The following is a 72,089-nucleotide window of genomic DNA, read 5'->3' on the forward strand; positions in this document are numbered from 1 at the left end:
GCAGAAAAGGGTCGTTAGAAGTGATATCCTCCATGATTGTTTATCTGAAATAGAGTTTGAGGAGGGGATACCTCAGATGGTTTCATGAGTTTTGACCCAGCTTTTTCTGATGAAGATGGAAAAAAAAAAAAAAGCCAAAGTTTAGGAAATACAAGCTTGTACTGGGGAAGGTAAAACCTATTATAGGGGAAAAAAATGATCTTTAAGAATAGGGCTCAATGTGTAGAAGCAATCAGGCAATGATTTTTAAGTAAGGGTGTGTGTGTATGTGTGTGTGTGTGGGTGTGGGTGTGGTTGTCGCATTTTTGTTTACGATCAAAATACTTGTCAGGATTTCGAAGATCTAAACCCATGTTCGGCAAACACCGCGCTATAAATATAGAGGAATTATGTGGGTCCTATGGTTCCCTCGGATTGATCACAATTGGCAGATTATCAAAGAGCACGACTACTCCATCGTTCTGTTTCACCATCCCCCAACCGCGACGCTCTATATTACCGTCTAACTCTTACATGTAAAAATCTTTTAAAATTCAAACTGTCCAAACACTTTTGGATAATAAAAATTGAGAGCGATGGAGGAAGCTGTGGGCACAAGTCCCTGAAAATTCAGTTTTATAATCGGGTGCGCCCCTTTTTGAAAAGCGCGGTGAAACGCTTCGATTCAGAGTTGTCACTCAGGTTTTGCAATAAATCACCTAAGGAACCGAATTTGAAACGCTTGCTACATTTTGATTGGAAAAAGTTTGAAGACTGGACTTTCGTCACCTTAAGATCTGAGGTTCGGGAGCCAGGTTACGAGAGGGGAAGGGTTTTAAAGCACCCCTCTCGCCCAATCCGGAGATCGGTCTCTACTCGGGCATTTTGTAAAATATTCGATTCTCTCTTTTAATTATTTTTTAGCCTTTTTGGGCGGCCGAATAGTTAAAGGGGGTTAAAACAGTAATATGTTAGCAGGATGTGACAAAACAAAATGCTTGTTTATTGAAACAATTAATATAGGTTGAAAACAGACTCCTGTGGGAGCCTTTAAACAAACTGGAGAACATTGACCCAGAGTGACGTACGCGGGGAGAAACCAGTATGCACTGATCAAGTCACTGCATGCTAATATCACTTGCGTACGCCACTATCGGACAAGCGTGCGCCAGTAAGCCTAAGTCCACAGTTCTTATTCTGAACCCTCTGGGCTGTGGAAATGACCAGTGCACACTCGGGACAAACTAAACAGTTTTATACACAGGAAATATACAGTTATAAGCAGTTAAAATAGGCTACGAAGCCACAAAAGAATAATACACCCCATAAATAGTGTGCAGAACAAAGCAGAGGCCAATATCTAGTTTGCCATGCAAGGGCCAGCCACTGGACTGGACTTGACTGGCGCATGCTGGTAGAAGGCTACCGTACGCTAGTTGTAATCTTTTGTCTAGCGCTTGGCTTTGCACTTTCTGGGTTCTGAGACATATTCTGAAAAACCCCAAAGGCATTTCAAAGCAGCAAAAACAAAGATTGAGAAAGTAAAACTAGCAGTTCTAACTATGGAAAGCAATAAGTTGGTTCTTAGCATTCTTCACAATGATATATGGAACGAAAGACAGAAAAATAGTTAAACACTGATCCCTACGCTAGTACTGCATGTACAACCGTGATTGGCGCACGCAAACTTGGGATTGGCGTGCGCTAGTTCTTGGCACGAACAGCTTTGAAACTTTGCCAGCTTTAGGGCCAGGACTGGTATTGATTACCAGCCTTGACCCTGCCAGCCCCCCTCAGGGATCCGAACAGAGAGTTATTACCAAGGCGTTATACCTTTGGTTTTGAGTTTGGAAGGTGCTTGAGCTTTGAACTTGGAGGTTAGACGGAGAATGTATATGGATGGATGAATGTAGTGGTGTATGGTGGTTGTGTATTAGAGGGTGAAGAACAAGTGTTGAGTTCTTGAATGCCTTTGTATCTCTTTAGTTTGCAAAGATGAGTACAAAGTGTATAGCCAAAAGTTGTAACCTTGTAACCCTTTGAAAGACCAATGAATGGGGTATTTATAGGAGATGAGGGAGAGAGAGGGGTTATCACCAGTCAAAGGGGCTGGTAGCTTTGCCTCAAAGGCTTCCCTCTCATTGGATGAGAGGGAAAAGGTGACGGGATGGGTGTAAGAGATGTCCCCTAGCGAAGATTGCTTTTTCGATGGATTGGAAGGTTCTCATGTGTTGTAGACCTTTAACCATGACTTTTGGATGCTGAATAAAGCAAGTTTGACCAGAGGTTTGACTACCGTACGCGAGTTCTAAACTAGCGTACGTGGGTCAACGGGAAGGGTTGACTAGCGTACACAAGTAGTAGTCCTGCGTACTCAGGTCCAAACTACAGCTTTGATCGATGACTGACACGTGGCAAATGGACCGGCACACGTTGGTTTTGGACCGGCGTATGCATGTTGGGTTTTGGCTTAGGCTCTTTGGGTTAAGTTTAAAGGATTTTAATGGGGTTTAAACACTCAAAGCTCAAACACACTAACATTCCCGGGGTGTTCTTGATCTGTTTCGTCATCGAGAAATCAAATACCATAAGTAAACTAATTTGAAAAGTCCAAAATAGGGTGTCTACGGAAGCAGGTGTAACAGAACAATAGGATAGACTTTCTGATTACCAAATGAGTCGTATCTAGGGCTGCAAACAAACCGAGCCGCTCGTGAGCGGCTCATGACTCGGCTCGCTAACGGCTTGTTCGAGCTCGGTTCATCAAGCAAATGAACGAGCTCGAGCCAACATTTTCTGCTCGTTTCATAAACAAGCCGAGCTCGAGCCACTTGATGCTCAGCTCGCGAGCTGCCATAAATACATACATATACCAAACGAGCCATTCGAGCCGAGCTCGAGCTTACATATACATACATACATACATATACCAATACCCATACATGTACCGAACGAGCCATTCGAGCCGAGCTGAGCTGAGCTCGAGCTTTTGAATATATGTTCGAGCCGAGTTCGAGCCCATATATTTCAGCTCGATTCGAGCTCGAGCTGAGCTCGAGCTGAGGAAAACTAAGGCGAGCCGAGTTCGAGCAAGGCAAAACTCGGCTTGACTCGGCTCGTTTGCAGCCCTAGCCGTATCTCATCGAAAGCAAACTCTGATGAAAGACTACTTGCATTTGACAATGGGATAGCAGAAACTGCATGGCCACTTGGTAGTTGGTATAGTGTTGCAAAAGAGTCTCATTGCAAAAATAAAAGAGGAGTGATTTTGGCATTGATCCTCTTTTTTTATAACATCATCCTCTTTTGTCTTTTATCGATGTAAAAATATACTGTAATATTGTTCTTAAATATTCTAAAAGTGAGATTATTAAAGGAAAATGTTGTAAATCAACTGAGGCTAGCTCAGTTGGTCCGGATTCTTGCATTTTATTAGGAGGTTAGGAGTTCGAGACTCCCCACTTGCGTGTGGATGACCCTTAGAGGGCTTTTTCTTTCTGTTTTTGTTTCTATCCTATAATAGGCTTATTTCCTATATTGGTTGAGTTGTTGGGCTTGGTTGTCTCGTAGATTCTCACAATTGATGTAGTATCTCGGTTTTGTACTCTATACTTTATATCTAATGGAAAAATAATCTCTTCTATCGATTGACAAAAAAATGGACAATGTTGCAACTTTAATTCACATGAATAAAGACAAAAAAAGAGTGCGGTTATAAAAAAAAAAAGGAGTGCGAAAATCACTCCCCAACAATAAGGGACTGCAATTTATTGGACGTAAAGGAGTAATAAGCCATTTTTTCCCGTTTAATGGAAAACATTTTACGTAACAAACAAACATTTTACCTAAGTACATAATTAAATGCAACAAAACATAAGAAAATGAGGAAAACATTTCCTAACAAACGGAGCCTTATTCCACCAGACTGGATTTTATCGACTCGTCGGACTCTGTGAACCAGCTAAAAACTCGTCGGACTCCGTGAACCAGCAAACAAAGGATTGTGAAATTAATTTATATGATCAGAGGGAGTAATACTGTATTGCAGAAGAACACCACACCGGTGTTCCTGAAAGAAAAACCCCTAGTCGCGTCCCTACCTTCACAGAGAGGTGTCTCATTCCTTTAAATTTAACTTATTTCTTTGTTTTGTATATTTTGTTCGTTTTTTCTGAATTTTTGTTAGATTCGCGTGATTTGTTTTTGGATTTATCGTCCGTCTCGACGAGAGGAGTCTAAAAAGTACAAAATTATTATCAAAAGCAAAAAAGAAAGTTCACTAAAGACGAAAAAATATCAAACAACTGTTTTTTGGAGATTAAGCACCGTCTTATTTGAATTTTTTCAATATCAGTCCATATTTTTATACTTTTCGTATTCCATTTCGTCGAAAAGAATGATTAACTCCTAAAATTAAGTTGAAAAGCTAAACAAAATGTTCCGAAAAGTAAAAAAATACCGAAATAAGTTCCAAACTTATACTTAAAAGAACGCAATTAATCTATGATTTCTGGATTTGGGATTTTTCAAAAGCGTGTGTTTGGTAACTTTTTCATTTTTGGTCAATTTCCTCCGGAGTCTTCATCACCACTGCTTTGGTCTTCGATGGCTCTGCTCCCAATCGGATCAGGGGTCGGATAACCGAAATTAGGGTTCCATCCTCTTTTCAAGTCAATCTTTGGTCGGCCTTCTTTTTTATAAAAAAGCAGTCGGCCCCGTTTGTACGACGCTCAGTCAATTTGAGAGAGTTTCCAATCCTTGACGGTACGGAATTCAACCTAAGTAGGTGCGAATGTGATCGAGATGGGATCATGATTTGATTGAAGATGCTTAAGTAAAAGGAGATGGGAAGGTTGATGGGTCAAATATCGATTTTCAGTTTTTTGTTTTTAAGAAACTAGAAGTAGAAATAGGTTTATGTTTTCATAAAAACAAAAACAAGAAACATGTTTGATAAAATTTGTTTCTAAAAAAAAAAAAAAAATTGGGGGAAAGCTCTTTTTTGTATTTTTCATAGTTTACAAAAACTCAAAAAATTTATGAAAAGCAAAAAAGTAGTAACTTGTTATCAAACAGGTTTACTTCATTGATTTTTAAAAAAGTAAAAACAAAAATAAAAACCTGAAAACAAAAAGGTTACCAAACGCCCCCGTAGTAACCGTTTTGGTTATTGTCGCTTATTCGCTTTTAAATAATCATTTATATTTGCTTCTCTTTTAACCTAGACAAATTTATTAATTGGCCTATCAGTTTTATTGTTTCTAAACAATATTACAAAAACATGCGCTTTACACATACTTTTACATACACATGTGAGAATTAATGACTTGGATCTTAATCAAACAATTGATGGTTCAAATTTGTATGCGCTTATATTCAAATCGAGCTGAGATGAACAATCAGATGCCGCTCAACATCTCGCTTAACAATGGGGTGTGCTTGACAGCATCCGGGTAAAATTGCATTTATTAGGCCGATAGTGTGCTCGATTGCCTGAGTCAAGGGGATCAGACCGATAGATTCAGTCCGCGACCAATGTATACGTGGCCTTAGGGTTAGGCCTAAACGGAGCCAGTCCATTCGGCCTGGCCCGCTCCAATTATTGTTCTTGCTCTTGAAAATGCAACACTGATAATTTTATTTCTTTGGCAATTGAATTGTCTGTTTGGAAGGACCAGTCCTCCCCCGATGTCGTTCTTGATTGGTACAGGAGTGTAGCCTTAAGAAGTTGATGGGATTATACCCGAATCTCACTTGCAACGGAAGCATAACAAAAAAAAAAAAAAAAAACCACAGTCGCGAGCAGGGCCGGCCCAAGGGATTGAGAGGCCTTAGGCGAAATCTTGAGGTGGGCCCTACGTATTTTTGAATTAAACAACCATAATCCAAATCTTTATTCTATAAATATTTTGGTCCATATTGAGTACGTTAAATGCATCTGTTCTGGTGGCTTGAGCGACTTCCTTGAAACTTCCCTAGTCTATGTTTGAGTCACAGCAGCTACAAAGGCAAAGCTTGAGCTGCTTTTTGGTCAAAAAACAATTAAAAATAAGAAAATTCCGTGCAAGGATTTAATCTCAGGCCTTTAGTAAAGAATTATGTCATCTTACCACTGAACCAACGAAGGTACTTGTTCAAAACTCTGAACAAATAATATATATACTTATTTTAAGAAGTGTGCCCTATTTTGGGCCTAAAATATGGAGGCCCAAGTCCGTGGCCTCTTGGGTCTTGCCTTCGGGCCGGCCCTAATCGCGCGCATAAGTGAACAACACACAAGAAAATACGTAGTTTTCCAAACTCGAGTACATCCACGAGTGAGACAGATATTCTACTGTATGAAAAACAGACAATTACAATGCGAGATGAAAAAACTCTCTTGAGCTCCTAACACTTGGCTCACACTACGTTTTTCACTCACCCTCAACTTCTCTAATTTTCCTCACATTACTCTCCTCTCGCCTCCAGGCTGGTGTATCCGGCAGCCTCCTGAAGGGACTGCCCTCTCACTATTTTTCCTTTGACTCACTCGACCACACAGTGACTTCACCACACAAATACTTGTCATTTACTAAGCAAAAGAGGAGCTAGCACCGAAACCTCTTGAATTGGCCAGATGCCGCTTCTGGTTCTGGAGCCAAAACATCACAATTACTCCTCACAAATGCTCAGCCGGCCGGTTTGACCAATTGACCCATCTTAAGAGAATATCCAAGGGCATTTACTATAGCCAATTAATACACAAACAACTTGCAAACATTATTATTTTTCTTTATCTTTTTCAAACAAAAATGCTACTTGCACAACTATTGTGTTGGTTGTGTGCGTAATTCTGACCGTCCAAATGTATTTGGACCGTCTAGATTTTAAAAAAACTCTTCCAAGGAAAAGTTTAACTTTTATGGGGAAGAATTTGAGCGAATCCTGGCCATTTATTACAGCAATAGATGGCTAGAAATTGATTGTGTATTGTATTTTACACAACCATAATATGTGTAACACTTTTGTTTTTCAAATCTATTGGAGTATCACATGGGCAAAACCCAATAGAATTAAGACTCAAGTCAAGTCGTCCAATGACAAGCCAGCTCTTGGAGTATCACATGGGCAAAACCCAACAGAATTAGACTCAAGTCAAGTCGTCCCATGACAAGACAAGCCAGTGGAGGGTGTGGAAAGGCAAAAGGGGCCAAATTTAAGTCAAGTCGTCCCATGACAAGACAAGCCAGTGGCGGATGTGGAAAGGCAAAAGGGGCCAAATTTAAGTTCAAGAGACAAGAGGGTAATTGCCTGGCAAGACTGGGATCTCAACAAGATGAAGACGAGCATGATTGTTACAACTAGAGGTGTCAAATGGGCCGGGTCGGCACGGGCGCGACACGTTTGAAGGCGGCACAGCACGGCACAGACACTGATTTAATCCTGGCACAGTCGTAGTAGGCACGCGGCACAACATGGGCACGGAAGTGAGCGGGAACGACACGTGCACGGCACGGAAATTGGCTTGGTACGACACGGCATGACACGGTCTTAGACGGGCACGGTACGGGCACGACACGGAAGTGGAATGGGGCACGAGTCACGGCACGGCACGACACGGTTCTAGACAGGCATGACACGACACGGCACGGGCACGAGGCACGGCACGGACACGGAAATGAGGGGGCACGGAACGGCACGGAAGTAGGATGGGGCACGAGTCACGACATGGTTCTAACCAGGCACGACACGGGCACGGGTACGAGGACGGAAGTAGAACGGGATTTTAGTCGGGCACGGCACGGCACGGCACAGGCACGACACAACACGGTGTCGGTTCTCGTCGTCGGGCATGGCACGGCACTACGCATGGAAAAACCAAAAAAAAAAATGTTATTAAATAAACAAAGGATTTTAGATTATAGTTTACTTTATTTGTATGTATTTTTTGATAATCCAATAATTTATTATTCTTTTCCTTTTATTTAAGTAAAATAAGCTTTTAAAATATTTGATATGATTAAGAAATTTTGAATCAAAATTCAAACATGATAATAATAAAATATACCAATTACTACACATATTCTAATATACATTATGTTTTATCTAATAAAGATTTTTTAAAAATACATAGAAAAAAAACTACTTTAAAAAAATGGTTTTAAAAAAATAATCTCTATGGGATTCGAACCCAAGTTCTTAGGGACTTGACAGTTGACACACATCTCAAACCACCATGGCCAACAATCTTTTTGTGCTTATAATTAGAACAAGTAATATATATATATATATATATATATATATATTACATAATTGATAATTCTATTCTATAAAAACGAGTCTCTTGTACACTAGCCACACGATTGCGACACAAGTATGATGATCCATACCGTTCATTTTGTTGTTCTTGATGTTTTTATCACTCTAGCTCGTAAATTTTCGGGTCTATTGGGTTTTGGAAGGCCTTTCATCGCGACGTAGATTTATTAATAGAAATTTTTTGCTATGTGCGATCAAGTATATAACGATAACTAATTTACTTCATTTTTTGCACGAATAATATAATCACTCCCACATAAAAGGTAGACGGTTCTGATTTTCAAAAAACAGCTCGGGTGGCCCTCGAGTGATGCATTATGGGACTTTACGAGATTTTTTCTTTATTGAGTGCATATGCATTATGGTGCAACTGTCGCACATGATCAGGCACAACACTAGTATAAATAGGAAGAGATGAGACCGAGAGCAACCCTAGCAGCCATCTCTCTCTGTTCTCACTCTCATATGACTCTCTCAACGTCTCTCTCTCTTACTCTCTCTGTCTCTCAACGTCTCTCTGACTCTCAACGTCTCTGAGTCTCTCTTTCTCTCTCTCTCTCTCTCTCTCTCTCTCTCTCTCTCTCTCTCTCTCTCTCTCATACACTCAGTCTCTCATTGTCTCTCCCTCTCAACGCCTGAGGTGTTGTCTCTCTCTCTCTGTTAACTCTCAAACAGTGATAGTCGGTGACCATCGACCGGTGGTGACCGTCTTTGCCGGTTCCGTTTCCGGCGGTGACCGTCTTTGCCGGTTCCGTTTCCGGCGGTGAGTTGGTGACCGTTTCTGGTCCGTTGCTGTTGCCGTTCAGCGGATCTGCGACTCAAACGACTCAAACCCTAGATCTACAACTCGATCAGTTGATCTGAGTTTGCCCGACTCACCTCTGTCTCAGAGTGTCTCTCTTCGTTTCCGGTGACACACAACACTCAAACGGTGAGTATTTACAACCTTGGCCCGTTTTCTTTCACTATCGTCGGCTTTGGCCCGTTTTACTGCAAGTACTTGGGGTTTTCATGTGAAAACATGTTAATTCCTGCTAGGCTGCTACTGTTTTTGTTTTCCTGTTTGTTGACCACATGCTGACATGCATCCGTTTTAGGTTTTCTTCATGAATGATGTGTTAAGTTCAATATTTTTGAATAAAAATTCAGTTTGGGTTTATTTGGAAAAGCCAAATAATTAGGGTTTCTGAAATTAGAGTTTTGACCTGGTTTTTGAAATTAGAGTTACGAAATTAGGGCTTTTGTTAATTGTTGCTAATTTATTAAATTAGGTTCTCTTCATGAATGATGTGATAGCTAATTATGGTTGGAAAGGCCGTGGTATTGCTGTCTTCCTGATAAAAATTGAAACTACCTGCTTTTCACTTTCTAGACTCATGAAAATAATTTGATTTGAATATGTGTTTGACCTTTAAAGAAACAAGAGGGTAAATTCTGAATTTCTCTCTTGAATACTTTTTACATTCTATGTTCTTCCTCCACGAAGCCATTGCAGTGAGACTCATAGCATGCGAGCATGTTTGTCCAAACTGATTTTGCAGTGATTAATCAGTCTAGTGTTATAATCAGTCTAGTGTGATTAATCACTATCCATGTGATTAATCAGTCTATTGTTGCTGCTTTGCATATGATTTTGTCAGTCTGCTATTATATTGTACCTATAGCCACTAAGCCACTAAGTAGGGTCTGTGAAGTTATTTACTTGAATATTGCATTTAGGGTTACAAAATTAGGGCTTTCGTGTTTCCCCTTTAATAACCCCTGTTATGGTGTTTTTTTTGTAGATGGCTACTGACTCCCACTCAGGTTCTTCTGATGAAGTACCATGAAACCCTATTGCACCACAGGGTATGGGTTCTGTAGGTGAGGAGGCCACTTCAAACATTGTTGGTGGTGGAAGTGGAACAGGACCTTTAGGTTCTACTGCTGCTCCATCAGATTCTGCAGCTGCAAATTCAGGCCTTAGTGGTTCAAAAAGGTCACGACGCTACTCATGGGTATGGAATCATTTCTCTATAGTGAACAACTTCAAGGATGAAAAGGGTATTGACATAGGAAATAGGGCTGTATGCCATTATTGTGACACAAATTATAAATGCTTAAATAATAATGGTGTAGGGCCACATGGTAGACATCTAAGAAGTAAACATGCCGATAAAATTGGTGGTGCATCTGATAGTAATTTATGATCCAGGTATAAATTTATTGGTGAATGTGGATGATTATATTGTGCAATATGGATAAAGCATTCAACCACGATTTTTCTAATAAAATGTCATCTTTTACTTGAGAAATAACAGATTTTCTTAAAACTGTGATCTTATCATATAATTAATCTTGAAAATACTTCTACAATCTGAAACTAAGGATGATGCTCTGCTCGCATTTCAAATAGCTTTTGATTTGGTCGAGAATGAGCACCAAGCTTTTCTACTGAATGTGAAAAATCTGCTTTCTGGTCCCAAGTCTCACGGTCTCACCCATTCGAAGATTCCGAACCAAGCTTTTCTACTGAATGTGAAAAATCTGCTTTCTGGTCCCAAGTCTCACGATCTCACCCATCCGAAGATTTCGAACCAAGCTTTTCTACTGAATGTGAAAAATCTGCTTTCTAGTCCTAAGTCTCACGGTCTCACCCATCCGAACCTCCACAGCAACATTGAATTTCATGGTGATTCTTTGATAGTAATGATGCTATTGTCTCTCTCTCTTAGCAACATGTTAGTATGGATTTCAAAGACTACCCATAATGAATCCCAAACGTCCATCCCGGGCTCTAACCCTGTCCATTGCCAACAACGTTAGTTACTAATGTTACTATGTTAATTTTGAATATAACATTTGTGAGAGCATGTATTCTCTATGGGGATGCACCTTGCACTGTTGAACGTAGGACACTTGAATACTTGATAGTGGATAATCGTTACTCATTAGGATTGAAATATTGAATACCACAATATGCAAACTTAAGAACATTAGAGGCACCGGTCACCGGAATGTGTGTTTTTTGGGAAGATTTTTTTTTAGACGAAAATCGGTTACGGCACGACACACGATTAAGGGCCAGCACAGCACAACACGAACAAACAAAAAAAGGCACAACACGACACGACCCGACAAAAAAAAGCACGGCACGACATAACCCGACAAAAAAGGCTCGACACGACACGACAAAAAAAGGCACGGCACGACACGACACAACCCGACAAAAAAGGCACGGCACGACCCAACCCGACAAAAAGGCACGGCCCGACGCGACACGATTAATTAATCAGGCACGGCACGACATGACACGTTTTAAAAAAGGCACGACCCGACAAAGCAAAATGGCCCACCACAGCACGGCACGCCATGGCACGATGAAAGTAAACGGGCACGGTACGGCACGACACAAAGCACGGTTGGCACGAAAGAAAATGGCACGACACGGCACGACCGGCACGTTTGACACCTCTAGTTACAACCAATGTTTCCCTGGCTGCTAGGGAGTTTGTTTAATTGGTAGACGCCTTGGGCGTGGGTCACCTAATTACGTATTTAATCTTATCGTTTTGGCATCTGATTTCTTTGTTTCCTATAATGCTATGTTGACTCTATGTCTCGGCACTGAGAAAATTTTCAGTCCCGGGTGGACAAGGGCCACGTGGTGCTGAGCACAATCTCGGCCATCCAAACGTGTTTTGGACGGTCCAGACCTGTTTGGGTAATTTTTTAAGTGTAAAATTGCCAAAACACCCCCTCAAGCCCAAATAGATCTGGACCGTCCAAAACATGTTTGGATGACCGAAATGCATGCTCGGCACCTCGTGGCCCGTGCCCACCTAGCACTGTAAAATTTCTCCTTGCCTCTAGCTTTGTAGCCTAATCTATGGAATTTTCGATTGACAAAAAAAATACTGTATTAATAAGCATATACACCATGATTAAGTATCCTAAATTGCATGGGTGGTTAAGATACTAGTGTCATGGGAAACGTGGTTGCTACGACTATACATACGTGATTAAGATTAGACCATCCAGTTAGTTGAGGAGCCAGCTCCTCACTCTAGTGCTACAGCTCAAACCTCACAGTGAAACAATTTCTGACAGGACACGATATAACACGACTCGAACTCCACATGAAGTTAGTACGGTTATGCTTGATTATTTTTGACACAAAACATGTATATAACACGACACGAGAACACAATTGTTAAAAGGGTCGGGGTTGGGTTCAATCCGCATAATCCAAAATTGACACAGTTAACTTGTTTATCTATCCGTGTCGATACTTTAACCCGAACCTAACACATTAAACCCGAACCTATTTATCTACCAGGTTCAAATATTATAGTGTTATTCAATAGTATTTTCCTTAAATGTTGAATTATATAAGTAGTAGTAGTATTATTCAGTCCTTGAGAAGGGCTAATTGTTGCTTCGAAATTGGTTGAAAACTTGAAACACAAACAGATGCAATCAGATTATGTAAACAGGTGAGGGGAAGTCAAAGGATTTTACACATTTTGCTAAACAAGTCGGGTTAGTGTCGAGGTTTATTTGATAGGAACTCGAATTGATCACGATATGAATACGACACCTTAATTTTCTTTAGACAAGGACTTTGACCCTTCATTTTCCTGGAAAATGTTAGATTAATTGGGACAGTCAGGGCCTTTCATTTTCCATCCAATGAAGTCCATGTACGTAATACTGGTACAGTAGTACTACCATGTAACTTTCAAAAGTTGACTTGAAGAATACCTCTATTTTTTTGTGGAGATTGACTTATTCACGACTTGAGAAGTCGTGAATAAGCATTTTGCGCGCGCAGTTGCACGATCTTAGCCGTTCGTTTCGGCAATTGGACGGGCGCAATCCAGCTTCGTAAACTACTGTTCACAGAAAGCTCCGTGAAATAGTTTTTCTCTTTTTCCTATCTATTTAATTAGCTTCACGTGAAATACATCATGACCCATCTGTCCAAACCACCCGATTAATTTCCATTCACATCGGTCCCCTGCACTTGCTCTCTTTAGGTCTATAAATAGGCATCGAAATTGTACTTAAAATGCCATCCATACATCTTCATCTAATTTGAAAGAGTTGTCAGTCATCTAGTAATGGGTTCCAAAACAATAGTCTTCCTAGGCCTTTTGGCTACTGTTCTTCTGTTTACGTCGGAGGTAGCAGCAAGGGATTTGGCTGAGACTTCCAAGAAAACTAGTGAGTCCATATTTGAAATTGAATTTACTCGATCTTCACATTTGATGAAGGCATGGTTTGATGAATATTAATTATTACACCGTACGTCATCTTTAGTCTTAATTATATATATCCACTCTAATTATTTGCCTAGACTATGCATGTTCTTATGTATATATGATACAGACGATGTTATATTTAGTTTTTCATGTGTCTTACAAAAAGATCGACCCGGCCAAATGATTGCATGATTATCAGGGCATTGAGCTGATATATAGGAATTTAGTTGCCGGCCTCTGCTCATTAATTAACCCTATATGAGTCTAAATTAAATGATTGAACCTTGACACCAAATACTTCGATGTGACAAAGAGATAGTAGTAGCGGTATATATACATCACATTTACTGGCCAGCCAATGCAAGAGTCAACCGTGCTTGGCTTTCTTTCAGGGCAATATTTTCAAATTAATTTGAAGCGCTGGACTTTCCACTCGGACATGAATATTTCTACATACAAGCCTCCCCAAACTTGAACACATTCACAATTTTCACGTTCATGTGGCATGCTTTAACTTTAACGTACAATGGACTAGAAATCCACATCGCCTTTGCACAATAGAATGTGCATGAAACAGCTAATTATTTTAATGCATGCATATGATATACTACTATTTGTGCAGCTGAAGCTGCTAAACAGACAAAGGGAGTAGAGGAAGCCAAGTATCCAGGCGGAGAGTACGGTGGGTATCAAGGCGGAGAGACGTATGGAGGAGGCCCAGGTGGAGAGACGTATGGAGGAGGCCCTGGTGGAGAGACGTATGGAGGAGGCCCAGGTGGAGAGACGTATGGAGGAGGCCCTGGTGGAGAGACGTATGGAGGAGGCCCAGGTGGAGGGACGTACGGAGGATATACTGGTGGCGGGTATCCGGGCGGTGGATACGGAGGGGGAAGGGGTTGACGTTTTAGATGCTGCGAACGGGGTTATTATAGAAGGTGTCGATCTTACGAAGCCACTGTCTCACAAGTGATCTTTGTGCAATTAATGTGTGTTTGTCGTAAGTATGTGTATGAAATAAAAAGCATGAGTGGAGGTTCTGTTGGTATATATATATATATATATACACGCAAACGTTACAATTTCTCCTATGAGAGAATGGTATGTTTTTTTTTTTTTTTGGGGTGTGTGTGTTTCGACGGTGAAAGGTAGCATATGTGTATTTACTATGTGGGTGTTCGTGTATTTGATTTTTAGGTTGTCGAAGGGGTGAGGGTGGACCAGATTTGTTCGGTTATTTGGTAAACCAAGAACCAAACAAAGGGCAAAGGATTATGAATTTGGAGAAGTAAACTGATCCACAAAATTTATAGAATCAAAATCAATCTAAACCATCAAAATACGGGTAGATTTCGGTTTTGAACCACGCGCGGTTCGGTTGAACCTTAGATATCATCTTTATAAATTGTTCAAAGTACTTAGAATTGCAGAGATAAATCAAACCAAAACTTGTATTAAAACCTAAAGTATTAGTAGTTTAATTAACTAAAGTATTTCTATGACAAAAAAATTTAGTAGTGAGAATCATGCATATTTTTAGTAGTTCTTCATGTACCTAAAGTATTTCTATGTCAATGTCCGGGTAAATTCACTGATTTTATCTCGGAAACATCACTTTTAAAAATCAATTACATTCAGTAACTCAATTTCCTAAGGACTATGCCACAAAATAGGATTATTAATTATGGGGGAGAGGAGGATATATTCAAAAGTCCCACATAATTTGAGAATATGATTCTTGGTTCAATATGTCATTAATTAGCAATCTTGAGGATATGGCATCCAGCGAATTTCCATTACTCTTCAAGATTAAATTCCTATCAAGTGGCGTCTTAATTAACTTTGTAGCTTAATTCTTGAAGATATATTCCATTCGGCAGCGCCACGGTCTCTCTCTGATATCGATGATCACCCGGCCACGTCAACAAAGTGACAAACGTTACTTCTTTCCGTTCTCAGTCTTCTAAAAAATTAAGCTTAATTCTTAGGTGCTTCCTAAGGACTCCTGTCTCACTCCCTAATAGTATTAGGCTATTACCTAGGGTCATCCTCATCAAACCTTGGTTCAACCAGACTCTTGCCTTGCGGCGTGTGTAACTAACTTTTTTATCATTTGGTCGCCCAAAGCAAGGCTTAGCCGTTTATGTAGACGAATTGGGGTGTTTACATGGATCAAATGGTTTGTCAGTAGATTTATATAGACGTACTTAATAGTTTCTGTTCGGAGTTTGTTTGAAACGTGGTATGCGTGTATACATATACACATATTCTTTTTCATGCAATGGTATATTTATTGGGTAAGACAATATGAAAATAGATTCAGGTATATGTGACTTTAACGAATTTCGATCAGTTGCTTTCGATGATTTTAATGGAACTGATTCAAAACAAGTTTCAAATGACTTTTCATTAGTATAATTTGATTGTCTTAAATAGTTGGCAAAAAGGGATATCTTGAATGAATTTCCTTATTAGAGATAGCCTAAATATGAGGCGGGTTTTAGATTAATCGCTTTGGCCGTTTTAGGCTGGCATGGTTGTAATTACTTTATAACTCTTGTTGTGGACCTGCGTCCTCTAGTTTTTTGAATGAATTTCCGACGTATCGAAAAAAGAAGAAGAGATATCTTAATTTGAAATGAACTATATATGATCCAAAACAAAATCGAACGTGTAGCAGGCCGAGCAAAATGGCTCGAGCCATCTCCGAACGTGATCCAATATTCCTTTCAGCTCCAGGTCATTTTTCTCTTAACGTTCGGAATAGCAACCGTAGCCGAGGGTCCCCGTAGCCGAAGGTCCCGTTAATTACTACTTCCATAAACGCTCCAGTCCGAGCACCCGCATGGGCGGGGAATACATTCGTTTGGACGGTTGCCAAGGTCGCACGACATGCTCGATTCCGAGTGTGGCGTGGCCGACGATCCAGCCCGTCTGCGTTAGAACAGTAGCCGTGGCAATGATGATGGTCGTGACGTCATTCAAACGGTTATGAGGATAATGATGGGGGCACGTGAAGGTGCCAGCTCATCTTGAAAACGGTTGCAAAACCCTAAACCTGATGTAAGAGTGACATCAGCCGACGCGTGTTGAGCGTTGGTGTGACATTGGAGACCAAGCTAAGGGTTTTATATAAATATCCCATTATGCCTTCTTAGAAGAGGTATGCACAGAACAAACCCTAGCTCCTAATCCCTAATTCTTCCTTGCAAGAAAACTGACTCTTGCACCGGAGGGCCATCCCGGAGAACCTCCAGTGTAGTCTTTTAGTCGTGCTTCGTTTTGCAGGACAAAGCAAGGAGTCAGGAGCTAACCTCGAGCCCACATTCAGAAAACATAACCCACACGGAACGGAGCCCCCACAATTTGGTGAACCCGATGTGAAAATATTTTCTGAGATCCACGGCGGCTCCCCCACCTCGACCACCTATTCTGTCCTTAAAAACGTCACTCCACCAGATCTCCACCAGTCTCCTCCAAAAAGAAATGGGCGGAGCACCTCCACCTCCTCTTTTTCAACCCCTCAGTTCCTCTTTGCACATTACCTCTGAAACCGGTATCAACGCTGCCTCATCATCTCACCCTCCTGGATTTACTCCACCAGGCGTGAGCTCCTCCATCCAACGTCCAGTAGGCTTAAGTGAAGACGCTCTAGCATACGTACAAATGCTAGAACAACAGCAAGAACAGACCAACGCTGACGTTGCAATTCTAAAAATGGAGATCGAAAAGATTAAGGCCAAAGAATTTCCGTCGGCATCCCATTCTGGATCTCAGGGACGGCGCCGGAGAGGAAACCTTCCACCACCTCCTCCTCTGGGTGGTGATACACGGCCACATAGAATCTCAGTCCACGATCGCTTGGACCCACCATTAGCAGAGCACTGAGCTGGGGATAGCGCTCGCCTTAGGCAGCACTTCTCCCCAGTTCATCAACGCCTCGGCAATGGTGCGGGACTTAAAGGAAGAGAAGTGCGACGAGAAGGGAGCCCACATACTGTTTTCTCAAGTTCATCGGCTGGAGACGAATACTCCCAGGGCTCCCAAAGCTACGATACCGTGGAATTTCAAGATAACGATCAGGCTCTCATCCCATACAAATTCGAACGGCCAAGAAGCCGAATGCCTCGAAAAAATGGGAAAGAGCCCCAGAGCCATCGTTTTGAACATGACGAAGTCCCTCGGGAAAAAGCCTACGAAGGACGAGCAACAAATTCGGTAAGCGCTCGGAAACTTAACCGTGAGAAGAGCGTAAGTGTGGTCGTTCGGCAAGACGATCGTCCCAGTCGACGAAGGGTCTACCATACTGAAAACCTTCCAGAAAAGGACTACAGAAGGGTCCCCATAGAGAAGAGAGAAAGGGGATCTCAACGTCAGCAAGATGAGGAAGAAGGAAAACAAAGGGAACAAGAAAACCGAGCATCGAAGAAGTCTCGGAACGCTCGGGAAGGTCTCCCCCCTCGGCCAACCCACGAGTATCAATTGAAAAAGCTGACGGAATCACCCTTCTCGGTAAAAATCCAAGCCACGTTGCTGAATCCAGGTTTTCACCTCCCGAAGTTCCAGAAGTTCGACCCCAGCACAACCGAAGCATACACCCATCTCATCAGTTACAGAAGCACCATCTCATGCGTCACCGATGACGATGCTATCATGTGCAAAGCATTCCCATCGAGTCTTGGGCGCCTCGGCCTGCTTTGGTTCAACCAGCTAGAGGCAGGATCGATCCATAGTTTCAAAGAGCTTGAAAAGGCTTTTAACTATCGGTTCATCACAAGCAACAAGCAAGCCAAGGAAGAAGATGCCCTGGCTCAAATGAGGAAGAGGGCCGGCGAAACGCTTCTGAAGTATGCCGAACGTTACTGGCAATTGTTTAACGAAATACCCGGTGTTGATCAATACTGGGCAGCAAGGAACTTCAAAAATGGGTTGGAAACTAGAAGCAAGATTTTAGATGAGTTGGCAATACGGGCGCCTCATGGAATGAACGAGCTAATGAGACGGTTGAACAGTTTTGTTCCTACGAAGAGTTCCTCGCCGAGCGAGAACTTCAAGGAGGACAAAATCCAATCGCACCTCAAAGCCTTCATATCCCCACGCCCCAAATTGCACCCCCAAAGCCTGTGGTCGCGGTCCAGCCAAAGAAGCAGGTCGACACAGTCAAGACGGCAGACAAAAAGGGTCCAAAAGCTCACGACTATATAGCGGAAACCACCGTTTTTAAAGAGCCAATTTATTTCCTCCTCCGTACGTTAGAGAGGGAACCGTTCTTTGTCTGGCCGAACCCTCCCAAGTTGAACACAGAAGAAGGCAATAACAATGGTCGGAAAAGATGCTCGTACCACAATGAGCTCGGGCATTACACCACCGCTTGTGCTCCCTATAAAGCACTTTTGGAAAATCTAGCGGCACAGGGACTTCTTGATGATCATATTGACTGGACGAAAACACCGAGGAGACAGCCGAACGCTGGTGGACCGAATCCTATTCCACGTCCGGTTGGAGTGATCAACGTTATTCATGGGTCAACAACAAAGGAGGCAGCAAAACAGCTTCATCTAGAGCTTGTCAAAGCTGAGAAAGTTACCCAAATTTTTTCCATCGATCGTGCTCCTAAAAGAATCAAAATGCTTGAGCGTCCCTGGTTAATCACTCTTACCGAGCAAGATCTTCAACGCGTCCAAACACCCTATAGCGACGCTCTGGTGGTCACAATCCAAATCTCAACTCACTCCGTCAAAAGGGTGCTTATTGATCAAGGAAGCTCGGCAGAAGTAATGTACTTATCTCTCTTTAAGGAGCTCAAAATTCCAGAGTTGTGCCTTCTCCCAGCAGAAGTTCCTCTGATTGGATTCAGTGGCACTCCCGTTTGGCCTCTCAGAAGGATTACCCTCCCTGTTGTTACGGGCCCGGTCGCTTCTAATCTAGAATTCGTCGTTGTGGACGCCCCGAGCCCATACAACGCAATCCTTGGTCGAAATTGGCTCCATTCAATAAAAGCCGTCGCCTCAACCTACCACCAGGTGGTCAGGTACATCGGCGCTAACGGCAAACAAGAAGATCTGTTCGGAGACCAGTTACAGGCCAGACAATGTTACGTCTCGGCCATCGGAAAGACATCAAGCTCCAAACGAGTTCATTGGGTTGAAGTCCCTGACAAACCGGTTCTCGAGGACGTCAGATCTCTTCCTGAAGAAAAATCCATTGAAGACCTTGTCAAATTCCCACTCAATGAGGATGCATCTCGTTATTTTATGCTCGGCGCCGGTTTGCCCAAAGCCGAGAGTGATGAAACGTTTCAGTTCCTGAAGAGCAACATTGAAGTCTTTGCATGGAAGCCGTACGATATGCCAGGCATCGACCCAAAGCTTATCCATCACTCACTCAACGTTTCAAAATCAACAAAGCCAGTCATTCAAAAGCCTCGTCGTTCGGCCACAATTCATGCCGAAGCAGTTAATGAAGAAGTAGACAAGCTTCTAGAAGCTGGTGCAATCAAAGAAGTGCAATACCCCACTTGGCTCGCGAACCCTGTGGTGGTAAAGAAGAAGAATGGAAAATGGATAGTCTACGTGAACTACACCAACTTGAATGATGCTTGCCCTAAGGATTGCCTCCCCCTTCCAAAGATTGATCAATTGGTAGATGCAACGGCGGGTCACGCTCGGCCAAGTTTCTTGGATGCTTATCGAGGTTACCACCAGATAGCCATGGACCCCGACGATATGGAAAAGACGGCGTTCATCACACCCAGGGGCCTCTTCTGCTACCTGGTTATGCCGTTCGGCCTTAAGAATGCGGGGGCCACATTTTAAAGAATGATATACCTATTGTTCGGAATTCTCATCGGCGAGATCATGGAAGCTTATATTGATGATATGGTCGTTAAGAGTCTCAAAGCCGAGAACCACCTCTCTCATCTTGCCGAAGTCTTTGCAATATTGAAGAAGTACAAACTACGGCTTAACGCCGACAAATGCGCCTTCGGAGTTAGTTCCAGCAAGTTCCTCGGTTATTTGGTCACTCGGCGTGGTATCGAAGCATATCCGAACCAGATCTCAGCTTTCCAGGAATTAAAACCACCATCTACTCCTCGAGAAATTCAGAAGCTAACAGGGATGGCAGCGGCTCTTAACAGGTTTATTAGCCGCTCATCTGATAAATGCCATGTCTTCTTCCAAACCCTTAAAAAGCAAAGCCGACGAAGTTTCAAATGGACGGAAGATTGCGACGCAGCCCTAACCGAGCTGAAATCTTATCTTTGTTCGGCGCCTCTTCTCGTCAAACCAAAAGCTTTTGAAAACCTCCATCTCTACTTAGCTGTCTCTTCACATGCTGTGAGCTCGACACTTGTCCGACAGGAAGGCCTTGAAGACCAACCAATTTACTTTATTAGCCGAACCTTACTCCCAGCACAGACTAGATATCTGCCACTGGAGAAGCTTCTTCTAGCATTGGTTACAGCAGCTCGGAAATTGCTCCCCTATTTCCAAGAGCACCCCATCATTGTCCTCACGAAGTTTCCACTTAAAAATCTCTTGAGGAAGGCCGACCCATCAAGCAGAGTATCTCAGTGGGCGGTTGAATTAGCAAATTTTGACATTCACTTTGAGCCTCGAATAGCAATCAAGGCCCAAGTATAAGCAGATTTCATTGCAGAATTCACCCCTGGAAGCCCGGATGAAGAAGCATTGGTGAAGCCTAATTATGGAATGCTAGAACAACAAGAGGCTCGAAAAACGTGGAACTTATTTAGTGGAGACGTTTGGAAGTTACACGTTGATGGGGCATCAAACAGCAACGGTGCGGGTGCAGGGGTTGTCCTTGTAAACCCTTGTGGAATCCTACACGAAAGTGCTATCATGATCAACTTCCCAGCCACAAACAACGAAGCTGAGTATGAAGCACTGTTGGCTGGACTCCGAGCCGCGACAAGTTTACAAGTTGAAGACCTACAAGTTTTCTGTGACTCTCAGTTGATTGTCAACCAAGTAACAGGGGATTATGAAGCTCAGGACCCTAGGATAATAAAGTATCAGGCTACGGCTCTTGAACTAATCCGAGGGTTCAAGGGATTCCACATCGAACAGATCAACAAAGAGAACAATGCTCATGCCGATGCTCTTGCAAGTTTGGCTTCGGCAAGCAAAGCATCCGAATACAGACACATCAGCCTCGGCGAATCCACCAGCCAAGCTTTGAACTCTCGGACGAAGTTCTCAACATACCCCTCGGCCCTAGTTGGATGGATGAGATCGTCTCGTTTCTCAAAAATGATACGCTACCCTCGGACAAAAAGAGGCCCACCGTGTACGCAGCAAGGCAGCCTACTATTGGATCTCTGAGCACGGCCAACTCTACAGAAAAAGCTTCACAGGGCCATATCTTCGAGTTGTTCATCCAACTGAGGTCCCTATCATTTTGACCGAACTTCACTCTGGAAGCTGCGGTTGTCACTCCGGCGGATGTTCTCTCTGTCAAAAAGCTCTCAGTCAAGGATACTTCTAGAAAGGAATGAAGAAGGATTATGAAGAAGTAGTCGAAAAGTGCAAACCTTGCCACTTTTTTCCCCTATACCGAGGCAGCCCACTCAATCTCTCAAACCTATCACTAGCCCTTGGCCCTTTGCCCAGTGGGGCTTGGATATAGTTGGCAAACTCCCAACTGCCCCTGGGGGCTTCAAGTTTTTGATAATTGCAACGGATTATTTTTCAAAGTGGGTGGAAGCCGAGCCACTTGTCACAACAACTGAAGCAGACGTTCGGAGATTTGTTTGGAGGAACATCGTCACAAGGTTCGGCGTGCCTTATGCAATAGTTTCGGATAATGGTTCTTAATTCGTCTACAAATAGTTAACAGGACTTTGCGTTGAGTTCGAAATCAGATTTTTCAATTCAACCCTATCCTACCCCCAGGGCAACGGCCAGGCCGAAGCTACAAACAAGACTGTCTGTGCTGGCATCAAACGTCGGCTAGACTCTAAAAGAGGAAGATGGGCCGAAGAACTGCCTCGGGTCCTTTGGGCCTACCGCTCCACTCCAAGATGCTCCACTGGCCAAACTCCCTTTGCAATGGCCTTCGGCATGGAGGCTGTCATCCCACTTAAATCCAGGTTCCCAACCCTGCGTACTGAAACCTTTGATCCCCAAACCAACAATGATGCAGTGGCAACCGAGCTTATTTTAACCGAAGAAAAGCGAGACGATGCCCAGCTCAAGTTAGCCAACTATCAGCAGGAAGTCGCTCGGGGCTACAATCAGAGCGTAAGGCTTAAGAAGTTCAGAACCGACGACTGGGTCTGGCGTAAAGTTGTCCGAGCCAACCAAAAGACAAAATTCAAACCAAATTGGGAAGGACCCTACAGGGTGATTAAAGAGGTCGGCAATGGCTCATACAAGTTAGAAGACAAAGAAGGAAGGGAAATTGAAAACCCCTGGAACGCTCTAAACCTCAGGAAGGCATACCTTTGAAGTTTCTCATCGGTCTCAATCTATCACACCAGCTATCAAGTCTATTACTTTTCTCTTAACAAAATGTTGTACCTGTTTTGGTCATCTTTTATTTAATGAAAAGTCTCTCCTATTTCTGAAGCATCAATGTTCTCTATATTTTATTACAATGTTCAAACATCGATCACTATAGCTCGGCATTCTAACCATTACAACTACGTTCGGATTTATTGACCACAAACACATTATGGCTCGGACAACTTGCTTTCCAGCCACAATTCGATCAACATATTGGTTCGGCTATGTTCATACTTTGACTGGAACTATTTGCCACTTCAAATATTTACTTAACATATTACCTTGGTACAAGGCTGGCATTTTGAGCCGAGCCTCATACCAGCGTAGGGGCTGTTACAAGTAAATAATGACAAACTCGGACAACTTGACGTCCAAACACAAAACAATAGATGAACTTAAAAGTTTGTTCTCAGCACGGCTATGTTCATAACTTGACTTGAACTAAATGGCCACATCAAAAAATTACTTCACCTATTACCTTGGCATAAGACTGGCATTTTGAGCCGAGCCTTACATCAAAATAGGGGCTATCATGAGTAATTATCAAAACCTTGAAAACAAGCCAATGTTGCTTGACATTCGGCCAAAACTCAGAAAATATTTCTAAGGCATAAGAGAAATATTCAGTACAGTAACAAATTTGAGAAATTTTTCTAAGTCACTGAAAAGCTGGAAATTCAGAAAACCCCTACATAAGAAGGCTCGGCTAAATAAACAATTCAACGCCGTCCCTCTTCAAACTATTACATCTGGCACGGCAAATTCCTAATGTTTGGAGCCGTCCAGTCCAAAACAAAGTTTAAATCCCTTGCAAAATATTCAGAAACAAAACAAAACTTAAGGAGAATCCTAAACTCGGGCATCTTCAGCAACTTCGTCTTGAACCTTGGAGTGACTGTCACCTTCACCAACCTTCTCCTGTTGATCGGCCGCAGGCGCATTGACCATCTCTTCATCATCATCCTCAGGAGGTAACGGTTGGCACTCTTCTTCGGTGTACGGAAGCTCCAAGTCAGGCACGATCGGCTCGGGAAGCTGCTTCAGAAAGCCAGAATCGGCTTGAATTGCCATTACCGCAGCCATCGCCTCGGCACCGGCAGTATACCCCAGCTTAAAGAAATCGGGAAGCCGAGCCTCAAGCTCGTCATTCACCATCTTATGTGCTATCTGGGTGTACTCCAGTGCGGCTCGGTTTATTCCGGCCTCATAGCCTTTGGCGTCAGCAGCTTTGAGTTTCTCTTTTTCTTCTACCCTCGTTTTTTCAACATCGGCCTCGGCAGCAGCCTTAACGTCGGCAAGCTCCTTCTTCAGCCTCTCCACCTCTGCTTCAGCATCCTTTGCTTGTTGATCTGAGATCCTCCACTTGGTTCGGTAGGAATCCCGGTCAGATCTGTATCGTTCACGCTCGGCAGAGACTTTGGTGGCCTTGTCATAAGCCTTCAAGGCAGCTTGTCCGGCCTATCCAAAACATGGAAATAAAGATTACCACAAGGAAATTCCAAAGGAAAAAAAATCTCAAGTACAAAAACTAAGCGCGAGTAATACCTGCACAAGATGGGAACACATTTCTCCAAGCCCAAGGATTAGGTCGGTCGGCACCTGATCATAGTCTCTCGGAAGAGCTAGACCCTTTAGGAGCGTCACTGCAAGATTTGGTTATTCCTTAATGGAATCACTCAGTTGCAGGACCCTGCCGTCAGACATGGTGTAAGAAGGGCTGAATTGACGATGAATGGCTGCCTCCGTCGTAGGGTCGGTAAGGTCGATGTGAGGTTCGGGAAGATTCCTTTGTTCCTTGGGCGGAAAGGCTCGTGCAACAGTTGATGGAGCTGATTGAGAAAGGTTTGATGGTGGAACATCCTCAGATGTCTTCTGTCATTTTTCTTTTTGTTGAAGCTGCTGGTCCGAAGAGCCTCGGCTTCGAGCTGGGTTAGCCGACTTCGTTGGGATGACAGGCCTGGGGATATTCCTCCTCGACATATCTTCGGCAATGGGAGCGATTAAATCGTCGGATGAAAATGGAGTAAGCCACTCCTCGGCCGTAAATCCAATCTTCGGCAAGCGCACACCCTGTTGCCTCTTCTGCCGAACTCCCTCAACGTCTGAACCTCCCCCCTTCTTAGAAGCTACAGTTGTCTTTAAGGCGCCTGTTTTCTTCTTTCCTGGCTCGGGTTCTTTGCCCTTTTCCTTCCTCCTCAGCACACCCTTGTACGAGGGTATATAGTCGAGCAAAGTTGGAGCATGTTGGTAAACCTGGGCGAGAAGCGTATCACAGGCTTTCTCTCGGGAATTAGTATTAAGCCCCTTCGATATAGGACCGAGCTCTGCAAACGAAAGATGGCAGAGATGAAAGCGTTAGGCAACAAAAGAAAACCCGAACGAAAATTTACTAAAATAGAAAAAGAGCGGTTCTGTGGTACCTCTTGTATCCTTAACCTTAGGGACTGTGTACCGACGTAGACCGTCGCCAAACTCGTAGTTCCCGTGAACTTCAAGGTAAAAATCGGCCCATTTATCCGTGTCGGATAAACCTTCGATCAGAGGGCTCTTTTTGGGTCGGGTTGTAAGGTACCGACGACCAGATTTACCATGACGAGACATGGTGTATGTGAAGAAGAGGTCCGTCGGCCTGAAGTCCAGATCTTGGCTCTCGATCAGGGCAATTACCGACATGATGATTCGGTAACTGTTGATTGCCAATTGATGGGGTGCCAAACTTGTGTTGATTGTAATCAAATTAAAGGTTCTATGTGTGTCTGCTCTTCTGTGATGGACTTGATATTTGATTTGATTTTTATGGGTTCTTGTGATTCATTCTAGTTTGCTAATTGATTGAACAAAGGGGGATTTGTCTGAATTCGATCAAGTATCCTAAAAAGAACCCTTCGTTTTTTATTCCGGTTCCTAAACGAGTAAGTAATTTAAAAAGTTAGTATTAAAGAACACAAGACATAGGGTTGGTTCTCTATCTCAGATTTACAAGAATCGAATTGAGTACTCCATCAGGGGAATGAGTTCACTAGAATCGATTTTCGCGTGCGGGAGGTGTCCCGATTTTTGCGAAGGGTTGGTCGCCGGTGGTGATGGTGGCCGCCAGTGGAGATGGGAGTCGCGGGTGGGTGTCGCCGGTTTAGCGGCAAAATCAAAAAGTAGAAAACAGAGGGTCCTTTGCACGAAGAGGAGAGAGAGAGGACGAGGGCCTGACCTGAGATAAGAGAAAGAAACGGAAAGTGTACGGTACACGACCAAGGGATCCTGACGCTCCGTCGGGCTCACTCCGGCCACCGGACAGCAATGGAGTGTTTGGATTGTGTATCTACACACATCGAATGCCGTTGATTCTCACGTAGACCCACTCGTTTTTTTTTTTTTTTTGAATTTTTGGACTGCTTAAATCGGCCGTCCGGTGGCCGGAGTGAGCCCGGCGGAGCGTCAGGAGCTGTAGCAACACTCAGAAAGAAAAGAAAATTTGGGTGGGTGGATGGGTCCCAACTGCCACGTGGATGATATCATCTTTTAAGAGTATTCGTTCTTTGTCTATAGGATTTTTCTTTTTTAAAATCAGAACCAAATCACAAAATCCGAAAATTGAATCAAATTATTCGGTTTGGATTGGGTTGGTTTGGACTGAAATCATAATTTGATGGTTTTTTTCTCGCCCCTATTAATAAGTGGTGCGTTTGTACGTTTCGCGGTAATAGCAGCAATGGAAGTGCTTTTCTCGCAAGGGAAAAAAAGAGGGGGATTTCTTGCGCAATGATGTGGATCTTATGAAATACGTATACGGCAACCATGTATTACTTAAGAAGTTAATCCCATGCATCATGATCATTATGAGTTTATATTTTTTTAATCAGTATATCGAGATGAGGTAAACTGCAAATAAATGAAAATTTTAAGCTAAAAATTTGAGGTATATGCCCAAATAGGAATGTGCAAAATTCCTAAAATTCGCCTATTGCTTGAGGCTGTTGGAAATGTTATAACATTCCCAAAAGTTAACTAGTGAGAATTACAGTATATTTTTAGTGGTTCAATACCTAAAGTATTTCTTTGACAATGTCTGGGTTAATTCACTGATTTTATTGAGGACTTTTAAATTACATTCAATATGTCGATTACGTATTTAATGATATCCGATCAAGTTGATTTTTTACATGCATGTTCAATTTAACGAGTTCTACGAAGTGAACGTTTTCAATCATTAGAACAATATCGGAGCGAGGCCCCCTTAGCCGAGACAGCATGCTACAGCTCCCCCAACTCCCACAAAACTAGGATAATCATGGGGGAGAGGAGGATTCAAAAGTCAAATAATTTGAGAATCTGATTCTTGGTTCAATATGTCATTAATTTGTAGCAATTGATCGAGGAAATATGTGGCAGCGAATTTTCATTACTCTTCAAGATTTCTATCAAGTGGTGTCTTAACTTTGTACCTTCTTGAAGATATATTCCATTCTGTGGCGCCCCAGCCTCTCTTTGATATCGATGATATTGTAGAAAAAAAGCTTAGAACAACACCCCAGTTGCAACCTGAAAAGCAAAAGAAGAATTGTTTGCATCTGAAAAGAACACCCAGCTGGTTGCTCCTCAAATTTATAGGTGGACTTGATCTAAGATTTTGGGGGTTATGAAGAATTGTTTGCCCCAGTGTATATGCTTAATTGACCTAGAGATAGAGGTCCCACGTATATCGATCGCCCCTGCTATTGCATTCGGCCGAATCAACTGTCCATATTGGTTGGTCCATCTCCACAATCGACTGGGCCTAATTTGCTAAAATTGTTTTTACGGGTAACAATTTTACCACAAAAATACTTCTGAATGTTGAGTGTGAAGACCGATTAGTTTTTTGTGACCCTGGTCCGGACCACCGTGAACAGATTGAAGAATTTGAAGTTTCTAGAAATCTGATCCGGGCTATAGTAAAGTTGGTCCGGACGAACGGACACTCGAAATTACGCGAGAAGCGCATTTTTTAATTTAGGTTTTTTTTTTTTGATGTACTAGTTGGATTATAAAAGCAAAGCTAGAGTTGCCTCCTATTGTAATGTTGTTCATCTTTTCATTATAGTGAAACCCCGAGCACCCCGTGGAGTATGATTAGGCAAAGGGTGGCGATATTGCCACGATTCACTATGTTAGGGCCACGACAGTTTTCTTAATATGACAATTTTACCCCAAGATTCCTCTCTCTCCTCCCTTCCCTGCGAGGCCACGTCTCTCTCTCTCCTCGACCGATCGCAGACTGTGTTCCGCTTTACCTTTTACATTTCTTTTTCTTTTTTGAACCTTCTTTACCTTTCATTCTAGTTCTCACTAGTTTGGGTGCCCGATCGAGAGACCAGGCCATGGAGGATGAAGGAAATCCAAGGTCACAAATCTGAATTTGCTCTCCAACAGCTAGGATAGAGACCCGACCTCTTCTTCCCCAAACAAGACCAAATTATTGATGCAGGAGTGATTGGCGCTAAAATTTGATTTTTTTTCTCTTTGCAATCACAAAATTAGAGGAACACCTCCTTAACCCATCAGCAGTACTGATTATTCATCTATTTGATTGAGGAGGCGTTCTCTTACATATTGTCTATTGCATCATTGCATGTAATTGGGGTTCAGAGTGGTCATTTGGGACACATTGAAGGGCTACAATTGAATGGGGGGGGGGGGGGGGGGGGGGGCATATTGTCTATTGCATCATTGCATGTAATTGGGGTTCAGAGTGGTCATTTGGGACACATTGAAGGGCTGCAATTGAATTGGGTGGGGGGGGGGGGGGGGGGGGGAGATATTGTCTATTGCATCATTGCATGTAATTGGGGTTCAGAGTGGTCATTTGGGACACATTGAAGGGCTGCAATTGAGTGGGGGGGGGGGGGGGGGGGGGGGTGGGGGGTTTGTTGGATGCATGGGATAGCGGTGGCTGTTTTTTTAAGGAGAGATGATAGAGAAGGTCGAACAGAGGGCAATGGGTTTTTTAGCAGTGAAAGACGAGAGAAAGGGATGCGAATGGAACGGAGTGGTGTGCCAGAGACAGAGAGAGAGGGGGGGGGGGGGGGGGGAGGGGGGAGTTGGGCAGAGTTTGTCTTCATTTGACCGGAGGGTGTAAGCGTCAGTCCACGTAAACCTTCGTGTCCCTAACAAAAAGCCTCATGGCATTATCACCACCCTTAGGCAAATTGTTTAAATCGAAACCACGTATATCATGCACATGTCTCGTCTTTCGATTGCTTGGTACGTTTCTTTTGTATGTGTGTTTGTTCTCTAGCCATAATATTAAACGACTCGAATTCTATACCATACGCCTGAATTACAGGGTCCCGGTTTCGAAAATTAAAACCCAACTTTTGATATGGACCAGCAACGGAGGTACTATCAGGTATGCCATTCATAGACATGTCCCACCCTGAATAAACAACTGGTAAATCAACTCGAAATAATTGAACAGGGGATTAATTTGATCAGAGTGAAATGAATGCATGAGATAAGTCTCTGACTTTTGCAGGAAATAAAGAGACCCCAACTCTTAAACGCCCAACTACATCTTGACCCGGCCATGCTTCAACTTGCACTCATTAATTTGTACTCACGTGAGTCACGTCTTTACTTGATCTCCCTAGGCCTATAAATGGGACATCAAATTTGTACTTAAAATTGCATTCCATCTTCACCTGTTGCTATCTTTGAAACATCGTTGACAGCCAAGTTTGCAAAATGGGTTCGAAAGCAATTGTTTACCTTGGCCTTTTGTTGGCCACTCTTGTTCTAATTACCTCCGGGGTAACTGCCAGGGAGTTGGCTGAGACTTCCACCTCCGAGGAAACTAGTGAGTCTACATTTGTGTTTGAATTCAGTTTGCCCTATATATACTAAGGTTTTAACATCTACCGTTACATTCTGTTCTGTATCAACCGAAGCATTTCGTTTCCTTTTTTTGTGTTTTTTGTCTTTCGGTTCCGTTAACACTTTGTTATAGCAGTGAAATGGAAAATTGCATGTGTGTATGTTCTAGCGTTGAGGCTTATTTAGTCATTGTACAAATTTTTTTTGTCCAAAATAAATTTTCAAACGGTCACAAGTACTACTTTTGATTCTCGCTATGTATCATCGTTTTTCAAATATTCTTGATACCGTTACACACCACTATGGTTATGTGTCCCGATAAGACTGTTATTTGAAACATTGCTTAATTTGGAGTACCTTTTATGAAGGCATGCGTGCATGATATTGTTCCACTGGCATCTTTACTTAACATGAAATATACGAGGAGTGAAAAAAAGTCTTTCCAACTTTTGCCAGTCTCAAATTTCACGTTCATGTGGCATGCTTTAACAATGTACTACTAGAAATCCAAATCGACTTTGCATAATAGAACGTGAAACAGCTAATTAAATGCATGTACACGATTATTTGTGCAGCTCAAACTGCTAAACAGGCAAAGGGAGTAGAGGAAGCCAAGTATCCAGGCGGAGGGTACGGTGGATATCCAGGCGGAGGGTACGGTGGAGGCCCAGGCGGCGGATACGGAGGAGGCCCCGGCGGCGGATATGGAGGATATCCCGGAGGCGGGTACGGAGGAGGCCGGGGTGGCGGATACGGAGGAGGAGGGGGTTGTCGTTATAGGTGCTGCCAACGTGGTTATTATGGAGGGTGTAGGAGGTGTTGTTCTTATGAAGAGGCCATGGAAAAAGGGAACTGATCATATATGTACACAGATAGCCTTGCTATGATCTTTGTGCAATGTGTCTGTGTGAGTATAAAAGTACTACGTACGAATAAAAAACACGAGTGGAGGTGATCTGATCTGATCATGCCCTCTTGAAAAATATAAATGTGTTACAGTTCTCTTATGGGGAGAATGCAGTGGGTGTTTGTGTATTTGGTTTTCAGGCTGTCGTGAATTACATAATAATATATTGTTATTAGTATTAAGTAACGTGTTCGTAGTTTCATCCCTATTTCTGAATAGGGAGGTCAGGGTTGGAACCTCATCGGAAGCGTTTGGAATTTTTCTTATTACAAACTTGCTCGGTTTTGAAACACAAACCCTAATGAGAACTTAAAATATATAAAACTTATCCTTTCAGCCGAAATCTATATTACTGAAACTAAATAATATGATACACCAGCATAAAATTCAATTAATCTGCTTCGATCGCTAGCTTATTTGAAGAATAAAAATGAAAATTAGCCAGTGCGGTTGACTCTTTCGATTTCGCAGTGGATTCCGCTGGTCCAGTTCCTTATGCCCCGGATCCAGATCGTGATCGAGACCTAGTTCCCACCGTAGCTCATCGCTGTGTTCTGAACCCCGTAACCTAATGAAGTGGGTAGGAGTATTTTATGTTAGAGGTTAGAACTTAGTAACATAATCCTTGAGCGCTCCCCCTCACAATCCTCGATCTGCGCTCTCCCTCTCGATTCCTGCTTGCGCGAATTTAAGTACTTTGGGATATTTTTAAAAGACGCTTTTCATACTTATGTATGCGCACACATATTATTTGACTTAGGGTTCGAATAATTATAATCAATGAACCTTGAACCTTACCATTTCATTTTTATTTTGGTAAAAAATGGTGCAACGTTCTTTTTATTTTATTTTTATCAACGTTTTTATTACTCCCTCAATTCGCCTTTGTCGGTCCATTTTGGAGATTCATGCTATTTTTAAATCATTTTAATAATAAAACTAAGTGACATATATCAAATAAGATCCATATTGCATATTTTTTGGAGTCCATGTTGAAAAATATAGACAATTAAAAATGGTACAAAATCCCAAAAGGGGTAACAAACATGGACGGATGGAGTATTGGAAAACACTGGACTGCTTTTTGTCCATTGTAATGTGTTTCTTGGTCCTCTGATTAATGGGAAGATTTAGTGTCCTTTTAACTTTGAAGTGTTAAAAAGACTGTTAATGCGTTGCTACCATCGCGATGGTAAAAAGATTGTTCTGGTGAACGTGTCCTCTTATTCGTGAAGAGCTTCGATCTTCTTCTTTTACAGCCACCAAACCACACTAGATCCTCTTTATTGAAGGTATAAGTAATAAAGTTACCTCTCTCTCTAATAGCTTAGGCTTTTAGATGAGTTGATGATTAACAATATTCTAATACCCTTCATTCCCATGAGAGCATGGTCGTGACCTATTCGGTCGTGCCAATAGCGCTACCAAACCTACCTCAGAGGATGGATATGCCATAAGGCCGGAACAGACATTAAAGTCTGGGCAATAGATAGACATGCTTGGCTGTTGTCATTTTCCAATTATTGTTGAAACTGGTTTTGATATTGCTTTGGATGGATCGGGGCCCTACATAATTCAATGACAATTGGTTATATTGCCGAGAAAAAAAAAAAAGACAATTTGTTATATTCCATCCTTTTTTGTGTGTGTGTGTGTGTGTGGGGTACAAATTATATACTGTACTCCATTTCATCTGGCTGACAATAGGATGCTGTATATATATATATATATATATATATATATATATATATATATATATATATATATATATATATATATATATATATATATATATGCACATGGTGGATGAGTTTCATAATCAAAGGATCATATAAAAGTAGTGTAATCCCATACCTTGTATTCTATGCATGGGTTCCCATTGATGAGTTGTGCGTGTGAAATTCTAGCGTATGGACCTTGAATTCCTAACCTTCATATAAAAATTAATATACTACTCCCTTACCAAAAAGTTTATCCAGTCTGCAAAAATGATTAATTAAAAAAAATAATATTCTTTTTGCAAAACACATTAAGTGTGTGTGTATTATGTCACAAGAAATACACAGAAAGTTATAAAGCCTACTTGTTGTATTGATAATGAAAAATCCATGAACTTGTTCGGAAAAAAGAAAACAACTTTCTCACTAAGTCACAACCTTTTTTTTGCTCGGCAAAAGTCACAACCTTATAATATAGGTTTTCTTTCTATGTGAATTTGGGTTAATTTGATGCTTGTAGAGGGGTACCAATATACTTAAATTTTGCTATATATATAAGTATGTATTTATAGGAGATATGCATTGGCGGTAGTAATAGTCTTATATATTGAATGTTTAATTTTTCTCTTTCTTTTACTTTTCTTTTCTGGCCTTCTCTATGGTTCAAACTTTCTTCATATCTAGAGTTTTGGTTGTCTCGATATACTTTTTGTCGAGTTTTAATAAAATCTTTTCGCCAATAAAAAAAAAAAAAGAAGAAGAGAAAACTGGAGGTGCCATGGCAGTCCATATCCACCAAAAGCCGTAGGTCCGTCCCAGAATGCGAAGACAAAACCAAAAAAACAAGTGTACCAGAGAAGAACACCCCCGGTTGAAACCCCAATCAAGTTAAGATCTGTGCATTTGCTGGATATATTTTTCCAAAAAGATTTGCGCATAGATATAACTCACTCAGGCCGACATGGATAGGATTGTCTGTACTTATGGCCCAGTCAGTGGCGCCTGCACGGAAAATTATTTTGGTACTCTTGGGATACCGTTACGTGGTGTCCAAATCCTAACACCAATCCACTTGCACAACACATTTCTGTAGGACCAATCACTGGGTGTTTTGGCAAAATAAGCCACTTGGTTGATATTTTTTTATCCAAAATTATTATTTTGCATTTGTTAGTTTTGTATCAAATTTTTTTTGTGAATTATTAGTTTTTTTTCTAAAGGAGTCGGAAAAGAAAAAGATTATGATCGAAACTCACCTGAATAAAGCCGAAAAATTTCGCTTTTTGGTTGATTTTTGTCTTTATTCAAAAAGATTTAAGTTTGAACAATAATTTTTTACTTTTCTTATTTCTATCGTCGAGTTTAACCAACAATCTACAAAACTTTGACGCGAAAATAACAAATGCGAGAAAATTTTGAATAAAGAAAAAAAAAAAGCCAAGTGGCTTATTAATTGAGAAAATCTTTTCTACGGATGTTTCCGTGAAAAAGAGTTTTGCGGAGCCCTATCGCCTGCATCCAAAGTGTATTGGACGGTCCGGATTTAAATGAAACTTTTCCGGAAAATGGACGGCCGCGATCGCTCACCTCCATGATTGTCTTACTCAACGGCTCCTCCATGAATAAGACAATCACTATTAATTTAGCCAAAACACCTGTGTAGGGAGTCCACATAAACGTCTAGTGCGGAGGGGAGGGTTGTTGGCAGTGCGCCATGTACACTGAATAATTTCTCCGGCTGCATACCCATGCAGCTGAACACCCTAAAGTATTTGTTTTTGAATTTTATGTGTACAAATTTAGTTCTATGTTATGAACACTTGTCAATTCAAGTAGTAGTAATTCATAATTGAACACATGGTACATTCACCCAAAACAAGGTACAAATTCCTAATGACCAGGGAAAATGATTTAGTTGTATCGATATCGTGTTCTGACTTTTCTCTAATCGACAGTCGACTCGATATCTCAAAAAATAAGAGTGTGCATTCAAATAGATCCGTTCTAATAACCTAATTAATGGCCACAATTTTCACCAAAAAAAAGTATTAAAGAATTGTTGCACCAGCTTGATTTTGCTTGGCTCAAATTCATTGAGAACACTTGCAAAAATCTTATGTATTACGTATTTTATTTGTTCATCGCTCAACTCACACTAATATATCAAATTTTATGTCGATGTTATTTGTTAATAAAGCTAATAGAGTTAAGGTAATTATAGACCACTCTGTTAAAATTCCTAGAATTGGGCCCAGTCGATCTGAAAATACTATGTCGAGGCTATGTTATAATTTTTTTTAAATTTAAGTTAATGACCCATATGTCCAAATTCTAACAATACTCTGGAATCATTCTTACATCCACTTGATCTTTGTAGGCCTATAAATGGGATATCAGAATCGTGCTTATTAAATTCCATTCCACCTTTAATGATCTACTGCTATCTTTGAAAAAGTTGAGCCAAATGGATTCAAAAAATATTGTTTTCATTACCCTTTTGCTGGCTACTACTATTCTTCTCATTACCTTAGAGGCAACAGTCAGGGAAGTGACTGAGACTTCTACCTCCAAAAGTCTGTACTTGAATTTGAACTGAACTTTCTCTACACCTTTAATGACGGCTTGCATGAACATTATTCCACTGTCATATTTTGTTTAGCGAAGCCCGTGCCCGGAACCTAGCACATGCTATTTAGAGCATTCCACATTAACTCAATAAAGTGTACATCGATCGATGTGTTATATTTTTGGTCGGCAATAGATGATATAATATTAATGGATGTGTTATATGCTGCGCACTTGATAAATATGGAGCTTGCACAGAGTGCTGCAAGCAAGTAATGTTGAGGCCACGAAAAAAAGGAAATTCATCGACGCTATGTCTCACGACTACTAATTAATCAGAAAAGATTACCATTTTGTGTGTCTATGCATGCAGTTAGTTAATATGTGCAGGCATATCATTTTTTTTTGGGAAATTTTTATAAATGGTCCCTCTAGTTTGCATGAATTTTCATTTTCGTCCCTCTAGTATCAATTGTGTTACTTTTAGTCCTATAATTTGCATTCTGTCTCAATTTCGTCCCTCTCGCTTACGGCGTTAATGAAACAAACGGAATTGGAGGACAAAATTGTCATTTCTCCTCACAGAGGGACTAAATTGAGATTTTATGCAAACTAGAGGGACTATTTCTATAATTTTGTTTTTTACTTTTGTTTTTGTAAATAAATTTAAAATACATCATATATAATATATTTCTCATCTCACTTTATATTGAATAATAAAATATACGTTGAAATTTTGTAAAGTTTTTATTATATACATCACAAAAAATATGAGAAAATTTGAAAAACGACCCTTATGTTAATTGTCTTGGTCTTGTATTTTTTTTTTCAATTGAATTTTCACTATCGTTATTTTTTTTGTCACATGATTAAAAAGAAAAAGTTGTTCAATAGTATTTAGAAATCTTGTAATTGTGTTTAATTAAGCAATGAAACACTATTAAATATTAAGAGATCAAATACATTAAAATATGGGTATAAGTGTATTTATTTTGGGACTTACTCATAAGATCACTCATATAACAAATAAACACGGATTTTAAACATTTTTTTTATTGGGTGAAAAAATAAGAAGATTATAAGAACATGATACAAAGACATTAGCTAAGGGATTGATTTGTACATTTTCTAATATTTTTGTAATGTGTAATGAAATATAAATTTTCCAATATAGTTTGATTACCCAATAAAAAATAATTCAGTTGTCAAATACATTACTTATGGTCTTTTTTATTTTATTTGCAAAAAACGAAAGTAAAATGTAAAATTTTAAAAATAATCCCTCTGGTTTGCATAAAATTTCAATTTGGTCCCTCTGTGAGAGAAAATGACAATTTTGCCCTTCAATTCCGTTTGTTTCATGGATGGCGTTAGGGAGAAGGACAAAATTGAGATGGAATGAAAACCATAGGGTTAAAATTGATACAATTAATAGTAGAGGGACGAAAATGAGAACTCATGCAAACTAGAGGGACCATTTTTATAAATTTCCCTTTTTTTTTAAGCTGAAGCTGCAGAACATGCAACAGCTGGGCTAGGAGATGCCAAGTACGGTGGTGGAGGATACCCAGGTGACGAGTACGGATGTTGTTTTAGATGCTGCGAACGTGGTAATTTCGGAAGGTGCAGGAGGTGCTGCTCTTATATCTTTTTTCAATTACAGTTCTCTTATGGGGGAACCATGTCCATGTGTGTATTTATGTGTACGTATCTGGTTTTCAATTTGATAAATCACAAGTCATAGTATTTCAAATTAAGCACAGAGTTGTTTAATTGTTTGTTTCATACCTTTTATATTGTCAACATGTTCTCTAATATGAGTATTTTCCTCCACATGTGGGTTAAACACATGTAAACATGTGGAAGTGCTTTTTTTTTTCCCCCTGTTAAAAAGATGATATATTGCTATTCACAATGATGCGTAAATGAACAATTACACTAAACTAAGTAGTATCTTTGTTGAAATTAACTAGAACCACAGATAGTAATGACGGTAAAGGTTAGTTTTTTTTGATCTGCAAAAAAGAACTCGACAAAGGGTACTTCGAAGAAAATCAATCTAGATACAAAGAAAGCTTGAATCATAGAGACGATCGAAAAAAAAAAAAGAAACAAAAAAACAAGAAACAAAAAACATCCAATAAGAGATTAAACGAAACCCCAGATGTAGAGTGGATAATCAACCCAAGGTAGATTAGATCACCACAATACCAGAAGTTTACAAAGATTCCATCCAAAATACAAAACCTCATAAGATTAGTTCATGAAAACAATAAAAGTTACAGGAAAATTGATCGTCTATGGATTGACTGTTTGGTGAAAGGGGGCATTTGGCTCATAACCCAATTCTGGGAAAAAGAGTACCAAAAGGGGCTAAATGATAGAATAAGGGTGCATGGTGCAAGATTGTTTAGATCAAAGAGGTAAAGTGATATAATTTAAGGGGTTATCTATAATTAACCCTTTCCAAGAATCACAATTCACAAGTACCGCATGTCCAAAACACGTGGTTAATAATCTACCGGACCACTGTCGGAATTTAAGTCTTATTAAATACTCCATCCCAAATTCATGATGCCTTGACAATCACTGTTTAGTGCAGTTGATCAGTCATTACCTCTCCTTTGTGGAAGGTCTTCGAGCCCCACATGGGCAGGCCCTTTAGGGGACTAGGGCTATGGATAGCTTCTGGTCTTCCCGTGCTAACTCTAACACCCCCACTAACCCCCGCTGATGTATATCGCCGTGGCAAAAAAAAAAAAAAAATTTCATGATGCCTTCTATAGGTACCGTCCAAAACAATACCGATAGAGTATCGATCATGTATGAGCCCATTTTGAAGTCTCATATAAATTATCCAAACTGTTCATTATTTCCTAAATAATTTTTTGAGTGCACTTGGCAAATTTGAACTCGATCCGATAAATGTAAGTACTTAATCCAATGTTCTTATTTTTTTTCCTTTTTAGAATTCAAGATCCTATATTCTAAAAGAAACAATGGACTGTAAGACAAAGCAGTTACATTTATTGGATCAAGCTGAAATTTCACAAGTGACCTTAAAAAGTTATTTAGAAAATAACAAACGGTTTGAATGTGGGACCCCAAAAGGGAGCCTATACAAGGTCGGTTCCCCATTGGTATTGGTTTGGTCAGAGCTATCATTTTGGGACGAAATGATTATCATAGTCACATAAATTTTTAGTAGGGTCCTTCGTTCTCGTTCTCAACATCGTTCTATGCTCACACTTTCAAATCTTAATCTTGCAAATTTAGTACTCCTTCCGTCCCATAATGTTTGTCCGGTCCGCAAAATAAGAACGTAAAAATAATATAATTTTTGCAAGAAAAATTAAATTTTTTTTAATAATTTACAAGATATCGATGAGTTCTTTTAATTTATGAAAAAAATTTGAATTTTTTCTTGAGAGAAATGCATTATTTTTTAGTCTCCGTTTTGCGGACCGGACAAACAATTTGGAACGGAAGTAGTAGTAACTAATTTTGAATGATTTTAAAGACACTTTAATATACGCTTGCACTCGTGCTCTCGCTCCCACTCGCCCGGTTTGATAGTTAGTGATAGACTGGTACTGGGACCACAAGTGAACTGTTCTTACCATTGCGATCGAATAGTCGACTTGTATTGGATCTTGTGGACATGTCCCGCTAAATAATTTCTCCCAGCACGTGCTAGTCATTTCAACTGACATAACTCGATTTAAAATGTCAACTTGCAATCTTTAAAAAAAAAAAAAACTGAAAAATAGATGAAGAAACGAGTAGCTAATATAAGCACTTGTTCGTCTGGGATACTCAAAGTCTTTGTGCACAGTTTTAATAAAAAAATTATACATATATTTTTTTATTCATTACATTTTAAAATTTTTTCAAAATTCAAACCACACAAAGTCTTAGCTGTTTTTCATGTCTCGAAAAAGATGATTTATTCTGTCCGCTTTCTGAAATAGGTAATTTAATGAAGTTTGGAAGACGACAAGCAATCAAACTTACTACAATTGTGATAAGAATGGTCCCCTAACTTGATATGGGTGGCCTACCTCTTTTGCTTTATCTTCAAAATGGAAATGGATAGGCTAAGTTATCTTCCAACTTGCAAGGCATATTATGTACCCGGATCAGCACCACATAGCCATTTATGGGGTTTTTGGGAAGCAGATTTTTGCATTTTTGCATTCAATTTATGGGGTGTTTGGGAAGCAGTTTTTTGCATTCTCATTTTTGGATTTTAGATGTTTGGTTCTTCCATTTTCAAACCACATTTTCCAAAATCCATTCACCAATTTTGGTAAAAGAAGCTGAATCCGAGAATGAGCTCAAGAGGAGCTTTTCACGGTTTTCCATTTTTCACTTCTATATTAAATGACCAAAATACCCTTAACCATTCCTACATTTCCACTTCTACATTTGACCAATTTCCAATTTCCATTTCACGAATGTGGGCCAATGTTGAATTCAAAGAAAAAGTCAAACATCAGATGTTTGTTGCTGTGCAGTAATACGAAATTTCAAAAAAAAGAGTAAAGAAAAAACATATTTACACCTGTTGTAACAAAATAATAAAGACAAATGGCAATTTGGTAAAAATCCAACCCATAATTCATATTCAACATTCAATTACCAAACACTACTATAGTTTCAAAATACATTTTGCATATATCTTCTAAACACTCTTATCATACTTAAAATACATTCTGGCCATAATCCAAAAAGTCAAAAAATTGAAAATGAAAAACCAAAAAGTAGGCTCCCAAAAGTCTAGAGACAAGGTATTTTGACACCGTTTTTTTTTTTTACTTCATGCATAGACCCAAGTGTGGTGGGCTCTACAAAATTAGTGTATATAGAGTTCAAAATCCGGTGTAATAATGCAGTGTCAGTTGAAGATATAGAATAACATATAAATTATCATGCTTGCATATCCATCATTTTAAGTCTCCAACAATTATGCCAAAACAATTGTGTGGAGTCCACCACACTTTAGTCTATGGAGTTCAAAATTTGGTGTCAAAAGGAAACTTTGCCTTCTTTTATATACATATATACTAGGGCAGAGGCACGTGCTATGCACGAAATTGTCATGCCCGTAAGTTAGACAACCAAACAAAATAGGTCTAATTTTTTTTTTTTACTTAGCCTTTTTTAAAGTTAAATAAGTTTGTTTCTTTCTTCTTTTTTTTTGGAATTGCATATTTTTTGTTAAATTGAAAGAGTTTAGATGAATTATTGGAATTTTGGTGATGTGAAAACTAGTCTTATTCTTAAAATATAAATCAAGTAAATTAACAATATGTATTTACTATAGAAAAAGATGTACTCCCTCCGTCCTCTTTTTAAAGTCTAGTATTCCATTTTGAGCTATCCCTTAATAAGTGTCCATTTTGTAAAGTTAGTGGATAAAAGTTGGTACATTTTCCATTTGGTCCCTAAAAGTAGATTCCATTTTGAAAAATTAGTGAGTAAAAATGTAATAATGATGTTTTCATAAAGGGTAACTAGAGAAAGTGGAGGTAAAAGTTGATGTGAAAGGTATAATTATGATATTTTCTTAATAAGTTGGATTTACGAAGCGGGACACTTAAAAACGGACGGAGAGAGTACATATTTTAAGTTGAAGTTGGAGGGTACTTGTATCCTCTGAATTATAGATTTGAGCAATGACTGTCTAAGTGTAAAGCTTTGACTATAGCAATAGTAGTTTACGTAATCAAGCATGTATTTAGTCCTTAAGTAATTTAGTTGAATATTATAATTACATACACTTCTTTTTTATACTGCTGATTAAATTAGTTCATTGGCTTTTGTCTACATGCATTGGTTGCAAGGTAATCAATTTTGTCCTTCCATATCTTTGAAATATAAATACAGTCACCAAGATTTCTCTCACTAGAAAACATTAAATTGCAAATTTTGTTTTGGTAAGTAACATTAAATTGCTATTATTACGCTATAACCACAAAGTCAAGAATGACTGCCGAAAATTTGGAAAGACAGAAATACCCCGCAGAAAATGGAAAACTACTCACACAAAAAGACAAAATAGAAGCATATTTGAAAGGGCACGGATGGAATTCCTCAAAAATCCGAAAACCCATGAAAGTAAAATTTAATTCGCGTGAATAGTGCATTTTGGTAAGTAACATTAAATTGCTATTATTAGGCTATAACCACAAAGTCAAGAATAACAGCTGGTAAAAATCGCAAAGTCAAGAATTACGGTCAGAAATTTGGAAAGACAAAATACCCCCCCCCCCAGAAAATGAGAAATTTCTCGCACAAAAAGACAAAATAGAAATATATTTGCAAGGAACAGTCTCGCAGAAATACCCCTGCAAAAATTTCTCGCACAACACACAAAATATACGTGGTTCCTCAATACCGGGTACGTCCACGGGAGCGAGAGCGGCTGTCTTTTCTTATTCAATCAACTGAAATAAGATTTACAACATAGAGTATTTATAACTACTCTATTCTAAACCCTAATCCGGCATTTGGCCTATTTCTAAAACTTCTTGGCATCTCTTCGTACGAACATATGAGCCATAAGTTCTAGCAAATCAAATGTGAATTTATATTACAGTCGTCCAATATGATATCACTCAAATTACATTGTCAGAAAATCACGGATTTTAATCGAAAGGATGGAGGCCCATGTGATAAGTTCAGACTCTGTATGAATTAAGATCGAGGACCCATTTTCCCAACCACCAGCTACATCCTGACCCATACGTCACTTACACGTCGATCGAAACCTCTTTGATTTGAGCCTATAAATAGGCATCAAAGTTGCACTCCAATTTCATTCCATCCAATCGAGTGGAAAATGGGTTCCAAAACAGTTGTTCTCCTTGCCCTTTTGTTGGCCACTGTTCTTTTCATTACCTCCGAGGTCACAGCCGCCAGAGATTTGGTCGAGACTTCTACTAATTTCAAGGAAACTAGTGAGTCTATTTTTGTTTGAACTGATCAATTTTCTACATGAAATAGTGAATACTACATTAATCCAATAGTACGTCTAGTTATGACATAGTATTCTATAACATAATTCACAGAGTTTAGTTTTGTTCACCCTCCATTTAAGAGGGTGAACATTACATTCCTCTTTATTGGTTGAAATGATGTGGACCCCACTACAAAGTGATGTCATGCTTACCAAAAAGTGTGTTGCATGGTAAGCATGACATCACTTTGTGGTAGGATCCACACCATTTTAACCAATAAGAGAGAAGATAATGTTCACCCTCTTTAAAGGAGGATAAACAAAATTGCACTCTAATTCACAGCGGAACACTTAACTAAAAAGCATGTTTATGATTTGTGCAGCTGAACAGACAAACAATGGGGTAGAGGACGCCAAGTATGGTGGATACAATGGCGGCGGAGGGTACAATGGCGGCGGAGGGGGGTACAATGGTGGCGGAGGGGGGTATGGAGGGGGATGCCGTCATAGATGCTGTCGTTATGGAAGGTGCGGGTGCTGCTCTGAAGAGGCCGTGGAAAAAGGAAACTAATCGGAGCAAATGCCTCACGGCCGTGCCGGATCGAGGAATGTTAATTGCAATATTGTGTTGCTTTTGTATCAGGAGCCTTGAATAAAAAGCATGAGGGGAGGTGATCCCATCATGCCCTTTCTAAAATTTAAGTTCTCCCATGGGGGAACGATAAGTGTGTTTAATTATGTGTATTTGGTTTTCAGGTTGTGATCAATCACGTAATATAAATGAATAAGTGTGATGTTTCAAGTTACAAAAAATTGTGCCTTTCATAGTGGTAGTAGTAGTGCTAATTAATGGTGGAAGTGCTTTTCTTGTTAAAAAAAAGAGAGGAAAAAACATGAAACGAAAATGCTACGTACTGTCATAGCTAGATGCGCGTCTGTAAACCAATCAATACGTAGCGGGCATTTGGAATAGTTCATTCGATGTCCAAATTTTGCATTCATCGAACAATTTCGGATACATCTATATTTGGATCTATTCAAGCGAACGTTGTGTCGATCCGCAGGTAGCATTGCTAAAAAGAAGTTATTGAAGTAGAGGTGACAGTCAGTTTATCCATAATGCAGGGACATTCACATTTTAATTCTTATCGTATTTGTATGTGACAGATCTATACACGGGATTATTATTTTTACATTCAACTAAATAATGTGTTGATTTCACATGGGTCGATATAGAAAATCTTGCATAATAATTGTAACAATTTTTAGTTTTTTCTATTCCCTCCGTTCCTTTTTAAGTGTTTTACTTCGTAACTCCAACTTATTAAGAAGATATCATCATTACACATTTCACATCAACTTTTATCTACATTTTCCCTACTTACCCTCTATGGAGATATCATCATTACTCTTTTACTCACTAATTTTTCAAAATAAAATCTACTTTTAAGGGCAAAATGGAAAATGCACCAATTTTTATCCACTAACTTTGTAAAATAGACAGTTATTAAAGGACAGCCCAAAATGAAATATTAGACTCTAAAAAAGGGACAGAGAAAGTACCATTTATCGACCACAACTCAAGTTAGACACGTAATGGAAGTGGAACAATAAAGGTCAGGGGATTCAATTATTTTACGATTACAAACACTTATATAAACATTTATGCAAATCCACTCACATTTATATTGGGCCCAAACATACTACACCTTCAGCGTGTGGGCCCCGCCAAAAGAGGTGAGTGCATGTGCAAAATATTTGTGTGTGTATTTGTGTTTGTGGTTGAATAATAATTGTAAGGAATTATTTGACCGTCTAACGTACCTTCCGATACGGTGACTATTTGGTTATGTTATATGATTCTTTATAAAAAAAGAAGAAGAAGAAGAAGAAGATGAAAGTGTTGTTTATGGGAATCAAATTCTTAGAAATTTTCTTGAGTAGTAATATCATCAATATGATTACTAGGAATGAAATTTCTAGGAAGTTGGTACCTGAAGTAATTTCATTCCGTTGATTGAGTCAGTAATCTTTTGTAACAAACAATTAATTTGGAAATTTTTCAAAGTCAACATTTTTCTTTTTTGTTTAATGATTGAGTGAGGAATCTCATATTACCACACCATGGGGTAAGGGAGGGATCTGATTCCCATTCTATTTAGAAATGTGATTTCTGATTAGATGTGTCATCAGGAATCACATTCCTATTCCTGTTTTCCAAACGTGAGAATCATGAAAATATGACATTACCATCCTATTACTGTCGCTTCATCGAAATCGCGGAAGTATGACATCACATCATCATTCTTCCTCAAGGTTCCCAACTGAGCCCATAGAGACTCGTGAAAATTTTATTTTATTTTCTCTTTTTACACCAAAAATTGATTACAAAAGAAATGTGAGTATTCATACTCTAATGGTATCGATTTTATGACCTGTATATGATGAGTTATAGAGTACCTATTTTTCATATGGAGAACAAGAAAAGAGTCAGGACTCTTGCATTTTCCTAGGAGGTCGGGAGTTCGAATTTCTCCACTTACGTATATGTGTTCTTCTCTTAGAGAATTTTTCTTTTATTTCTTTGTTTCTACCCTATAATGGGCTTATTTCTTGAATTGATTAAGTCGTTGGACTTGGTTATCTTGTGGACGTTGAGTTGTTGGGTTTGGTCATCTCGTGGACTCTCTTAATTAATATAGTGTCCTGAATTTGTACCTTATACTTCATATTTAATGTAAAATAATTTCTTCTATCGATTAAAAAAAGAAAAAGAAATTAAAGAGCCTCAATAGCATATATAGGGCGTAGTCAGGTAGCTATGTGGTGATGGATATATCTTGAGTTAGTGGACCCCCCTTATCAAAATCACTATTGGCATATTGTCTGTCATTTTCCAAACTTCTTTAAATTTGCTACTCCCTCCGTCCCTTATTTATAGTCCGGTATTTCATTTTGGGCTGTCCCTTAATAAGTGTCCATTTTGTAAAGTTAGTGGGTAAAAGTTGGTGAATTGTCTATTTTGTCCCTAAAAGTAGATTCCATTTTAAAAAGTAATTGAGTAAAAGTGTAATGATGATGGGTAAGTAGGGAAAGCGGAGGAAAAAGTTGATGTGAAAGGTATAATGATGATGTCTTTTTAATAAGTTGGAATTACGAAGCAGGACACTTAAAAAGGGACGGAGGGAGTACTATTTCAGGAAACGGATCGACAGAACAATATATTTTCCGAGACATGAAAACCCACTCTTTTTTATTTTCAATGAAGAAAATTTACGCCGAAAAAGCTCCGACAAAAATAATCAGTGGTTGAGATTCACTTTGAAGATTGAGTCCCACATATCAAAGTGAATCTCAACCACTAATTGCATTTTTCGGAACACTTTCGGAGTAAATATTCCTTTGTCCCTAGCATTTGTAATTTTAGATTGAGTTATGACCCTTTAACGCTCGCCTAAAGTTTGGTGTAAAAAACGGTTGTAAACAAGTTAAAAAGACAACACTCAAGGTAATGTAGATATTCAAGATGTAAGAGTAGGGTTGAATGATCAGATTGCAAGTGACGTCTCACTGATCATGAATTTTTGCTTTTGATCAAGAAATGTGTATATCGGCACTTCCTCTTCTCCAAGCCGTTGCAAAGAATCAGCTCCTCCACAATCTTATTCTTTCCATAGGAGTCATTTCAAGCTGTCTAAATTTAAGAAGAGATTTTCCTTAATCTCTCTCCTCCTTCAAGTTACTTGACTGTAGGGGATAGCAATCTGATGAAGATCTTCATCGCCTCTCTTTCTTGTTTCCAACGTAGAAGTCTAGCTCCGTTAGGAAAGTTATATACTACATCTATCACACCCTGTAAGCTTTTAGAATCTAAACCGTCGGGGCTAACTAACATATCGATTTTCGATCAGCTTGAATTTTAAAATGTATGACATTTTTTTTAACAGGCAAAAATATAAATATAGATAAAAAATAAAAATAAAAACTCGACAAATAGTATATATTGAGAAAAAACGAAAAAAGCAAACCATCATCAGGGATCATGATATGCCATGAGACCAAGGAAAGATGGAGTGCCACATAGGAAAAGGAAAAACCAACGAAATGTTGGAAACAAAAGAGCAAAGAGAATAGGTATAGTGCAACAGCCAATTTAGAAGCCAATACATGATTAGAACATGTACTGATCATATACCCCAACCTTCAGGAATATCAGAGAGCCAGAAAAAATTTCACCCCCAATCCGTAGCGATCGAGCCTCCCATTCCAACACCAGAAAAGAAAGAATCATCATGACAATCCAAAGCAGCACCACATGAGCCTTAAACTTTTTATTTTCCAAAGTCATGCATAGGTTTTTTTTTTGCCAATATTGTATACATTAAGCGGGGTTTAGTATGTCAGTCAACAAATGGTTCAAAGGCTGTCTAGCCCTAAACTCCAAACCTGCCCCTCGTGGGGCTTGAATTCTGAGCTCCATGAGGGGGAAAATGAGACAACCATCTAAGCTAGTTTGGTTTTTCAAAAGTCATGCATAGATTAGAAGACAGTACTTCTATCTAGACGTTGTCGCTACTGTTTTCTAGCGATCGATTCCTTATCAACACCATTTTCATTTATACCTTCTATTTCTATCAATAAAATTTTCTTTCTGCCGATCAAAAGTAAAAGATAGAAAACTATTAGGAATATACTGTAGTAAGTTTCAACCATTCACTAGTAATTGTAAAAAATGGTCAATGAGTGGCTGTGATGAAAATTGATTACCTTGCCTCGAAGTGACAAGAACTTATACCAAGTTGTTAACTACAAGTTATTTTTTTAGTATTTCTCATGACTGAGGTTTTGTCACATAATGATTGCAAATCTTTAAGATGCCGATTACACATCAATATTTACAATTTTACACCATATATTCCTCTATCGGAGAGATCATGTGATACCCTTCTTATTTTATGAAATTTTGACCATATATCAAATTTGTGCATATGCAAGGGATATGCATTATTGACCATCTCTATCGGAGAGATTATGTGATACCCTTCTTCTTTTATGAAATTTTGACCATATATCAAATTTGAGGACCTTAATGTTGTATATGTCGCGAGACAGTAAGACTTTTGCAGTCCACCCAATAAGGAAAAGCCAATGTATATATAAATCATGTCATGTCATTCGTCCATTTGTCTGTTTGTACTTAAACTTGCTGTATCTATTAGGTTATTCTTCTGTAGAAAAGTCCCTTGTATATGCTAAAATTTGATATATTATCAAAATTTCATAAGAGAATTAGGGTATCACATAATCTCTCCGATAGAGATGGTCAAAATTTCATCTGTTTGTACTTTTACAAATGAATTGTCCTATAAAATAGTGGTAACTGTTTTTTCCAATTCAAGTATAATAACACAGTCAAAATTATTTGGACCGAAGCCCTTTAATAAGTTATATATAAATCTAAAATTAAGTGTTTCGTTACTCAATGCTAAATTAATAATTTATTGATCTTTTGCTGGGTTAATTTTGGGTCCCATAAAAATAATTCAAACGACTCATTGCTTTTAAATATTTTTTATTAATTCCTATAAAAATTTAGCTCAATCCGATATCAGTATGAACATTTTCAAAATTCTTTAAGTTCTAAAAAAACCCTTAACAATATGGGATTGAGCTAGTTTTTTAAGAACCCATAAAAATAAGCGATTTGAATCATCTTTGCGAGACCCTTAATGAGCCCCAAGGACAAAAATTTAAAGAATCATTAGCCAGTATGCCCATTTATTGGGCATCAAACAGGGTCCAAGGGAGAGTGATTTCTTGTGTCAATACAGCACCTTGTTGAGTGGACGATACCCTTGCCAAATCCTTTTAGTTTATCTTAGAATTGAACTTTGTTAAAAAAAAATCATTACAAATCTTTAAGATATTGATGAAGGAATCTATATTTGTGCTTTACGGTAATCTAAGTTTTCACTTCAATAGGCAGCGAAGCCATATCTGGATTTTGTCTTCTATATATCGAACGGAATTAAAAAAAAAAAAAAGAAAAAAAGAAGGGGGAGAGTTGAATGTCTGCATCCTATGAATACGTGGTCTTCTACTTCAATATATGTATGCATGGATGATTACCTTGAAGAAGCCAGTTTAATGGTTTCCCCGTTTGGTTTGAAGTCACCATGGGTAGAAAGAATTTATTTCAGCACGCGGCCTCCAAACGAAAACTAAAGCCAGTCAATATTTAGCAATCAAAATGGTTTTGATTGCCTTTTATTGCTGACAATGAATTCGGGGGCAAAATTTCATTTTTAGAAGAGCTAACTATAAAACTTAGGTGGCTCAAAAGTTTGAAACTCAAAGCGAGTCGAGTCATGAAAATAATTCGACTAGAGTTTTTCAATTTATAACATGGATGGTCGAAGTGAAAAATGATCCATCCGCTCCATCTATAGTACTGGTAAATAATGGCAAACACTTAACCATGGAGTATGAGTTCAAGCCAATCATGCCTAGCTGTGAATTATGAACAATTAATCATTTGCTTAATATGAATTTTTTGACATTATTAATATGTTAAGAGGGTTGAATTTTTCAAAGCCTCTTGTATTGGTTTTGTTTGAAATTAATATGCTCTCTGTTTTTTTTTTTTTTACAGTTGTGGGCATTAGAGGGCTATATATTTGGCCAAATTTATCCAAATGGCTCTGCATGGACTTTGATCTTCCTATATTTTGGCCAATCCACATACTTTGGGTGTGATAGTGTGGTCATGATTGAATTGGTTGTTTGGCCATGGATAGCACGTTATGCACCTGTCGATAGGAACATTCTTGTGTCGATGATAATTCACAAAGCTTACAACTTATTTGGCATCATGGTTCTTGTAGTATTTGCCCTTGATTACAAACTTTAATCAGGTTTATGAGCCAAATTATAGAACCCTTAAAAGAAAAATGTAAACCTTAGTTTATTCAATAACTGCCCGGTATTAGTTTTGTTTGGTTTGGTTTCGCCAAATTATGTGCACCATATAACATTAGTTACCACTTGTCAATATCGACAGAATGGTGAATTTGAACTAGTGCTTATAAATTATTCACTTGGGTTAGCCCTTAACCCAAATAAATAAGGGGGACATTATTTACATCATATTTATCTCTTGTCGATATCGATAGAATGGTGGCAATTATGGAAATGCTACATGCTGTTATTATTATTATTATTAGCATTTGTATTTTTATTACATGTGCAGGACACTTGGCGTATCTCTTTATTCATCAATTTGGAAGTTGAAAGAATAGCGGGTCAAAAACGCAATAGAAAATGTACAAAGGATATCGATCCAATAACACTATAAAAAAAAACATGACATATGGCAATCCGAAAACGCTATAGAAACTAACCACGACCTTTCTTACACATACTTACACGTCCGTACGAAAATATCTTTGTGCCTATAAATAGACATCCATATTGTTCTACAAATTCATTCCATATATCCAATCAAGTATTGCAATGGGTTCCAAAACATTTGTTCTCCTAGGCTTCTTGTTGGCTACTGCTCTTCTCATTACCTCGGAGGTGACAGCTAGGGATTTGGTTGAGACTTCTACTCCAGGAAAACGAGTGAGTCTAGCTACTTAATTATGTTTGAATTCAATTACTCTCTACACCTTATTTCGCTGACGGCAAGGATATGATTAATATATTGTGGGGAACACAATTCCATTAGTACATTTTGTTACTGCATGCATTAGATAACTTGAACAAGCACTGCTAGTTATTATTAATATAAATATATATAACTTTTAGTGAGAGATTCCGCACGCAAGAACGTGCAGGGTCGTCCCTCACTAGAAGCCGACTATATTATGGAATACATGAACAGTTAATTATAAAAGCAAGTGTATCATTTTTGTAGCTGAAGAGACAATCAATGGGGTAGAGGTTGCCAAGTACACTTCTGACTGCGAGTGCAACATATTTGGATGTACTGGCTCCGGATGCCGGCCGTGAAGAAAAAAGACTGATATATCGAAGGCTAGATACATGATGCAAGCTTTATCTATGATATTTGTGCAATATATGTCAACTATGTACGTAGAAGTATGAATAAAAAGCATGAGTACTGGAGGTGATCCGATCATGCCTAGCCTTTTTCCATTATAGTTCTCCTATATGTGGGGGAATAGTGCGTGTATTAATTCTGGTTTTTTTTTTTTTTTTTTGAACTCATGTGTGTCTGGTTTTCATGTTGTGATATATCATGTGATATTTGTTGGGAATGTCTTGAATTTTTCACGGGAGCAGCATTAGCAGCAGCAGAAACCAAAATCAGAGAATTCTATTTTTTTCCATCCAACGGGAGTCATGTTCGTCCGAATGAGCTGGACAGTTTTTGCTCACATTTTGTTCTTGCCAAAAGATGACATATGGCGAGGAAAATCCCTATATCATCGCCCCAAGGTACCATTGGGCGGCGAAATTTGAATTTCGTCACCAAGTAGTACCTTGACAAAGGGTACGTCGAGGAAAACGAAAAATCAAAAGAAAAGAGAAAACACACATGCATCATGTTGTTGATGTACATGAGACAGAGTGTGAAGCCCAAAGAGAAATATCATCCAACCAAGAGTTGAATGATAAGAGACAAAATACCAAATCCTGAGAAACATAAAGACAAACGCCAAAGATGCCAACACAGTAAAGCATCAAACAAAAGCCATCCAAGACTATTGGGTCCGATCGAGCATCCTCAACGGACTATATACCAGCAAAAGCAGAGACAGACTGTGAAGAGAATAGAAGATAGTGGAGATTAATTGTAGTTAAGTTTGATTAACTGTTGGGGTAAGCTCAGTTTTTAGCTTGGGGTATTCGTTGGTCTTTTGTGTTTTCTGTTAAGGAGTTAGTTTGAGTCAAGTCCAGCTCAGCAATCCTCATGTTCATCTTCTGGACCAATAAGAGATTGAGCTCAGGGGCTATAAAAGGGTGTGTTTCTTCTGAGTCTTGTAACAGAATACTACGAAATGAAATAAGATCTCCTTCTTTTCTTCTGCTTGACTTTTGTCATGGTATTCATCTCAGACGTCTTCATCTTCTTCAACAACGCTCCCGCCAGCACTTGCTTTTCTCGTGGCAAATTTTCACTCTCTGGTGAATATCAAGCTTGACGGAGGTAATTACTTACTCTGGCGAACTCAGGTTATGAACGCTTTGAGAGCGAACAGTTATATAGGATATCTTGATGGCTCAATTTCACCTCCAGCATCTACAATTCTTGATTCTGAAAATGCTAGGGTTCCGAATCCTTAGTTCACACTATGGACTTTGATTGATAATCAGCTTTTATCATGTTTTACTGCAAGTTTATCTCCTGCAACTTTACCACATGCTTTAAGTCTTGAGCATGTATCTTAAGTTTGGCACACTCTGGAACATAGGTTCAATTCACTCTCTAAATCTCACATTCATGAACTCAGAAGTCGTTTATACAGTGTTACCAAGACTGGTACCATGGACTCCTACATAGATGAAATTCGCAATTATGTTCAAAGGCTTAAAGCTGTAGGCTATCATGTTGAGGAAAGTGATATGGTGTTTTGTACCATTAAAGGTTTACCTCCAGCTTTTAAAGGAATAAAGAGTGCCTTAAATACAATTAGGGGAGACATATTGTTTGATGAATTAGCCACAATTTTACGAAATGAGGAGGCACAGATTCACAAAGATGAAGGTGACGTAGGAGCTAGTGCTTCAAAGATTCTCTTGACAGCACAGAAAACCTCCACTCCTGTGCCATCAACACAGTCACATGATCATGAAGCTAGTGGTTCTGGCTCTCAATTGTTTCAGGCAGCACTTCCAGGTTCTTTAGGTTTCTCAATGTATCAAACTCCCAACACTGCAGGACCATTTTATCCACAACAGCACTTTCAGCAGTCCAATAAAGGCATGTCTTTTAATGGTGGTTTTAATAGAGGTTGTGGTGGAAGAGGATCAGGATTTGGTATCAATACAAGACCTGAGTGTCAAATTTGTGGTAAAACAAACCATACAGCTTTCTACTGTCATCACAGGCAAAATTTGCAATATCAGCCTCCATCTTTTCCTTTTTCTGGTCCTAGAAGGTCAGTGACTCAATTTTGGCAAGGAAATGGAGCACATCAGTTCTGGAATGGTGGAAATAATTCAATGATGTTTAATCAATCCTCTGGAATACAACCTCAGTCATGGAATGGTGGTAACAATATGATGCATTCAAGGTTCTCTTCTGGACAAACAGGTGGTTATCATGGTTCATATGTTCCACCACCACAGGCTAATATGGTGACCTTTACTAATGGTGCTCCTTCTGCATTTTACACTGGTTATCCTTCATCACCAGATTTTGTTAGTTCCTCAACACCATCTGGTTTTACTGGTTATTCTGCTCAGTTTGGCCACAATGGACAGTTTGGACACAGATCGAGGATCTAGTTCTGCTTTTTCATCTCCTACACAGTCTTCCTCCAATTGGTATTTTGATAGTGGAGCCTCAACTCATGTCACACCTGATCTAGCCAATCTCACTCAGTCACAGCCATGTCATACTGGGGATGGAGTACTTGTTGGCAATGGCAATACTCTTCCAATAGCTCATTCCGGTAAGGGAATTCTTCCTACCCCAACCACTCATTTTCATCTTAATCACATTCTTCACACACCTACCGTTACTCACAATTTGCTTTCAGTTCATCAATTTGCAAAGGATAACAATTGTTCTCTTGTTTTTGATTATCATGGATATATTATTCAGGACAACCAAACACACAAAATTCTTCACCAGGGGCCCTGTGTGCAGGGTTTGTACCCCATCAAGAACTTCTCTAGAGTTGCTCCTTCTCACTCAGGTCATCATGCTCTTGTTAGTTCCTCTATGACATCTGCTACTGTTTGGCATCAAAAGTTAGGACATCCTAGCTTATCTTTGTTTCAGTCTCTAATAAAGCAACACAATTTACCTGTTTCCAGACCGTATAATGTTCAATGTTTCAGTTGTAATGCTGTTAAGAGTCATAAACTTTCATTTCCTGTTTCTGAATCTGTTTCAGTTGCTCCTTTTGATTTGATGCATATGGATGTATGGGGTCCTGCCCCTGTACCTTCTGTTCAAGGATTTCGATACTATCTTCTCATAATTGATGACTTTAATCGTTATTCTTGGATGTTTCCTTTGCATTATAAATCTGATGTCAAAGATACCCTTACACATTTCAAAGCTTATGTTGAAAATCAATTCAAAACTACTGTCAAAACTGTTAGGTCAGACAATGGGGGAGAATTCATCAATAATTACTTGTCTCATCTTTTTCTTTTGGCTGGTATTATTCATCAAACTACGTGTCCACACACTCCTGAACAAAATGGAGTTGTGGAAAGGAAGCATAGGCACTTGATAGATACTACTCTTACTCAATTAACTCATGCTGGAATGCCAGTTCAATTTTGGCTTGAGGCATTAACTACAGCAGTTTACTTAGCCAATCGTCTTCCTCATTCCTCATTGCAGTTCCAGATTCCTTATACTCTGTTGTTTCGTACCTCACCAGACTATTTTGTTCTCAAACCTTTTGGTTGTGCTTGTTTTCCTTGGTTAAAACCATACGTTCCTCATAAACTTGTTCCCAAGTCTGTATGTTGTGTTTTCTTAGGTTACTGTTCCAACTCCAAAGGCTATAGATGTTATGATCCAGTTGATAACAAAGTATATGTCTCAAGACATGTGAGATTTGACAAAACAAGTTTTCCATATGTTAGTCTCATTTCATCCATTTCTTCTCAGTCTACTTCTAATACCACTACCTTTTCTATTTCTCTTATTGAGTTTGATGATATTGTTGTGTCTGTTCTTGTTCCTCCCATTCCTGCATCAACAACTTCTTTTCCTTTGACTGAGTTTACTTCACCTACTTCTATTGATCCTGTCACAACTCCTTCTACATCTTTAGTTTCTGATTCTGCTTCACCATGCTTACCTGTTTCTTCTCATTCTCCTATAGCTGCATCCTCACATTCTGCTGCTTTTTCTTAAATTCCTCCTACACATCCTATGCAGACCAGATCCAAAGCTGGTATATTCAAACCTAAACATCCAATATCTCTTTTTGCATCTTCGTCTTCCTCTATTTCAGAACCAAAATATTTTAATGAAGCCATTCAACACTCCGTTTGGCAAAAGGCAATGGCTGAAGAGTATGAGGCTTTGGTCAAACAAGGAACATGGGTTTTGGTTCCCCCACCATCACAAGGTCATGTTATTGGATGCCAATGGATCTATAAAGTAAAGAGACATTCTGATGGGTCTGTTGCCAGGTATAAAGCTAGGTTGGTTGCAAATGGTAATCAACAAGCTGAGGGAGTGGATTTCATAGAAACTTTTAGTCCTGTGGTCAAACAACCAACTGTTAGAATTATACTTGGTTTGGCTGTTCACTACAAATGGCCTCTCAAACAGCTAGATGTTTCCAATGCTTTTCTCCATGGCACTATTACTGAAGATGTTTTTATGAGATAGCCACAGGGGTACAAAGATCCAACTCATCCTACCTATGTTTGTAAACTAACAAAGGCTCTCTATGGATTACGACAAGCACCTCGGGCCTGGTTTTCAGTTTTCTCAAATTACTTGTTGGAACTTGGGTTTACAGCCAGCAAGGCAGATACCTCTTTATTCATTCTTCACAAAGCAACTTCTATCACTCTCATTTTGGTCTATGTGGATGATATCATTTTGACTGGAAGTGATACTCCTTTTCTATCTCAGTTAGTCTCTTTGCTTGGTTCAAAGTTTGTGATGAAAGACCTTGGTTCGTTGCATTATTTTCTTGGCCTAGAGGTGAACTATTTTCAGCATGGTTTGTGTCTTACTCAATCCAAATATGCTTCAGAAATCTTGACTAAAGCAGGTATGGAGGATTGTAAGCCCAGTGCTTCACCCACTTCTACAAAAGGACCCTATGATCCTTCAGATCCTCTTTTTGATAATGTCACTTTGTTTAGATCTCTTGTGGGCACTTTGCAGTACCTTACCTTGACTAGGCCTGATACAGCTTTTGCTGTGAATACCGTCTGTCAACACATGCATACGCCCAAAGTTAGTCATTTTATGGCAGTGAAGCGTCTGATTCGTTATATCAAGGGTACTATCAATCAGGTCTTTATTTCACTGATGGCCCTCTTTCTTTAACTGCATTTGCAGATGCGGGCTGGACTGGCGATCCAGTTGATAGACGATCCACATCCGGTTTTGTTGTTTTTCTTGGTGCTACACCTGTTTCATGGAGTGCTAAAAAGCAACCCACCGTTGCTCGCTCCTCCACTGAGGCCGAATACAGGGCAATGGCTCAAACTGCTGTAGATTTGGTCTGGATTCAGCAACTGCTCACAGAATTGCAGGTTCCTATTTCTCCACCACATGTTCTATGGTGTGACAATCGTTCTGCTATGGCCTTGGCGTCAAATCCCGTCTTTCATGCCCGTACCAAGCACATTGAAATTGATTATCATTTCATCCGAGAGCAGGTCTTGGCTAATAAATTGGTGCTTCATTTTATTGCTTCTCATGCCCAGGTGGCTGATATTTTTACAAAGGGGTTGCCTATATCTCGTTTTGTTTTTCTGAAGTCCAAACTCATGGTCGGTTCTTCTCCCACCAAGAGTTTGCAAGGGGGTGTGAAGAGAATAGAAGGTAGTGGAGATTAATTGTAGTTAAGTTTGATTAACTGTTGGGGTAAGCTCAGTTTTTAGCTTGGGGTATTCGTTGGTCTTTTGTGTTTTCTGTTAAGGAGTTAGTTTGAGTCAAGTCTAGCTCAGCAATCCTCATGTTCATCTTCTGGACCAATAAGAGATTGAGCTCAGGGGCTATAAAAGGGTGTGTTTCTTCTGAGTCTTGTAACAGAACACTACGAAATGAAATAAGATCTCCTTCTTTTCTTCTGCTTGACTTTTGTCACAGACTTCCATCACAAAACCAAGGTCCAGCCTCAATAACCCATATGTCAAATATTGGAGCCAAACCTTCTTTTAGATTTTCCAAGTCGTCGTCATTTATGGGCTTCAAATTCCTGCTCATCTGTCCATCTTGCAGACCTTGGTCATCTTCCAAGCCTTGGTCTGTAGAGTCCTCAACCCATGACTCCAAATTCTGCTCTGAAGAATGTGAGTTAATATCATCAGTCATCACCAATTTCTTCTACAGACCCACTGATTTAGCCAACATATTTAGGAATCAGTGAGAATTGGTCCTAGCTCCACCACTTTTGTACTATTCTCTGCATTCAAAACCTTTTGGCCATCTGTGTCTCATTTGATACTGCATTCAGCTGAATCAAAGGACCTGGAAGAGATGCTGTTGGTATTCATGACAGTTGTCTAGCTAGTGAGGGATCCCACACGCAAGAATGTGTGTATATGGAACTTCTAGTAAGAGATCACGCACGTTGTTAACAAGCAGACTTCTAGTCTTGGCCGTCGGATGAAATTTAACGACCGAGATTCATTGCATATATCCGTTTCTCCTAAGGACCACTGCATTTTAGCTACCGTTCTAGCCATTGGATTGTGTTTTGAATAGTCAGGATTCACGAACAATCTATTCGCACGATCTATTCGTGCAAATAGATTATCCGTGAATCCTGAACATTCAAAACACAATTCAACGACAACAGAGTATGTAGTTCACATTTTAGCTAAAATGCAGTAATTCTCATGTGAAACGCTCCGTGTGTGTATATATGTAGAGGATGCCAAGTACAGTTCCGATTGCGGGTGCGACAAATTTGGATGCCATGGCCCTGGATGGAAAAATTATTAAATATTCTTGGTGTATATTTTCTTCCCTTGCATAACATATGGACTCTACATGTGATAACATGTGGGGTTCACGCAGAATTCACATGTAAGCCTCATATATTATGTAAAGATATGTATATGTAGTATACACCGGGAGTACTTAATAATTACTTCCCCAGATGTAGAGGTGTCAAACGTGCGTGTCGTGCCGTGCCGTGCCGTGCCATTTAACTTCCGTGCCAACCGTGCTTCGTGTCGTGCCGTGCTGTGCCCATTTACTTAAATCGTGTCGTGCCGTGCCGTGCTATTTTCAATCGTGTCGTGCCGTGCCGTGCCCATTTACTTAAATCATGTCGTGTCGTGCCGTGCTGTTTTTCAATCGTATCGTGCCGGGCCGGGCCGGGCCCATTTACTTAAATCGTGTCGTGCTGTGCCGACCCGTTTTTTAATCGTGTCTTGTCGTGCCATTTTTCAATCATGTCGTGCCAGGCTGGACCCTTTTACTTAAATCGTGTCGTGCCGTGCTTGCCCGTTTTTTAATTTTGTAGTGCCATTTTCAATCGTGCCGGTTGGGCCCATTTACTTAAATCGTGTCGTGCCATGTTGGTTCATTTTTTAATCGTGTCGTGCTTCGTTACCTGCCCGTTTTACTTGATTGCCGTTTTTAATCATGTTGTGCCCATTTAGAGGTGTCAAACGGGCCGTGCTTCAAACCCAAGTTCCATAAGACTTGGGTTTGAATCACATGGAGGTTTTTTTTTTTTTTAAATTAGTTTTTTTCTTATTTATTTTTAGTTGTTCCAATTTAAAAGCTTATTTTTTATAAATTATGAAACTAAAATGCCTTGTTTTGTAATTAAAATTATTGTCATTTAATCACATTATATTCATGAGTCACAAGTCAAATTAATAACATTTTTTCCGTGCCTTGTGTTGTGCCCGGCTAGAACCGTGTCGTGTCGTGCCCAGCCAAAACCATGTCGTGCCGTGCCCATTCAACTACCGTGTCGGGCCCGTGCCCGGCTAGAACCGTGTCGTGCCGTGCCGTGGCCATTCAACTACCGTGTCGTGCCGTGCCGTGCCAGGCCAACTTCCGTGCCGTGCCATGCCAGAGCACGACCGTGCCCGTGCCGTCACTACAAGAAAAATTCAATTGGGTAACGAATGAAAATCGTCACAAATTGCATGTTTTTCGTCATAAATAATATAAGTGACGAAAAAAAATTTGTCGACTAAAAGTTGTCGAGGATTCCTACCTGGTGACGAAATTTTTTTTTCGTCATCTATAGTGCCTTTTGATGACGATATATTTCGTCACCAAAAAGTGAATAATTGGTGACGAAATTTTTTTCCTCACTTATTGTGCTTTTTGACGACGAAAAAATTCGTCACCGATGGGTCACATTGGTGACGAAATTTTTTGTCACTAATATAAGAAATCGGTGACAAAATTTTTCGTTGCGAAAGATGTTTTCATATGGGAAAAGAAATCCATCTTTCTTGCTCCTGCTAGGTTTCGAACCCGAGTCCCTTGAGTTTTTCGCGCAAACTCCAACCAACTGCACTACACACACTTTTCAGTAAATATTTGAAATATCTAATATATAACACATATGTTTAACATGAAAATATATTTCGAATGTAATTTTGGACCTTTAAACATTAGAATTAGCAATTTTGATAAACATGAAAGTTGTAGGCAATTGAGTTATTGTTCAAACCCAATTTGAATTATCTCAATCGGAGATTTTAGTAAAGAGTTATGTCCGAAATACATTTAGTGACAAAGCGCAATTCATAAATTTCGTCACGAAAAGTACCCATTTGACAACAAAATATATTTTTTGTCGCTGAAAGCGTTAAAATGGTGACGAAATTATTTTTCGTCACCAAAGTTAAGCATTTGGTGACGAAAAAAATATTTTGTTACTAAATTGCTCACATTTGGCGACGGAATATATTTTTTGTCACCAAATGATTTTCTTTGGTGACGAAAAATAATTTTGTCACCTTTTTTAAGCTTTCGGCGACGAAAAATGTATTTTATCACCAAATGGGTACCTTTAGTGACGAAAATATTTTTTTCGTCGCTAAACAGGTATAATTGGTGACGAAATTATTTCGTCACGAAAGTTATCAAAATAGTGACGAATTTATTTTTTCGTCGCCAAATATACTCATTTAGTGACAAAATTAAATTTCGTCGCCACTTTTTCGTCACTAATTTTCATTTTTCTTGTAGTGCGTGCCACATTTAACCGTGTCGTGCCGTGTCGGCCCGACCCGTTTGACACCCCTACCCAGATGTGGTGGTGGGCCCGGTGCCGTGAAGAAAAAAAACTGACGGCTGGATCAAGCAAGCTTTTCTATGATATTTGTGCTAAAGTCAACTATGTAGGAGTATGAATAAAAAGTATGAGTACGGGAAGTGATCCGATCATGCTTTTTTCCATTATAGTTCTCCTATGGGGGAATGGTGAATGTATTAATTCTGTTTTTTTTTTTAACTCGTGTGTCTGGTTTTCATGTTGTGATATATCACATGATATTTGTTGAGAATGCCTTGAATTTGTTGGGAGAGCAGCAGAAACCAAAATCGGAGAATTTACAAAGAATAGTGGGTAAAAAACGCTATAGAAAACGCACAAAAGGTAGCGGTCCAGTAACGTTGTCAAAAAATATAACAGATGGCAATTCGAAAACGCTATAAAAACTAGGACCTCTCTTGCACATACTTGCACATCCACTAAAACCTCTTTGTGCCTATATATAGACTTCCGTCCCTATTGTTCTACAACTTCATTCCATCCAAATCATGCAAGTATATCCCTATTGTTCTACAACTTGATTCCGGCTCGTTCCGGATTCTTAGAAAATGAACTTTTATTGAAAAAAGACAATTTCAAGTTCAAAAATTATATGTTTACCCAAATAATTTTTCTATCAATATAGATCTTATTTGATAAATTTCATTGAGATCTTTTAAACGGTGCAAAAAAAATTGAAAATTTATTTTTCATTTTCATTATTTTGAATTTGAAATTACCTTCTTTTTTAAAAGAAAAATGGGTTGCCCTTCCCTCTAAACCCACTCTCTCTCTAGAAACAGATCTAGGTTTAATTTCCGTTGCATGCTAATGTAAAAGATCGAAATAAGATAACAGACAAAAAAATCACTATCAAAGGTACACAATACAATAGCGGGCAATGAACGATATAAAACGTTAAGACTTTTAATGGCATGGGCTAATATAGTGTTCTCCGAAACGATGTCTATTACCTACTACAACGTTTTTTGCACACTATTAAAAGCGTTTTTTTGTTGTTGTAGTGCATGTTCATTATCCTCTTAAGATTTTATTTGTTTGGAGAAAGATTACAATACACGCCTTTTATTTAGGTGTGTATCATATGCACCCCCTAAAATGTTATGAATTATAGAGAAAATCTTATGAATCGTATTGTTAAAAATTACGAATTGTATAAAGGTTACGAGATACACTAAAATATTATGAATCATAATGAAAATGTTACGAATCATATGCTTTTTCCCTCTATCCTGGCCTTTGGGTCCTTGTGGAAAAACCTAGTCCCCCAAAGGTAGAAATCTTCTCATGGATGGCTTGTCAAATCAGGATTGCAACTAGATCGGTTTTGAGCGGTAGAAATATTGTGCCCTTGATAAGTGCCAAAATATACATATTTTGCCCTTCTAATCTACATTTATTAGTCCTTTATTTTTGTTAATTGATTTTTATTATGTGTTTTTATGTTTATAAGTTCCTCGAGCCCGTTGTCCGAAACTTTGGATAAAAAGAAGTTTTTAAAGAAGTTTGGGGTTAAAATGTGAAATAATTCAAAATTGAATGATTGATTTATTATTTCTTGAAGTCCAAAGGGCCTTTACGTAATTAATGTCTACAATTCCTATGTAACCCTACTGATGACGTGAGGTTCAGGGGGTCTGGAAAAAAAAGAAAAAAAGGCTGCCGTGGAAAGGACACACCAGAGGAAAAGAAAAAGAACGGGGCGCTGCGACTCTCGGTTCGAGTATTGTTTTTGAAAATTGCTATTCCCCCCCTTCTGACGCGCGCCCCCCCCCCCCCCCTCCCCAGCCCCAGCCCCAGCCCCACCACCATTTTCCCAGACTACCCCTCTCTCTCTCTCTCTCTCTCTCTCTCTCTCTCCCTTTTCTTTCTTTTTTTCTTTATACAGTTTGATTCTTTTCTTTTTCTTTTTTTCCTTTTCTTTCCGGTTTGTTTTTTATTTATTTCTTTTTATTTCCTTTTCTTTTTTTCTAGTTTGAATTTTTTTTCTCTTTAATAATAGGTTCAAGTCTAATTCTAGGCTTTATAAAGTAATTGAGAGAAAAAAAAAGTGTTTCAATTGATCATGTTTATCCGACTGTTTTATTTTTCTTTTTTTGTCCTTTATAGATTAAAAAATATAGTTACGAAAATAAGTGTTTCAATTTTCAATTCGTTTGAACCAGTGCAAAGATGTTATTTTTCTGATCATTTCATCATAAATGGTCGTAATAAATTTTTGGCTCCAAGGCCTTTCAACAAACACCTTAAGACTCATTATTTAGTTTTAAGACTCGCTTAGGGTGTCCATTGAAAGGCCTTGGAGCCAAAAATTTATTATAACCATTTAAGATTAAATGATCAAAAAAGTAACAACTTTGCACCGGTTCAAACGGATTGAAAATTTGAACATTTATTTTTGTAACTATATTTTTTAATCTATAAAGAAAAAAAAGGGGAAAAAAACAATCGGATAAACATGATCAATTGAAACACTTTTTTTTTCTCTCAATTACTTTACAAAACCTAGAATTAGACTTGAACCTATTGTGTAAGAAAGAAAGAACAAATTTTTTAAACGTAAGAAATAATAGTTTGATTAGTAGCATGGTTACCTATTGTGTTTTTATGTATTTTAATATTTTGACAATATGTACTCAATTATAATAAAATGAAATTTTATTTCAATTTATTATTGTTCATTATAAGTTATTTTTATTATTCATTGTTAAGACTAATTAATTAACTAATTAAAATAATATAAATTTATTGAGTATAAAGTCAATTTTAATTGAAAATAGAATTTGAGTTAACAAAAAAAAAATAAGAAGGGAGCTAAATGGAAAAAGAAACAAATAAAGAAAATAATTAAAAAATAAAAAAATAAAAAAGATTCAAAGTGGAAGGAAATAAAAGGAAATAAAGAGAAAAAAAAACGAAAAAAAAAATTAGCCGAAAAGAAACAAAAGAAAATAAAGAGGAAAAAAGAAAAAAAAAAGAAAGTAAATGATCGGAGGGGGGAGCAGGAGAAGGGAGGGGGGAGGGGTAATAGGGGAAATAAGGTGTGGGGCCGGGGGGGGGAAAGCAGGCCTCTTGTTTTTTAGTTTCTTCAATTGTTTTTCCTTTTAAGTTTTGGAAGTTTTGTTCGAGTATTTGTATTCCAGTAAATCGTATTAATTTTCGTCTTTCATTAAAATTGTTCGTTGGAATTTGTTTAATTTATTTCATCTGTTTATTTCGTATTTGGAAGCATGTTTCAAATTAAGGTTTTTTTTGTTTCTTGTGCGATGATTAGTGAGTAGTCGTTTAGGTAGGGTCGCGGGTGATTAGCACGTTGTGGCTGATTCGGGCACTGCTCCTATTTTCAAACAATGAATCAGACAATTTTAGATTGGTAAAATACTTCCCCCAGACAAACAAGGCATTGTCGGAGCCCATGTGAACTTGAGAATGGGGGTCCAAAACTCATTCTCCGTTGTGCATTGGTAAACGGCGACCATAAGGTTTTGCATCTTGCGGGGTATCTTTTCCAAATTAAAGTTGAATGTTTTTAAGAACACTGAATGGAGCAGGTTAATCCGGACTGATTACGAGTGCTATGAATCATACGACCGTACCTCTTTTTAATTATTTGAAAAGAACAATCAATTTCTTAGGTTTTAGTTAATCTCAAACAACCGACAAGGTGTGGCTACCTAAGAGCCCATTTTCAAATTAGTATCAACCCGAGTTTTTAGTCAGCACACATCACCGTCTCTGTGGATTCGACTCTGGACTTATCGGATATTGTGCTGCATCGGTCTCCGCCCTCCGCTTGGGACAACCCCATTAATTTAGGCTTAGGAAATCATCAAGCAGCCCTCTCTGTGAAGAGGGAATTGTAAAAACACCAGTGCATCTGGCCAAGGTAATTCAAAGGAAGAGAAACCCACCTCACACCCAATCACCTGAGCTAATATTGTAGCCACTTTCAGTTCTTGTATTTTAATCCCACACAACACAGTACTCTTTGAGAAATTAATCTTGTGATATTGGACTTGAAAAACAAATATTAGTTACAGGTTAGTGTTGGGGATTCGAACGTCCAAACCCACAAGCAAACGCACACAATCGAAGAACAAATCAAGAACAGAAAACAATATAAAGTAAGAAAAGAACAAGACACAGAGATTACGTGGTTCCGACTTAAGCTGATTGCTTAATCGTACGTCCACGGGGTGCTGGGGTGTTTCACTATGATGAAAATATGTCAGAGTTACAAAAAAGAGGCAGCCCTAGCTTTGCTTTTATATGTGCAAACAAGCTAATACTAGAAAACCCTAAAAAACGCTAAAACCTGCGTTGGGCGGGACCCAAAACCTTCCGGGTCATTTTTACTGCGACTCTAAAATTGTCTTCACATCTCAACAATCTCCCACTTGAAGACATGATTAGACATCCAGCCAATCATCAACTATCATTAACACCACCAGCACCCAGCCTCCCACTCAAGCTTGGAGACCCACAGAAGCTGAACAAGACTTCAGCTTCTCCACAGTAACCACCTTCGTAAACATGTCTGCCGGATTATCCCTTGTGTGAATCTTCTCCAAAGTGAACTGCCCATCCTCCAATAAAGAGCGAATAAAGTGATACTTTATGTCAATATGCTTGGTCCTCGAATGAAAAGCTGCGTTCTTTGCCAGATGTATTGCACTCTGACTATCGCTAAACAATTTGCAATTGTCCTGTTCCTTACCCAACTCTTTCATGAAGCTCCTTAGCCATACCATCTCCTTGCATGCCTCCGTGGCTGCAACATACTCCGCCTCTGTTGTGGAAATAGTCACTATTTTCTGTAGCCGCGAGACCCAATCAACTGCTGCACTCCCCAGTGTAAAAACATACCCAGTAGTGCTCTTCCTGCTGTCAATGTCCCCTGCTAAATCCGAATCCACATATCCTTGCAAACAAATATCAGAACCTCCAAAACACAAAGCCAAATCAGAAGTACCTCTCAGATACCGCAAAATCCACTTGACTGCCTCCCAATGCTCCTTGCCTGGATTTGCCATAAACCTGCTGACAACTCCCACTGCTTGAGCAATGTCTGGCCTTGTGCTAACCATAGCATACATCAAGCTGCCTACCGCCGAGGCATATGGAACTTTGGCCATGTAGTTCTTTTCTTCATCAGTTACTGCCCCTTTTTCCCTTGAAAGCTTGAAGTGACTTGCCAACGGTGTGCTAACGGGCTTAGCACCTTCCATGTTGAACCTTTTGAGCACCTTTTCAACATATTCCTCCTGTGACAACTTCAACTTTCGGTTCACCCTGTCCCTACTGATTCGCATCCCAAGGATTTTCTTTGCAGAACCCAAATCCTTCATTGCAAACTCCCTGGACAGCTGTGCCTTGAGATTAGCAATCTCATCCATGCTTGAACCTGCAACAAGCATATCATCTACATACAACAAAAGTATGAGATACGATTTACCAAGCTTCTTAAAATAACAACAGTGATCCCCATGACATCTACTGAACCCCGTATTTGTCATAAAGGTATCAAACCTTTTATACCACTGCCTAGGCGCCTGCTTCAACCCATACAGACTCCTTCGAAGCTTACATACCTGATCCTCTTTCCCATTGACAACAAAACCCTCTGGCTGATGCATATAAATATCCTCCTCCAAATCCCCATGAAGGAAAGCAGTTTTAACATCTAACTGCTCTAAGTGCAAATTCTCAACAGCCACAATATTAAGGACACATCTGATAGTACAAATCTTTACCACAGGAGAAAAGATTTCGGTGTAGTCAATACCTGGTTTCTGCTCAAAACCCTTTACTACCAACCTCGCCTTGTACCGTTTGCTCCCATCAGATTCTTCCTTAAGCCTGTATACCCATTTGTTGTGCAAAGTTCTCTTCCCCTTGGGCAACTGAACCAAGTCCCAAGTCTGGTTTGATGAGAGAGAATCCATCTCATCATCCATTGCTCGCTCCCACTCTCCCCTGGTCTCCACCTGCAATGCTTCCTTAAAACATTCTGGTTCACCACTATCAGTTAACAACAAATAGTGTAAAGCAGGAGAATAACGCATTGGTGGTTTAACGGTACGTGTAGACCTCCTGAGTGGAGGAGTCTGTGGATCTGCCTGTGGAGTAGGTTGTATATTAATATCCTGAGACTGTAAGACATTACTGTCAGGGATCCCCTCAAACTCTACAAAGTCTGAATTTTCTTTAGCCTCATCGGGTTGATTCTGTCTATTTCTATACAAAACAGACTCATTAAATACCACATCCATACTCCTGCGTGTTTTCCGATTTTCAAAATCATATAGCCTATACCCATAGCTATCAGTACCATAGCCTATGAACACGCACTTTCGAGACTTAGCATCAAGTTTACCCCTATCACTCGATTCAATATGCATATAGGCCATGCAACCAAATACTCGTAAATGAGATAAATTTACCTCTTTACCTGACCAAGTCTCCTCCGGCAATCCATTGTTCAAAGGAACTGAAGGTCCCCTGTTGATCAAATACGCCGCTGTATTTACTGCGTCAGCCCAGAATTGCTTAGGTAACCCAGCATGTAACCTCATGCTCCTTGCGCGCTCTAGGATCGTCCTATTCATGCGCTCAGCAACTCCATTCTGCCTTGGCTTCTTTGGGATCGTTTTCAACCTTCGAATCCCATTTGCAGCACAGTAAGCCTCAAACTCACCATCACAATACTCGCCGCCATTATCAGATTTCAGACACTTCAATTTCTTTCCTGTTTCATTCTCAACTAATGCTTTCCAATTCTTGAAAACACCAAACACATCAGATTTATGCTTGAGAAAATAAACCCATAATTTTCTAGTAGCATCATCAATGAAAGTAACAAAATAACATGAGCCACCAAGAGAAGATACCTGAGATGGTCCCCACACGTCTGTATGAACCAACTCCAACTTCTCTAATTTTAGAGTTTTTGCCACCTTTGTAAAGCTAACTTTCCTCTGTTTCCCGAAGATGCAATCCTCACAGAAGTCCAAGTCCAGCGACTTACAACCCGGCAATTTCCCTTTTGACAACATTACTTTCATCCCCTTTTCGCTCATGTGACCCAGCCTACGATGCCACGTAGTACAATTAACCACTGATGCTGCCACTGCGATGCTACAGTAAGTACCCGAAGATACATATAAGGTTCCTTCCTTTTTACCGCGAGCCACAACCAGTGCCCCTTTGCTCATCTTCCAAGCGTCTGATGTAAACGATGTGACCACTCCACCCTCTGACAACTGACCCACCGAAATAAGATTCCTTGTTAGACTAGGCACATGTCTAACATCCTTCAATTTCAGTACTGTCCCGTCTGTCTGAGTCATATACACATCCCCTTTCCCAATTATGTTGCAAGATTCATCATCACCCAGATAAACTTTTCCAAAGTTTCCCTGCACATAATTCTGTAGCACATCCATGCGTGAAGTAGCATGGAATGAGGCTCCCGAGTCTACAATCCAAGACTCATCGCGAGAATCCAGCGAACAAATCAAGGCTTCATTATCCGATTCCTCAGAAACATTTACAGTGTTCTTACCCCCCTGATTATTCCCGTTCTGCTGCTTTTTCGGTGGTGCCTTACAGTCTCGCTTCCAATGCCCCAACTGACCACAGTTCCAACAACCTTCAGGTTTCACTTCTCTAGTACGAGATTTACTCCTGCCCCTGTTCTTGGAACTCCCTCTTCCCTTGCCCTTGTTGCCTCCCCTATTTGCAGACCTGCCTCTGTCCTCTATACTAAGTGCTGAACCCGAAGCAACATCCTCACCTGATGCTCTCCTCCTAGCCTCTTCTCCTAATATCAATCCAGTAACATCCTCCAATTTAATTGTTGCAGACCCGGAGGAATTACTCACTGCCACGACAAGTCCATTCCAACTTTCTGGCAAACTCGATAGTAGAACAAGAGCTCTAATCTCATCATCAAAATTAATACCCATGGATTCTAACTGATTCGTGACCGTATTAAATTCATTCAGATGTTCAGCAACAATAGAGTTTTCAGGCATCTTTAGGTTAAACAATTTTTTCATAAGATATACCTTGTTCACCGCAGAAGGTTTCTCGTACATCTTTTCTAGGGCTTTGAACAAATCTGCTGTAGTCTTTTCTTTGGCAATATTCGACGCAACCGACGGCGCGAGGCTCAATCGCACAGTCCCCAAAGCTTTGCGATCCAAAATATCCCAATCTGCTTGCTTTATGCTTTCTGGTTTTGTGCCACTGATCGGATGATATAGATCCTTCTGATACAAAATATCCTCCATCTGCATCTTCCAGAAAGCATAGTTTGTACCATTGAACTTCTCGATCTTGTATTTTTCTTCAGCCATTGTGTAAACCCTTGACCTCCTAACCCGGAGCTCTGATACCAGTTGTTGGGGATTCGAACGTCCAAACCCACAAGCAAACGCACACAATCGAAGAACAAATCAAGAACAGAAAACAATATAAAGTAAGAAAAGAACAAGACACAGAGATTACGTGGTTCCGACTTAAGCTGATTGCTTAATCGTACGTCCACGGGGTGCTGGGGTGTTTCACTATGATGAAAATATGTCAGAGTTACAAAAAAGAGGCAGCCCTAGCTTTGCTTTTATATGTGCAAACAAGCTAATACTAGAAAACCCTAAAAAACGCTAAAACCTGCGTTGGGCGGGACCCAAAACCTTCCGGGTCATTTTTACTGCGACTCTAAAATTGTCTTCACATCTCAACAGTTAGTACGACACAGTTTCCAATGTGTATACTTGTATGTATTCGATTTATTTTACATGGGCTTTCTATATCCATGGGAGTTTTTATTCATGTTAGCATAATGTTAGAAAATATTACGTTACAATCTTTTGTAGTATTGGTTTCGTTACAAGGGCTCTCACTCATGGCTGGTTTTGGTTTTCCTAATTTTCTTCCTAGGTTATTTTTGGCTATTTCTCCTGGCACTTGCCTGTTTCTCCTGGCTCTTGGCTCCTGGTTCTTTCTCTTGGTACTTGGCTTCTCTTGGCTCCTCCTAGTTGTTTGATCTCCTGGGTTTTCTTCTTGGCTTCTCCTGGCTCCCAATTCCTAGCTACTTCAGGTTTCTTTTTCAAACTCAAGTTGGTAAATTTACTTGACTTTGAGGGGGGGAGGTTTTTTTTTTTTGTAGGCAACCAAATTTTATTAGAAACTCGACAAAAGGTACATTGAGGAAAGACCAATTACAGACCACAGAGATTGAGGTACCATAACAGGCCTACAAGAAAAGGAAAAAAGAGAAACAAAATACATTCAATGAAAATTGAATGAGCTCGACAAGAAGCCAACCCAAAAACTACTAGACCCATAGCGTAATATTCGAAAATATTATGTTTACCATGTTTATATAGTCTTGGTTTCTTCATTATATATGTTTCCTATTTGGTTTATGTTTCTTTTCTTTCTTTTTTTCTCGGCGAACAAAATATTTTATAAATCTCAAAAAGGGGTATATCGACGGGAAAAGAAAACCTAAAAGCATCCCCAATGGGGATGTATTTTAGAATGGGATGGATAGCTATTTTAGATGTAAAAAGTGGTTAAAAGTTGGTTAGATGTAAAATAGAACCCACCCCTATCCAATGGTGAGATGTAAAAAAAGGATGGATAATTAACTAATTTTTCCTCCTCTTTAATTTTCCTCAACTTTCTTAACCCTAATTCATGTACTACTTCCGTTAAAAAATAATTTTGGTATCCGATAATCGAGGACTTAAAAAAAAATTATTCCGAAAAAAAAAATTACGTCTATTCCATATTTTTGTTTTTACTTCTCATTCACTTCAATTACACCATTTACTTCATCCATTTACTCCCATCAATTCTCAACCACGTTATTTAATTGATCCATTTAATTCTCACTCTCAACTACACCATTTACTATAGTCATTTATTCATATCCACTCTTAACTACATTATTTACTCTCATCTACTCTCACCTACACCATTTACTTCAATTATTTACTCTCATCTACTCTCAACTACACCATTTACTTACCATCTATATATACTATCCTCCCAATTATTCATTCTCACACTCAAATTTATATACAATCTCCTTTTTCTAAAAAAATCATCATGAGCAGTTTAATCCACAAAATATTACTGGGAGAATTTGACAGATCGTTCTCCGATGATAATGAGATTGCAATGGCGCAATTGATCATGGGCAGACAATACCGAAAATTTCAAAAAAGACGCCAACAAGGAGGTCATGTTGGTTCTACAAGCGATCGAGCCTAGATCCCCCGTGATAGAATTGCTGCCGACCAACGACTCAATGCTGATTACTTATGTGAGTATCCGCTCTATGACGAAAATTTGTTTCAGTAACGTTTTCGAATGAGTCGACCCTTATTTCACAAGATCTTGGGTAAACTCCAACAACATGACGTGACGTTCGTCCAAAGGAATGATGCGACGGGAGCTGCAGGTCTTTCTGGTATCCAAAAGATGACAGCAGCTCTGAGGATGATGGCATATGGGACGCCTGCTGATAGTCTTGATGAGTATTTCAAGATTGGGGGAAGTACAGCAGTTGAGTCTCTTCAAAGCTTCTGTAGAGGCGTTATCTCTATTTTTGAAGCAGAATACTTGAGAAAACCAAATGAAACAGATACTGCAAGGCTCCTACATGTGGGCAACCAACGTGGTTTTCCTAGAATGCTAGGCAGCTTGGATTATATGCATTGGCAATGGGACAGATATCCAACTGCTTAACATGGCTTCTTCAGCGGCCGCAGTGGAAAACCCACTATCGTTCTTGAAGCAGTAGCATCGTTGTGGATTTGGCATGCTTTCTTTGGCATGCCTGTGTTATTCAATGATATCAACGTGCTTGATCAATCTCATCTCTTTGATGATCTCAGTGCTGGTCGTGCCCCTCCAGCCCATTTTGTTGTTAACGGGAGTCAGTACAACATGGGGTACTATCTTGCTGATGGTATCTATCCAAAGTGGGCGACTCTCATCCAAACCATTTCTCAACCACAAGGAAGAAAGAAGCAACACTTTGCGAGGATGCAGGAGGCATGTCGCAAGGATGTTGAAAGGGCATTTGGCATATGATAAGTGCCAAAATATATATATTTTGGCCCTCCAATCTACATTTATTAGTCCTTTATTTTTGTTAACTGATTTTTATTATGTGTTTTTAATTATGTTTAAAGGTTGCTTGAGCCCGTTGTCCGAGACTGTTGATAAAAAGAAGATTTTAATGAAGTTTTGGGGCCAAATGCGAAATGATTCAAAATTGAATGATTCATTTGTTATTTCATGAAGTTCAAAGGGCCTTTATGTGATTAAAATCTTCAATACCTATATAAATAATTTAACCTACTATTGAAAGGACGGCTCTATGGTAAAAAGGCCAAAAAGGCTGCTGCTGCTGCCGAGTAACATATTCGGACGCAGAAAGGAACGGGCTGTCGAGACTTTCGTTGGTGCAGTTTTTCTTTCAAGTTTTATTCCTTTCAAGTTATTTGATGTTTTGTTTAATTAATCGCACTCTAGTACTTCGTTTTAATTTCAGTTCTTCATTAAAATTGTTCGTTGATTCTTGTTTATTAATTTCTTTTGCTTATTTCGTATTCGGAAGCATGTTTTAAATTCGGGTTTCTTTTGTTTCTCGTTTATTAATTAGTGAGTAGTCGTACAGGTAGGGTTGCAGGATGATTAGCATGCCGTGACCAGTTCGGGCACTGCTACTATTTTCAAACAACAACAAAAAGCAATTTTAGGTTATTAAAGAACATTCGATAGACGAACCTAGGCATCGTCGGAGCCCATGTGAACGGGAGAACGGAAGTCCAAAACGCATTCTCCGTTGCGAATGGATAAACGGCGACTATAAAGGTTCGAATCTTTTGGGGTATCTTTTTCTCTCTAAAGTTGAATGTTTTTAAGAATCTTGAATGAAGCAGATAAGTCCAGAACTGGTTGAGAGTGCTATGAACCAAACGACCGTACTTTCTTTTAAATTATCTGAAAAGTATAATTAATTTTTAAGTTTTAGTTAATCTCAATCAAATGACAAAGGGTAGCTACCTAAGAGCTCGTTAAATTAGTAACAACCCCAGTTTTTAATCAACACACATCACCGTCTTTGTGGATTCGGCTCCGGTCTTACCGGATATTGTGCTACGTCGGTCTCCGCCCTACGCTTGGGGTAACCCATTATTTTAGATCTAGGAAATCCGTCAAGCAGCGTACTCCAAGCACGCTGGGCAATTGTGAGAAGACCGGCGCGATTTTGGAGTGAGGAGGATCTAGGCTACATCATGAAAACATGTGTTATTTTGCATAATATGATAATTGAAGACCAACGTGATCACAATGCTAGTAATGAAATTACTGAACTTCTTTCTTCCAACCCAATTCAAGTATCGAGAGATGTCACTCCTGCATTTGTTGATTTCTTTAAAAATAACCGTAGGATTCGTTCAAATGAGGCACATCATTCGCTCTATTGAACACCTATGGGCCCGTAATGGAGATGAAGAATGAGGTTTGTATTTCATTTTGGAGTCTTGTATTTCATTTTCGAGTCTTGTACTTCATTAGCTAAATAAAATGCATTTTATTATCTAATAGTACCTAACGATTACATCAAAGTCAAGATTATTACATAATTGCTAAAGACTATTACATATGACAATAAAAAATTATTACAATCAATAATCGGGAAAAACAGGAAAATAACCGTTCGAACTTAAGCTAGCCGTCAATTTAGCCAAAATTTCACCCTTGCAATACTGGTAATAAGCCTTCATTTAGGGGTCTTGAACCAAATCCAAGTCCATTTGCATAATCCTATCTTCCATCTCTTTTTCCTTTATTGTTGCCTTCCTCT

General features: G+C 39.4%; 3 protein-coding genes across 4 annotated transcripts; all 3 read left to right on the forward strand.

The window, feature by feature from the left end:
- The first annotated feature begins 2,022 nt into the window (after positions 1-2,022).
- Positions 2,023-30,817, forward strand: LOC131328944 (glycine-rich cell wall structural protein-like). Of its 2 annotated transcripts, XM_058361930.1 has the most exons (3): positions 2,023-2,026; positions 29,741-29,873; positions 30,466-30,817. In XM_058361930.1, exons 2-3 carry the CDS (start codon positions 29,762-29,764, stop codon positions 30,744-30,746), a joined length of 393 nt encoding a protein of 130 aa, XP_058217913.1. In that variant the 5' UTR covers positions 2,023-2,026; positions 29,741-29,761; the 3' UTR covers positions 30,747-30,817. The 2 variants fall into 2 exon arrangements, with proteins under 2 accessions (XP_058217913.1, XP_058217912.1); XM_058361929.1 differs by lacking the exon at positions 2,023-2,026 and having other exon boundaries at positions 29,692-29,873.
- LOC131328947 (cold and drought-regulated protein CORA-like) lies at positions 13,234-14,686 on the forward strand. Its single transcript, XM_058361934.1, has 2 exons — positions 13,234-13,482; positions 14,143-14,686. Exons 1-2 carry the CDS (start codon positions 13,380-13,382, stop codon positions 14,418-14,420), a joined length of 381 nt encoding a protein of 126 aa, XP_058217917.1. The 5' UTR covers positions 13,234-13,379; the 3' UTR covers positions 14,421-14,686.
- Positions 30,818-41,792: 10,975 nt separating the features above from the next.
- On the forward strand, positions 41,793-42,779 carry LOC131328948 (abscisic acid and environmental stress-inducible protein-like). The gene is made up of 2 exons (XM_058361935.1): positions 41,793-42,042; positions 42,425-42,779. Exons 1-2 carry the CDS (start codon positions 41,925-41,927, stop codon positions 42,610-42,612), a joined length of 306 nt encoding a protein of 101 aa, XP_058217918.1. The 5' UTR covers positions 41,793-41,924; the 3' UTR covers positions 42,613-42,779.
- Positions 42,780-72,089: the final 29,310 nt, after the last annotated feature.

The sequence above is a fragment of the Rhododendron vialii genome, chromosome 6a (assembly GCF_030253575.1).
Source record: "Rhododendron vialii isolate Sample 1 chromosome 6a, ASM3025357v1".
Lineage (NCBI taxonomy): Eukaryota > Viridiplantae > Streptophyta > Magnoliopsida > Ericales > Ericaceae > Rhododendron > Rhododendron vialii.

Coding starts and splice junctions, on each gene's coding strand:
- LOC131328947 (XM_058361934.1), top strand. CDS start 13,380: ATGGGTTCCAAAACAATAGTCTTCCTAGGCCTTTTGGCTACTGTTCTT. Junction 13,483..14,142: donor TGAGACTTCCAAGAAAACTA/GTGAGTCCATAT, acceptor CTATTTGTGCAG/CTGAAGCTGCTAAACAGACA.
- LOC131328944 (XM_058361930.1), top strand. CDS start 29,762: ATGGGTTCGAAAGCAATTGTTTACCTTGGCCTTTTGTTGGCCACTCTT. Junction 29,874..30,465: donor TTCCACCTCCGAGGAAACTA/GTGAGTCTACAT, acceptor TTATTTGTGCAG/CTCAAACTGCTAAACAGGCA.
- LOC131328948 (XM_058361935.1), top strand. CDS start 41,925: ATGGGTTCCAAAACAGTTGTTCTCCTTGCCCTTTTGTTGGCCACTGTT. Junction 42,043..42,424: donor TACTAATTTCAAGGAAACTA/GTGAGTCTATTT, acceptor TGATTTGTGCAG/CTGAACAGACAAACAATGGG.